The sequence below is a fragment of the Sarcophilus harrisii genome, chromosome 1 (assembly GCF_902635505.1).
Source record: "Sarcophilus harrisii chromosome 1, mSarHar1.11, whole genome shotgun sequence".
Taxonomy (NCBI): domain Eukaryota; kingdom Metazoa; phylum Chordata; class Mammalia; order Dasyuromorphia; family Dasyuridae; genus Sarcophilus; species Sarcophilus harrisii.
In genome coordinates, this window is record NC_045426.1 from 272735209 (window position 1) to 272807297 (window position 72089).

The 72089-nt window shown below is 36.7% G+C and overlaps 1 protein-coding gene across 1 annotated transcript; it reads left to right on the forward strand.

The window, feature by feature from the left end:
- The first annotated feature begins 8054 nt into the window (after positions 1 to 8054).
- GPR139 (G protein-coupled receptor 139) lies at positions 8055 to 60382 on the forward strand. The gene is made up of 2 exons (XM_031942569.1): positions 8055 to 8263; positions 59140 to 60382. Exons 1-2 carry the CDS (start codon positions 8143 to 8145, stop codon positions 60072 to 60074), a joined length of 1056 nt encoding a protein of 351 aa, XP_031798429.1. The 5' UTR covers positions 8055 to 8142; the 3' UTR covers positions 60075 to 60382.
- The last annotated feature ends 11707 nt before the right edge of the window (positions 60383 to 72089 follow it).

Here is a 72089-nt window from a genome sequence, read left to right on the forward strand (position 1 = left end):
GTCACTGATATTTATTGCATAAGGTTTGAGATAACCATACTTTAGGAAAATCTCCAGACTCCACCAGTCCTTTTTCTGGAAGATGGATTTCACAGGGAGAGAGACTTGAGGCAGGCAGACCCACCAGCAGATTATTGCAGTGATTAAGACATGAGATGATGAAGAGTTGCACCAGTGTCAGAGAAAGAAGGAGGAATGAATGTTCCAGGGATGTTATAAAAGGGAAATCCACAGGTCTCAGCAATAGCTTAGATAGAGAGGTGGGAAAGGAAGAAATGAGAGATAATGAGGAATACAGAATTATTTCTAGATTACAAGCTAGAAGGACTGGAAAATGGTAATGTCTTCTACAGCAATGAGAACAGTGGGAGAAAGAGAGAAAGGTTTAGGGAGAAAGTACACTTCCCTAATATTCCTCTCTGCTAGGTAGTCCATAGCTAGTCAATAATCACCAAACAGCTCTGGGGTTTTATGTTCCCTAGTTTTATTTTATCTTTTTTTAAATTTTAAATTTCACCTGATGGTCCATGCAAATAAGTGAGTTGGGGGAAATGAAAAAGAGTCCCTGGGGGACAAGTTCATTTTCTCCAGGTTATTCCACTATTTTACTGGCCTTTTTATAGAGAAACAATCCAATCAACACCTCATATCCTTTGCAGAGAACAAAAAAGCCTCCTTTAAATTTTATATCATTTACAACAAAATGATACAAATTTGAAAGGGGGCTCACCTTGCAAACGAAGTTTAAATGGGATGCATCTTTGATCTTTGCATCTCATTATTTCTGCTTCTTGCCAATGTCTGAAAGGGACAGTCTTTTATACACATATACACATACATAAAGTATACATGTATGCATACATATGTGCATATTTATGTGCATATATACACACATATGTGTTATGTGCCTATATAGTCTTTTTGTATTTTAACATGCCTACAAGGCAAATCAGGTAGTGCAGTAGATGGAGCACCTGTGTTCATTATTTCAAATCCAGTCTCAGACAGTTACTAGTTGTGTGATTTTGGGCAAATCACAACCCTGTTTGCCTCAGTTTACTCATCTGTGAAATGAACTGGAGAAGGAAATGACCAAACCATTCCAGTATCTTTGCCAAGAAAACCCCAAATAGGGTCATAGTCAGGCATAAGTGAATTGAATGAACAACAAAAAAATGTATATCTATGTATATATGTGTTTATATGTGTGTGCTGTGTATAAATACATTATAATATAGATTTTTCTCTATATATACATATATGCATGTGTGAATATATACACACATGTTTATATGTACATGTATAATTTGCTATAACACTATTGCTGATTCTCTAACTCATGCCCTGTGGCTCTGGAGACTGATAGAACTCATTACATCTCAATGACCCCAGATTCCCAACTAGACCATCTTCTAGTCCTAGTGCAGTAACTCTCTTCTGCCCCTACCCTACTTCTATATTCATAAAGCCTTTCCACCTCTTGGACTGAGAACAGAAATCAAATCAGTCTTTCAAATTGCTTCATTAAATATCGTATTGCTGAACTCAATATCCTAACAACCCTTCCCTGTCCTTCATTACCTCATTAGAATGTAAGCTCCTTAAGATCAGAGACTATACCTGTTAGGGTTTGTGTCCACAACACTTATTATTCCTAGCATAGAGTAAAGATTTAATGTGTTGTTTTTTCTGGGTTTTCCCCCCAAATCATTCTACCCACTACTGCGTTCCAGATTGTCTTTATCTTTCCACAAAGAATACTTTACTTATCGTATATCCTTATACTACATATGTGTGTGTTTATATCTGTATGTGTCTGTATGTGTATATATATGCATATATGTATGTATATATATATAAATATATGTGTGTATATATAAATATATATGTGTGTGTATATATATAAATATATGTGTGTGTATATAAATATATATGTATGTATATATAAATACATGTGTGTATATATAAATATATATGTATGTATATGTGTGTGTGTGTGTGTGTGTGTGTGTGTGTGTGTGTATGGATGCTTATTTCTTTTTTAGCCCCCTCCTAGTAACTTTTGGAAACTGGACTTTGAGATGGAAACCCCTTGTTCATCTGAGTGGACTAATTCTAACCCAGTACTTCAGTGCCATCCCCAGGAAGGCAACCTTCAAGCCCAGACACTCAGAATATTACAAGACTTGGACAACCAAGCCAGCTCATCTCTACCCCTAGGCCAAGCACAGACTAGGAGATTGTTGTTGTTTATACCCCTACACCCTTTGGTACACATTGTGCTTCCCTGCTAAATTTGCCTTATCTATGCATTGATGAGTCATGTTTTTCTGTGTGTTTCTATGTTTTATCCCTGCAGGGAGGATTCCAGTAAGTACCTTTGCTTTTACAGTCCTTACTACTACATTTTTCCCTTTTAGCCACATTTCAGTAACTTTTATAAAAAATTGAACTTTTTTGTCAGTTGAGCACAAAAGTCAAAAATATAAGAAAACCCAAAAGAGAGGCAGAATGTTCTCATGGGTGGCTGGCTGTGAACAATATCTTAAACCACCATCTCACATTCTGTTGTGTCACTATATTGTTCATTGCTCAGATACAATACACTCAGAATTGTACGGAACATGTGAGAGAAATGGGTCCTACTCCCCAGGTACTTAGATTGTAAGCAAAACTGACAAGAGATACCTAGCATTAGGATGGAAGCAAATAGAGCACAGAGCTTGGAGTCAGGAAGACTCATATTCCTGAATTCAAATCTCTTATTTAACACTGGAAAAGGACCTATGCCCTTAGTGAATGAATTCACTAAACTTAGTGAATTTAGTAAATTAATTTAGTGAATTCAGTTGGTGAATGAAAAATATTTAGGGAATTTAGTGTGTGTATGTTGTGTTTGTGTGAGTGTGTCAGCTCCATATTAACTAGGCTAACAAGGGGTAGGACAATCCATTAATGACCAACCTTCAGGTGAGATTTCCCCCCCTTTTCAGGAACCCACTCGTATGCTATAAAAGGTAGCCACAGAGAGATGCCAGGCTACCCTGGTCCTTGGAAAAGGTCTAACTACCTATGTAACCCCTAGAGGGAAAGATGGATCTGAAAGAGAGGAGTAGAATGAGAGAGGCAAAACAAGAACAAGAGAGAAAAGGGAAAGATCCCCAGCCTTGATGAGAGAATTTAAGAGGCAGTCATACTCAGTTTCATTCAGACCTGAACAGAGGTCTGCAGCTCATATCCCTTGGACAGCTCCAAAGGTTAAAAAAAAAAAAAAAAGATCATCACAGGGAATCCTGTACCTCCAAGAGCAACCTGGTCTTCCCTTGTCATGTGAGTCATGTGCATTGTGAAGGTCCAGAGGGAAATGGGATTATCCGAGCCAAAGGTAGGTTATTGATCTTTAGAAAGGAGGCAGGGAGAGTTTTTTTTACTGACAAAGAGCTCAAGCCTGTTCATTTTTTTTTCTTGAATTGAATAAAGTATATCTTATACCTAAAGTCATTATTAGCCTGAGTGCTTATACAACATCTTTGCTGGGAGAGATAATTCAGATTCTAACATTTCCAAGAAAAATTCTGTGTGTTGAGCAAAATTGCAAATGTGAACCCAATCTATTATTCCAGGGTTCAAGACCCAGTAGGCATAAGGGTTGTAGATGGGCTGCTCTACTACAAATTCAATTTCCAATTAGAATATAGTAGAAAATTTTGGTGTTTTATGCAAGTTCTCCATAGAACTAAACAAATTCTATTTCACCCATGCTTAAGCATTTTGATTTACACACACACACACATACATAAACACTAGCACATACTCATACACACAATCATTCAATTTCCTTAGGAGGAAGTACACATTCTCCTCTGTTCCCCTGGAACAATCTAGCTTTTACCCAATGAGCTCTGTAGTAAATTTTAATCTTTTCTATTTTTTCATTAAAAGAAACAGCAAGATGGCATGGTGGATAGAGAACTAGGTTCAAATACATCTCAGACTCTTGCTAACTATGTGATTCTTACCAAGTCATTTTACTTCTGTCTACCTCAGTTTCCTCTTCTGTAAAATATATATAGTAATAGCACTTACCTCCCAGGATTGTTGTGAGGATAAAATGAAGGCAAGTTATTGATCTCCAGAAGAACATTTCTCATTTAAAATTCATTTCTTTTAAAATGAGATAATATTTATAAAGTACTTTGCAAACCTTAAAGCAGTAAATAAATACTAGCTATTATCATTATTATAAGGAATGGGAAAACACAGAGTGAAACTACATCTCCAGAAAACTTTGTCTAATAGCCTGGTATCATGGAAACATAACTTGATTTTCTGTTTGATGAGTGTACCCTCTCCTCACCTGGCAGAATGATAATGGGGAGAAAACAATTTTCTGAGATAGATTTTCCCTGAAGCTCTGGATATCCCCGAGTATTGTTGTTCCCTCATTTCAACTATGTTCTTCACTTATGATCCCTATTTGAGATTTTCTTGGAAAAGATATCAAAGTGGTTTATCATTTTTTTTCCAACTCATTTTACAGATGAGGAAACTGAGGTAAACAGGGTTAAGTGACTTGCCCAGGATCACACAGCTAATAAGTTCTTGAAGACAGATTTTAAAATCAGGATAAGTCTTCTTGACTTCAGGATGGGCATCTAACCACTGTGTCACCTAGCTGCCCAACTCTGGGCACAATATGTATTAATCCAGTATTCTATGAATATACCTAAGAATCTTTTAGAAAATAGTTACTATAAACTACTCTAGGTTAGAGCTATAAAAATAGGCCAATAAATGTAATCCCCAAACCAGATATGCTGTTGTTTGAGGATACTGATAAAGCCATGGCTCTTTGTCCTATACTTTTCCTACTTAATCAAAACCAAACAGAAGCTTATGTAGGACAAAAAAAATTGGTAATTGCAGTGTCAGTTAAAAGCTAATGTGGAAAGTAAAGATTTTAACTATAATAAGCTTTAACTACAAAAGTTATTTAGGTAACCACAGTTATAGAAATGAGTTGTTGCTGCTGTTGTTGTTATCCCCATACAAATAAAAAATAAGTTCTGATAGCCTTCTTTTTAAGATGTGACATGCAAATTTGTTCATGACTCTACAGTCATAGCTGATGACTCTGGAAACAGAGGATGCAAGTTCAGAATCCACTAATTTCCAGTGTGACAGTGAGTTTATTTTTATCTCCTGGGACCTCAGTTTCCTCAGGCTTACCCTTTTAGCTCTACAATTATAAACTTATGATCCTGAGATCTTAAGGACCAGATACTCTTTGCTTTGAACTGTGATCCAGCTCCAAAGAGATATGACAATGATTGTGAAAGAATATGGAAAGAAAACTAAGATGATCATATCCCAGATACTTCCTGTAAGTTTTTCCTCCCATTAAGCTAATCATGCTCCTTGGACTCAATTTATCACTGTGTACAGTAAAGACAGAAGAGTCAGTCTTTGAAAAATTTGCTTAATGAGATAAAATCTATACTTCCTGGAGGTCTTTATTCCCATTCAGTGAACTATTCACCATAACACTGGGTACAGACAGGGAAGGAAAGCCAGAAACAAAAGATTGATGTTGAAATGCACTAGACTAGATGATTTTTTTTGTCTTTCCTACTATCTAATATGATGGGATTGTGTGATACCTGAAAGAGGGAGGGCTGAACAGGTACCAATGATGTACTTTATTTCATTAAACAAGTGTTCTCCCCCCCCCCCATCTAAATCTTACTGTAGACCAGTAAAATAGCTGAATTCTTTGCCACAGACTCTGTACCCACTACAGTCTTGGTGCAGCAGCAATCTCAGCAGGAACCATGAGCCTGAATAGAAAGATTTGCTCCAAAAGAGGATCAAATCCAAAGAAGACTAAGACACAGAAAAGGGATGGGAGCAATTAGAAAAGATTTTTTTTATTATAAAGTTTAAGAAGAAAAGATATTTAATAGTAAAAGTTTTGTAGATTGCTCAAAGCAATCACCATGAGGCAAATAGAAATTAAATCAATATTAAGGATGAAAAAACCAAGATCTGACAAAGGGAAACAATTTGCCCAAAATCATTCATTCAAGTCTCACTTGCAGAAGTAGGATTTATACTGGGGTTTTCCTAGTTCCTGGTACAGTTCTTTTTCTACTAAACTAGATTGCCTCCTTTTCCTGGAGGAATTATACAATTTCACTGAATCTATAACTCGCATTTAACTGGTAATTTATAATTTAAAAGAAACTTGCATGATCTCACTCAATTTTCACTAGAATCCTGTGAAATAGCATTATTATCCACATTTTGCAGATGAGCAAACTGATGCTCAGAAAGGAACTTTCCCAGTGTCTGACATATAGATAGCAAAAATTGGAGATGGGACTCAAATCCAGCTCTTCTGTTTCTAAATCTAATACTCTGTCTATATAACTCCAGGATATGTCACTTTCATCTTGGGATCTATTCATCTATTAATTGATTAATTTCATTATGCCTTCCTAAGTCTCTCACTACAGTGGGTTGTACCTCATCAAGGACAGTCCTCTCCAAGAGTACCCTCCATCCTGGACTGTCTCATAATCCACTGGGAAAAGTGTTGAAAAGGGGAGCTTACTCTGGTGCTAATCTAATAAATTTAGAATATTTTTAGGACCAGCCTTTCAGTTCATATGTTACTTTTCCAAAGGAGACTTTGAGAAAATCAGTGTATTTCCTAGAGCAGTGGCTCAAATTGTAAGACTTTAGGCAGTGAAACAAGCCAGGAGGAACAGGGAGAGGGAAGTCTGTGGGGTTTAACCCTGTCGATGGTCACCTGCTCCACTTACAAGTAGGGCCAACACTGAACCATTGCCCAAGCCCCTTTAAGCTTTCTCCTCTTGTGCTCTAGAGCTCAGAGATAGGGTTCTTTCCTGTACTTTCTGATGTACAGTAACAGAAGCAGTTCCAAGAAGATATTCTTATTTTCTCTCTCAGTCTCTCAGTGTCTCTCTCTGTCTCTGCCTTTGTCTCTGTCTTTCTCTGTCTCTCTTTCCCCCTTCCCTCTCCCCATCCCAGTTCAATGCTCCAAAAGCTTATGTTCCTTTCCCAAGGCAGGCAGACTCAGTGTCTCTGGTCAGTCCTATGGGGAAGGCTCCCGGAGGTGGATGTATAGAGGGGAATAACCAATAACTTGGCATTCATTATCTCCCAAGTCTCTTAGAGGATTTCCTATTAACCTTTCGGCCCCTTCCTGCTCCCCTACCAGTAGGCACGCCTCTGATATGGTTCTGTCCTTGCGAAGTGTGGATCAAAGCCTGAGGAAGTGGCAGCATCTCCTGGATAGATTTAGGCCTAGTTTGGATGGGGAAGAGGGGAAAGAATGGAGGGGGAGGAGATTAGCCAGTCTGGATATACAATGGACTGGGGAAAGAAGGGGGAAGAGGAAGGCAAATTGAGGACACGGGGTGTACAGCTCACACTGCCACCTGAGCCTATGCTGGAAATTACAGGTCATCTCCACATCAAGCCCCTCCTGGGGTGGGGGTGGGGAGGGGGAGCACCTTGTCCTTACACTAAGCCCTCCTTCTCCGTCGTGGCCCATCCCCCTCTTCCTTGTCAACTCCAGCCGGCTTGCTCTTTGAGTGAAATAGCTCCCCCATTCTTCTCAGGACGGGAAGGGGCTAGGAAGACACATTTTGGAATCTCTCCCTGGGCTTTAGGGACAAGAGAATCAAGTGCCTCCACCACCACCACTACCAGCTCCCAAAGCAGGAAATAGCCACGGAGAGGAGAGGGAATACTCAACCTTCTCCTTTACTGTGTCCCCCCAAGACCCCCGCAGCGATTCTGTGCCCCTGGGGACTACTTGGGGGGGTAGGATAGGAGCAGCAGGATAGACTGGGGACTCCAGAGCGCAGCAGGTGCTGGCGGGCGAGTGAGGGAGGCAGAGAGGGAGGGAAGGAGGGGGTGGGAAGGAGCGAGGAGTTGCTGGAGAGGGGCGGGGGTAGGGGGTAGAAGGAGGTCCTGCGGGGAAGGAGGCGCTGAAGAGCCACAGCAGCTGCCGCCGCCACCGCTGCACTGGCTGCTTGGAGGCTGGAAGCTGGAGCCCGGCTGGGAGGCGGCTAAGACGCGCTCCCCGGCGCCCGGGAGCCCTCCCCAGATCTCATGGAGCACACACACTTCCATCTCGCCAACAGCTCGCTCCTCTCGCACCACCGCTATGCCTGCGGCTTGGGTTTCGTGCCGGTTGTCTACTATAGCCTGCTGCTCTGCCTTGGCTTGCCAGGTAAGGGGCGTGTGCTTGTGTATATGTGTGTAAGATAGAAGATGAGAGGAGGTGGGGTGTAAGTCTGTATATCCGTCTGTCAGGGTGTCTGCGTGCCTGTGTTTGGCTCCCGGAGGGGACTGTCAAGGAAGATGGGAGAGGGCTGCAGGGCAAGTAACTGCGAGTCAAGGAGGCGGGTGAGGGGATAACCGAAGTCCCCACCCCCTCCCAGCCATCCTGAACTCTCACTACCAACACCCCCCTTCCCACCCAGCCCCGCTGACCCTACCAGAAAAGTTTATGCCCAAAGGGCAACGAAGGGACTTCCGTTGGGAAAGAAAGTTGATACCCGCTAAGCACCTGGGATGTGCCTGCAGCTGGAGCTCTGCTCGGCGCATAGTAGACAGCTGCTTTGGCAAAGGGCAAAGGAGAGATGCAAAGGTGTCCGACCCTCCTGTCCTCTGCCTCCTTCCAGTCTAGGTTGGGATAGTCAGTTTTCTGCGCCCCCTGGTTGGCCCCCCCAACCTCCCGAGAGGCTATCCTGACTTGACCCCAAGATCAAGTCCGAGATCAAGAAGGAGGCACTACTGGTTTTGCGCTCTGAGGAGAGAGAGAGCGAGAGAGCTAGGATGGAGAAGCGCGCTTTCTCTCTATCCGTCCCTTTGTAATCCAGAACCACTGTCCCCTGGGGAGTGGGGGGTCTAAAGAATAGCTGAGGAGGGGGCTGGGAGAGGGGGGGAGGGGATGGATCCCTGGGATCTGTGCCTTAGAAATGGTGATGAGAGCGCGCGCGCAAGCATACACACACACATACACACACACAGAGACCACAGACAGCCTCCCGGATGACAGTCTCCTTGAGCACCGTCCTTGCCCCTTAGCTTCGCTTTTCTTTCTAATCTCCTGTTCTAGGAGGCAACGCTGCACAGATAATTCTTTTGCCCCAAACCTTTTTATCTTCTAAAGTATAGCTAAGATTTGTACGGAATACCTGAAGGGATGAAAGGAATGTGGGGTTTCTTTCTTGTGTTTGGATCCGTTATGTGAGAATCCACTGCACTTTGGATACCTCCTTTGAGAGATTCCTCTCACGAACCTCCGCAGGAATTAGGGATTTCAGAATCTCCCCCCCCATCACCCCCTTCTTCACATACACATACACACTTTAGCCACAGATCAATCCTTTACAACCGTACTTGGAGAGAGAGAGAGAGAGAGAGAGAGAGAGAGAGAGAGACTGACTGCTGAACGGAGAGTATGTAAAGCTATGAAACCCAGCTACCTTGGATAGAATATAAACTCCTTGAGGATAGGAACAATTCTAGTTCGGACTTTGTATCCCCAACTCCTAACATAATATCTGGCACATAACAGATGCTTAATAAATGTTTATTGATTGTTAATTGATTGATTCTTGAGATTACTCTCCATTTAAACAGCACCCGGTTTCTCCATCAGTCATCACTGTTATTTGTTTGTTTTTGTCTAGTTTCCTTTTGTTCCACTAAAATGGGTAGCCATTTAAAAAAAATACTCATTTCTAAAGTTTTTCATTTTCTTGAATCTAAATGAAACCCCACACCATGGTTATTAAGAAATAATCACTCCTCCTGCCTTAGAAGAAAAAAAAAGGCAAATTATTGTCTGACCGGACACATAAGAACATATATTGAAATTATCACACTTGATCAGCAGACAAATATTTTTCTCCTGGGCTTCCCTTGTTCCTTCCTGGTGCATCTTTTGATAACTGAGTTCTCCAGCGGTAATAGATGCCAAAGGGAAAACAGAAAACTCTAATCTCCTGTTTCTTCACAAAGTATACATTGTCAGGACAGAGTAATAGTCTACTAACCTCAGGATTTTCTCCATCAGGATGGCAGGCTAGCCTCACTCACCTTTTGCCCCACCTTTCTCCTCTAGCTACATCATCTCTAGAGAATGAAGGGGCAGAATGTCATCCCAAGGTGATGGCGCCAAAATTGGGGACTAGGTGAAATAATGCTGGACAGCTCAGACCTTCAGAGTCTGAATCTATTGTCAATTAATGAAGCTACAAAAGCAAAAACTTGCTCAGACAGAAATAGGAGGTAAGGGGACCATGAAGTGAAAGCATTGCTCCCCCTCCAAACAGGAACCAGCCTAGTGCAGAGTGTGAAAGAAACCAAATAAAAGAATGAGTAAAAATGAGGCGTTTGGAAGAAAAGAAAAATTGGATATCTTCCCCTTCTCTTTTACATCTTATTTTGTAGAAAGTCATTGATATGTGGGGAGGGGAACTCTGAAAGTGTCTACTTCAGTCTGGCTATATAAAGCAAAGTGGAGGAAAGTAGATATAACCAGATAGAAAAGGGGGTGGGCAAAGGGAATGGGAAATGGGGATGGGGACAGGGCATGTGCAAATTTCATGGTCCAATGATTTTTGAAAATTGCTTGCAAGGCTGGTTCAAGGGTCATGTCTCCGTCTGAGTGAGAAAGTAGTTGTTTTTAGTTGAGTTTTTTTGTACTGGCTACAATTTTTAAGCTCACAATGGATACACAAGCAATATATATGGGCACTGGAGTTAACAGAAAAGGCAGGTGGTTATTAGAAGTGAGTGAGGGATCCAGCTCCACCCATCAGCCAGGGAAGCGCTTCTAGAGGCAGAGACAGAGAAAAAGTACTTAGCTCAGCATATTACTCGTATTACTGAGAGTTTCACAGTAATACCCTCCCTCCCCCCAATTAGAGAACTCTCATTATTCTGCAGCTGACAGGAACACACAGTTAAGCTGGGTGTGAAGTAACAGACCACAGGGTTTGATGATATTGTTGAAAACTGAGATTTTAATTGAATTACTGTTCCCAGCAGTGGGCTCACCCAAAGTGTTCCAAATTAGCACAGCACGGTGGGTAGGAAATGTTTATGGGAATTTGGAGTTGAATGTGGAGTGAGCATGAGCTATGCCACAGAGGAGGGTAAGCAGGATGGTAATTGGAAAAAGAGGGCAGTCCTCTCCCCAAACTGTCCAACATCCTAAAATAAGGCAGGAAGAGACTATGAAAGGCCATATAGTTGAAAAATATCTTGATATAATACATGGGATACTGGACTTGGAGTCAGAAAGACTAGTTGTGTGACCCTGAGCAACCCTGTGTTACATCTTCACTGTGCCTCAGTTTACACATGTGTAAAATGAAGAGGTTGGACTTAATGGCCTTTAAAATTTCCTTTGCCTAGAAAACTCCATGGACAATATTGTTCTCCATAGAGTCATTAACAATGGGACTCAACTGAATGACTCAGCAACAACAAAGATTCCCTAGGTTCTATGATACTAGCCATATATATGGTCATAAGATTTAGAGTTGGAAGAAACCTTAGAAGTCATCTAGTCTAGCTCCCATACTTTACACATAAAGCAACTGAGGCTCAGAGTGACTTATCGAAACTCATACAAATAGCAGATAGCAGAGTCAGGATATGAACAGTCTTTTCAACAATGACAAGTTGCCTCCAATGCCATAACCACCTTGCTAACAAGAAATCTTACAAACTAATCCCCTTTAGACTGACTTCATGGGAGACCATCTATCTACTCTGCCAACTGGTCCTCACTGGAATTCTACATCTATTTCTTCTCCTCTTCCCAACTTCTTTAGATAATTTTAAGTTGTCAATCTATACCAAATAGAAGGGAAGTCGTCATGAGTTGGCTACATAGATGAAGCCTGAAAAAGAAAGGAAAAAATGGATGAAAGGAAATGAAAAAAAGTACGTTAAATTAGAGAAAAGAAAAGGAAGACTCCTAATAAAAAAGGGACAGCAAGAAATTAGGCTGACATTAATTTTTTTATTTTAAATTCAATATTTATATTTAAATAAAATAAAATTTAAAATTTAAATAAATTAAACTCTCCATGAAGATAGACGCATCCATTTATTGTGTTTTATTAGTTGTTTTTACACAGATTGTAATTGTGAAACTCACAATGGGGTCACAATCAGTATTCATGGGCAATGGAGTTATTTAATAATAAAAGGGAGGGGCTGTTAGGAGATATTAGAAGATATTACCTTGTATGTTTAAAGACATATGTAAATTCTGGCCAGTAGAAACCAATTGAAAGGTTTTCAAGTATTGAGCTGGAGATGGGATATTTTTAGGATCAAAGGTTGAGAGCTCCGAGACACACCCCACTGATTTGTGACTTAGTGCCAAGGTCCCTAAGATAGTAATCATCCAAAGCTGGAGTTGAACCCAAATCTTCTGACATCAGAGCTAGCATTCTTTACATTGTACTATGAAGTTTGCAAAGTATTTTTTATATATTGGTTCACCCGTGCCTCAAAACAATCCTGGGAGGTAGGTATCTCTATTTTATAGGTAAGTCAACTAAAATAAAGAAGGAAGGAAGGAAGGAAGGAAGGAAGGAAGGAAGGAAGGAAGGAAGGAAGGAAGGAAGGAAGGAAGGAAGGAAGGAAGGAAGGAAGGAAGGAAAATGGAGAATGGAAGAAAGAAAGTAAATAAGGAAGATGGAGGAAAGGAGGGAAAGAAGAAAGGGAAGGCAGGAGGGAGGGAAGAAGGAAGGAAGATGGAGGGAAGGAAAGAAGGGAAGGGGGAGAAAGGAAGGTGGGAGAAGGAAAAAGGAAAAAGAGAGAGGAGGGAAGAAAGGAGGAAAGGAAGGAAGAGAAGGAGGAGGGAGGGAAAGAAGGAAGAGAAGAATAGAAGGAAGGAAACATTTATTAAATGCCTACTATGTTCCAAGCACTGTGCTAAGCAGTTTACAAATATTAACTTATTTGGTCTTTGCAAAGAAGTGGGAGGTGGGTGTCATTATTATCCCTACTTTACTTGAATCAGAAAGAGGTTAAATGATTTGCCCATGCTCAATACCATTAATAAGAGTTTGCAGCCAGATCTGAACTCAGTTTTTTCTGTCTTGAGGTCCAGCATGCTATCCACTAAAACATTAGCTGTCCCATGACCATAGAGCTTATAAATATCAGAGATTATACTTGATCTCAGGTCTTTCCGATTTCAAATCCAGAAAACCAGACACAATGTAGATGTCATCCAAAGGCTAGTCTAGTTACATTCAAAGAGACTCAACATAAGATTCTTTGGGTCAAATTAGCATTTGAAGCCCTTCCATTTACACAGTTGCTGAGGAGCTATGATATCACAGAACCCTGAACAGCTAAAGCACTTTACAAAAAATGCCCACTTTATCCTCTGACATTCTTTACTAAAACCAGATCCTTGTCTTGTTTATTTGGACACTTCATTGAACTGCATGCAACATCATATGCCAAAACCCTATATCCACTGTTTGCTGCTTCAACTTGTAAAGCTGTTTTTGGTCTCATATCACGCATAGATTTTGCTAATACAGAACCTCCCTCCAACAGGGTTTGCAACATACCTCCTTATAAAGCTGTCTTACAGGTGAGTTGTGTAGGAGACAGAACACTGGGCACCTGGTGCTAGTCATAGCCCTGTTGCCTATTATGTGAGTGAACTTGGCTAAATTACTTTAACCTCCCTGAGCACGGAAGTGTAAAATGAGAAAATCAGATTATAGAGTCAGCATAGCAAAGTAGAAAGAGGCTCTGGAGTCAAAGAATTTGGCCTTGGGTCCAAATCCCATCTGTGATACTTAGTACCTTTGTAAATCTGAGCAAATCACTTCCCTTTGCTCAGCCTCCATTTCCTCATTTTGAAGATGAGGTTGGACTAGACAGCTTCTGAAGTTTCCTTCTGCCTCCATAACTGTGATCCTATGATGATCTTTAGATTGTTTTCAGCATTGATATCTAATAATGCTATGCTTTGTTTAGATTGCCTTATATATCAAGCTGTTGCAAAGCCTATTCTAGCAAGATTCCATATATTAGGAAAATGGCACATGAGCTTACAGTTCTCCAACCTCAGGTAGTTGTATCTGGTTCAGCAAAACCTTTGGAAATACTCAAATGTTGTTTTACCTCAGATAAAGTTGCAAAATGCATCTGGAGATTAAAACTGGCAAATCTGATCTCTAAACTGACTAACTGAGGCCATTAGCAAAGAAAGAAAGGTAGCAGTTATTCTTCCACTTTTGGCATATTTCTTCCCATATTGCCTTGGAAATAGGGGAGCAGGGAGTTTAACATCAGCATTGCCAATTGTCCTATATCCCAAAATATAGATGATGTTGATACAGAAGACACCTCAGAAAATATCCCACAATACCAATAGGTTAAAAATGGGTGGTATATCCAAATGAAGAATTAGATTGAGCCAAGTTCATGAGGATGGGGGTGGGAAAATGAAAAAAAAAAAAAACCTAAAATATGTGTCTAAGAAAGAAATATAAATTATAGTTCTGATTCAGTAAACTGGAATATCCAGGAAACCTTGAATGCCATGAAATATTTTAGGGTAAGCTTTGATTGGACTATATCTCAGATATGAGTTTGCAAATTGTTTAAATTGGGGCACAACACTGGGGGGGGGCGGCAGAGGCAGGGAGGAGTCATTTTGCTTCTCAGTAAGATCATGAAATAATAGAACTGTAATGAATATTTTAGGTTACCTATTTCAATGCTTTCATTTTCCATAGAATGAAATGAGGGGGAAGTGATCTTCCCCCAATCATAGACATATCAGCAGCAAAACCATGACTAAAACCCAATTCCCATTCCTAATTTTACAGGTAAGATTTATATCTAGGATCCCAATATACGCCTATGATGTTCCTCCTTTTTCTCATCACTGTCACCATCTTGTTCCTCCAGAAGGCTTGTTCTACATTACAGAGTCTTAACCTTTGTTTGCATGTCTCATGGCCCCTTTGGCAGTCTGTAAAACCTACACATCCCCTTCTCAGAGTAATTGTTGCCTAAATAATTCAAGGAAATGCTAAATTTCAATTAGAAGCTACTGAAAACAATCTTTTCCTCATTCAAATCCTTTAACCTATTGGTATTGTGGGATATTTTCTGAGGTGTCTTCTGTATCAACATCATCTATATTTTGGGATATAGGACAATTGGCAATGCTGATGTTAAACTCCCTGCTCCCCTATTTCCAAGGCAATATGGGAAGAAATATGCCAAAAGTGGAAGAATAACAGCCCCCTTTAAAATGTCCATAGATTTATTGAGGTTCATTAGACCTCAGGCTAAAAAACTGTTATTCTATATTTTAGCAAGGATACTTCTTTGTGTCAATACAAAGAAATGTAGGAAGAGCTAGGAACCATACCTTTAAGTAGGCCAAGGTAGAGGTGGAATGGGGATTAAAGGTACTTGGTAGAATGTACTAAGTTTTTTAAGAGAAAATAATGGTGTATTTAGAATTGCCTATAAGTTTCACTTTTTTAGATAGTTTTTTCTATCAGGGATCCATCATGAACTTAGTGCTTTTAAAATCACAAAGCCATTGAATTTTACAACTGGAAGAAATAGTAATGTAGTCTGACACTCCCCATTTACATGTTTCAAACTAAGAACCTCAAAAACATAAAGTAACTTGCCTAAAATTATCCATCAAAGCCAGATATCCTGACTAAAATTTTTAAAAGGTGGAAGAAAGAATGAGTTATTAATAATATAGTTAATATTTATATAGTACTTTAATGTTTACAAGGTTACAAGATGTATGAATATGTTTGTATATATATTATATATTATATATTTATATATCTATAGATGATAGATATAAAATCTGATCCACAATAGCTTTTGGTAGTAGACACTATTATTATCCCCATTTTATATGAGGGAACTGAGGCAGATGGAGATTTAAGTGATTTTCCCAGGGTCACATAACTAATGTCTTAGGCAGGATCTTCCATTCTTCTCTAACCCCAAATCCAGCACTTTAACTTTTGTATCAACCAAATGCCATATTTGCCATAGTAATTTAGAGCTGAAGAGGACCTTTGTGTTATCTCCACCTCATTTTACAGATGATAATGGCAGAGTTAGGACTAGACATGAGATCTCTGACTCCCAGTCCAGTGCTTTCTCAACTGCAATACATTTTAATTTTAAGTTTTTTAATTACCTTGCTCTTACTCATTGGAGTCCTAATATGCTTGATATATTATAGGCCAGCAGAATGGGAGAAACATCTGCCTCTGACCTTTATGGACATAAACCAAATTAATCCCTAGTTTGGAGGGAGGAGACAGACTGAAGCTCTGAAGCACAAAAACCTAAATATGAGGGGTTAACTTTTCTTCTGGTTTGCCAAAGTGTTGTTTATTGGCAGGGTCAGGGGAATAACTTATTGCTAAATCCATTTCTTTTCATTCTAATCTAATGTGAAAGGCAAGTTATCAGTTAAATTGTTTTGAACAGAGGGAATCACACACATACATCACAGCACATCACAGCACAGGCTAGAGATGGCTAATGGCTAGATTCCAGTTGTTACCATGCACTCCTTTGCCTGATCAGCACAACTCTATGGAAAGAAATTCAAGAAATGTCACCTGCCCTAATAAAAAAGATGAATAGCATCCCTCGAAGGTGTTAAAATAGGGCAGTAGTTGGGAAAAAAAAAACAAATAAAAGGTATTGTGTGATACAGGGAATAGACTCTGGCACACAAATAAGGAAGAATTCAGTCCCTGATTTGCTTATTATAAAAAGGCATTGCTTATTAACTTAGTTGACCTTTATCATACCTGTGTACTTGGCAAGACACATCTGGAGGGAGGGGGAGGATGCTCCCATCCATCATTCTAATCTTCACTTCTTTAAACATATTTGTCAAGCAATGAGATTACTCTGATAAACATATCTAAGTGCATGTGTCCATAGCTGAGTGTTGACTGTTTCTAAATGGTCCATTGGAAAGGGAATGGACCTTTTCCAACAATGACACCATTGTTTTAAATCCCTCTCTGGGAATTACCTTCAGAACAAATCAACCAGTTACAAAAGTAAATGAGTCTATTTGTAATAAAGTCTAATTACTTTGGTCAAACTTGTTAAAGAGAGAGAGAGAGAGAGAGAGAGAGAGAGAGAGAGAGAGAGAGAGAGAGAGAGAGACCAAATCTGGCTTAACCATTTAAAATATTCATTACATTTGGCCCTCAATAAATTGAGATTGTTTCCCAAAGTCACCAACAGAGAATGAAGAATTTGTCATATCAAGGACATTTACAATTAGGTAACATATACAATCAAACACAATAATATATAGAAATATATAAAAAGTATTTTCAACATATGCAAAATATTGTTGCTATTAGTAATTATGACAATAAGTTTAAAAATATAATATGCCACAGAGTCTGAAGGAAATTTCCAACAAGAAACTCAGAACGTTTTGGGTGTAATGAAAATAGCATAGGAGACCTGCTTTCCAATTCTAGCTCTGGTACAAACTGACTACATGACCTTGGGTAAGTAATTTAAATAGCAAAAGTCTCAGTTTCTTTATTTGTTTAACAACAGGGTTTCTTAGATGTACTCTACAGTCTCCTTTAGCTCTAACAATTAAGAACTCTGCGTGTATTTTAAAAACTAGTAACAATTCCCATTTTAGAAATAGTCCCATTTTAGAAAAAAACAGTAACATTACTATATCACCAAACCTCATATATTATGCACAGAAGCATTCCCACCCACTTTTTTCCACAGCATTTCACCCCCTCCTCTTTCTCCCTCCCATCTTTGCCCTCCAGGCAAAAGGTTGGCAAAAGGAAATGAGAGAATCCAGGATGTCCTCCTACCAAGGACACCTTTTTGATGGGGAAGTTAGAAGGCAATATTTTAGGGGACATTAGGAGAAAGCCTGGGGCACAAAGAAAATTCTCATCCTGGTACTATCAGTGGATGGCTCCCGCTGATGACCGAGCTGTCATTTTTTTCAGTCTAGGCAACTGAAAGAGGGCTGAGCCTCCCTGCAATATCACTGCACAGTGAAGGAAGATGAGAAATGTCACCTTCATGGCCATTATTTGATAAATGAAAGGCATTTAGTCTGGTCAGCTTGAGTGAGAAAATGGGCCACAGCAACATTGCAATACCAGTGACCCTTGGCTGTCTATAAGGGAGATAGAAAATTATATCCTCATAGCTACAGAACAGAGAAATATAATTAGGAAAGAGACCTGGAGGAGAAACTTACTATCATATCAAGGGAGTCAAGGGTGCTATATTTCTTCATCAGAAATTTCCTTCCAACTCTAATATTTTATAGATCTATTCAGAACAGAGCCCAAGATTCTGCATAACTGTTGGCCAAGTGAGGAGGTTGCCAGCAGAGGGCTAAAGAAGAGAGAAATATGAGTAAAGTTTTTATCACAAGGGCATCATTTATGCTCTGAAAGCTTGATTCTCTCATAATTCAATAGATGGCAAGTTCTAAATACATAGTTGTGATTGTCTACAATATACATAGCTTGTTACTGCCTGAAGGCAGGAAGCTAGATTAGGTTCCTTCTGTCTGAATTCTTTGCTTAGTGAAAATTGGATGGAAATCTCCTTCAAAATATAGGAGAAACGCTTTCACGTTTCCCCAAACAAATTTAATCAGAATTTTTCAAAGACAGTACCATTCTTCACTTCCATCCTGAATAAATCAACCAGTTATAAAAAATAAAGGCATCTATTTGTAATTAAGTCTAATTACTTTGGTCAAACTTGCTTAAAAAATAGACCAGATCTGACTTAACCATTTAACTTACTCATTACATTTGGCCCTCAATAAATTTCTATTGTTTCCCAAAGTCACCAACAAAGAATGAGGAACTTGTCATGATCAAGGGCATTCACAATTAGATAACATATACAATCAAATGCAATAATATATAAAAAGTATTGATCAGCATTTTTCAATCCCATTCTTCACTCCTGTCCTAAAAAATGAACTTAAATCTTCAGAACTAATCAACCAGCCACAAAAGTAAATAAGTCTGTTTGTAATAAAGTTTAATTACTTTGGTCAAACATTAAAAAACACACACACACACACAAAACAGACAAGATCTGACTTAACCATCTAACTTTTTCTCTACATTTGACCTTCAATAATGTAGTGGACAGAGTACTGACTTCAGGATCAGTAAAATGTGGATTTAAATCCTATCCTTAATACAAACTGACTGTGTGACTGCACAAGTCATTTAACTTCTTAGTGACCCAGGCAACTTTTAAATTTAAACAGTTAATAGTTGCTAGAGGAAATTCTTCAATAAGAATTATCTATAATATATCAATAATATATAAGGTCCAGTCTTGAAAAACAGTCATGAAAACAGGGGGAAATGTATATAAAGAGTTTTGTAAAACTTGAATCAATATATATCAGTTATTATTTTGTGCACTGTTTAATTTTTGTCCCACCAACTTCCTTCCATCTGGCCAGTACCTTTTTTTCAGTTATAATAGTGTGATTTTAGGAGTTTGTTGCATAAAGCAAAAAAAAAAAAAATTACCTGCTCTATTATTGTAGGAAGCAAAAAGTAGGATTCTTACTCCCTCTCTTTTGACTTCCACCATTGATGAATAAGTGTTTTTGATCATCTTTAGGCATTCCCCTTTTCCTTTCATTGGATGTGTTCTATTCCCTAATTACTCCCATCCTGCCAGTGGTGGACAGGGTTGGGGAGGGGAAAGTCAGAGCTTAGCAAGAGGGAACAAAGGGGAAAAAGAGTACATGACCACAACACCCATTCTGCCCTCTCCCATCAGAGATAATTTTACTATTTTCAATTTTCATTTTGGCTTGAAAGGAAAAAAAAAGATTAGATGCCTGCTTGCTCTGCTTGGAAAATTATAAAATATGAAATCAGTTAGATTCACTCTCATGATCTCCAGGTCCCTCACTCACAATTACAACAGAAAGGAATCATGCTCTTTGTCCTTTTCTCTCTCACCAAATACCTTGCCTTGAACACATCTACTTGACTACTCACTACTCACAAATTATGAAACATGCAAACTAAGAGTTATGATCAGTCACTTTATCCAAACAAGCATCAGAACTAATTAAACAAATTTGTAAATAGATTTTAAAGGCTAGGAAAACTTTGGATTTAACATCTGCTCTGTCACGTGGGATGGAGGATATAGAGGAGACACAAAAACTTTGCTGTTACCATTCTTTCCAGAGGAAAGTCCCCTCAATTGATCTATACACTCCAGATACTTCCCACTTTGAAGTCAAGGCTATTGCAACCTCAGCTGAAGAAGTAAGTCATCTGGTGTACTGATCACCTCCCATTCTTCTCACATTTTGCTCACTTAAATCAGATTTTCCATTTAAATTCCTCAAATCGGCCTGAACTCCTTCAATTATCCCTGTGTCCCACTCTTCATCCAGTTTCTCCTAAAATTTCTTCTTCTGCTCAAGGGCAAAACAACAGTGTTTCTTTAAGCATGTACTTTCTCCAACATCCTCTATCCAGGTGCTGAAGACTTTTTTCTGACCACAGAAAATAAGTCTTCATTGCCATATGATACAAAAAAGGAAGAACATTTTCTGATGGCTGTTTTGCCTCATTTCTTTTCCAATTAAATTATTTTCCTTCCTCTGACTACCTTCTCAGAGTAGTATTGGGGAGGTTGAGGGGTAGGATTGAAGAAAAATCTTTATATCAAATATGAATATCCAAACAAAATAAATTCCTGCATTGGCCATGTTCCGCAAATGGGTGTCTTATTCTGCATCCTGAGTCCATCATTTCTCTGTGAGGGAGTAAGTAGTATGCTTCACAACTGATCCTTTTATTCTGCACCAGGCCACAGAGAATAGAAAAAAATGGAGGTTATAGAGAAGATTTGGGGGTCCGAAAGGCCATGTTCTTGAATAGCATCTGATTTTTTCAATTTCCAAGAGGACATATAGATATTGTCATTAAAAATCTGTGTCTTGTTCCTGGAAGCCTGCCCCATTTATTTGCTAATGTCTCTACTGATACAGGCAGTCAAGCAACAAGCATTTATTAGCAATTACTATATGCCAGGAACTATGCTAAGCCGTGGGAATATAAATAAAAACAAAAAGAATGACAGTTCCTGCCCTCAAGGATAAAATGGCACACATAAAAGGGAACTAAAAGGAGAAAAGGGAGATAGAGAGAATACACCCATGAGAGGGTTATAGAATTAAAACAAAGCTGAGGTGAAGAAATACTACTAGTGATCCCCCAAATGAAGACCTGAAAGAAAGTCACCAATAAGAGAAGGGGGAGCAGCATAGTGGAGACACTTTCCAGGTAAGATTTCAAAGGATGAAGTTCCAGAAGGAGAAGGCAGCTGAGTCATGTTATTAATATTCACAAAATCAGAAACCCAGTCAGGATGCTCCTGCACCATAGTCATTTAAGTTTTGATTGCCTGGCCATTCAATAAGACAATTTCCTTCACTTCTGTGTAGTTCATTAAGCAGAGGAAGGAAAGCCAACTATTTCTCAAAAATGTTGCAAGGCAGATTCCCACTTCAAATATGGATTGATTCAGATGATCTCTGGAGCCCTTTCCAACTTCCAATATTTTATGATTGGACCTTATTGGGCTACATTGGACCCTAAAATACATTGGAGAATACGTTTAAAATAAATGACAGAAATAGATCTCTATTTCAAAAGCTTTGGATTTTTCCTAACTGCACCACTAATTAGAAAGTCACTTTTCTCTAATCTTCAGTTTTCTTATCTATAAAATAAAGTGAAAGATTAGATTCAAAAATATCTAGGTTTTCTTCTAGCACCAACAATCTATGACTGAATGATTAACATCTAGGCCATTATTAAATACAGTAGAACTTAAAACACATAGATTATGGAAGGAAAGATAGACAGGGAGGAATGAAAATAATACTGTTCTTAAAAAGTCTATTTGCCTTGTCATGAAGGTCAATATGAATATATTGAGTTTCAGAATTGTAAAATGTCTGTATTGATGTATTTTTATATCACCATAGTTTTCAAGATCTTTCTCCTTCCCCTTCCCAGAGAGCCATCTCATACAACAAAAAAATATTTTAAAGAAAAAAAAAAGATGAAGAAGAAATAAGCATAATTAAAGAAGTCTGAAAATAGGTGCGATGTCCAACAATTGTGGACCATGTCTGCAAAGGGATGAGGTGGGAGTGCTTTCTCATATTTCTTCTTTCAAGCCATGTTTGTTCATTATAATTTTGCAACATTCACTTTTGATTTTGTTTGGGTGGTTATTATTTCTGTTTACATTGCTCTAGTCATTGTGTATATGATTTTCTTGGCTCTGTTTACTTCACAGTTTCAGAATAAGCCTTCATCCCACAACCTTAAATCTCTCTAGATGAAGTAATCCTATATCAGGTTTCCTGCTCTATGAGTTAGAGTTTCAGATTAATATTCTGTAAGGGGACAGGAGATATTCAGATTCTAAGTGATTCATTAATGAAATAGAAGCTTTGGAAAGTCTGATCACTTCAAAGATGTGGGAGCACATTGTATTTTATATTATTGGGAGATACATTTGTATCATAGTAAATTCTATTATAAGAAACCATTCTCCATACATTGTTAGATACAATTAGAGTTTATCCCCAAAGAACTATATCGGTCTTACTCTTTGGTTAACTTCTCCAAGAACAATCCAATAATGGTACTAGAGTTTAAGATGGGATAATCTCAGCAGGACTTTTAAAATTTTTTCCACTCATGATTTTTTGCCTGAAAAATTATTACATGACCCTAAATATATAGGTATATAAAATAGGTATACACATCAAATATTTACTGATAATAAATCTTAATTTGAGATTCAATTACAAGATTCCATTAAGAGCAACAACCCACATTTTAAGAAGCTGGGGAGTAGAGTGAGGTGAAGGACCAGGGCTATTCTAAGAAGTGAAGACTTAAATTTCATTGCACCTCTTCAAAACAGGTGACAAACAGTCTCCATCAACAATCAAGTTTTCCAGGTTGATCCAATCAATCAACACTTATAAAGCACTTACTCTGTATTCAAGGCACTGTGCTAAGCAACTCCAGGGAGCTATAAAGTATTTAAGTGAACACTCTCAGGACCGGTCTGTGATTGTAGATGGAGAAAAAAACAAATACTATTTTCAGTCCTTTTATCACTATCCCAAGTTATGGATTGTAAGCTATCTCTTTTTCTGCCAGGGCTGACAAAGGAGGCATGTCTTGCTAAGTGCCTAAAATGTGACTCTTCCCCACATCTGTTCTCCTGAATAACATAAATTTCCTAGAAAGACAAGACTTCTTCTTGTCTTGGGTCCCCATTGCTTTGCCAGCAATGACTGAAACTAATAGTTTCAAAATAACAGCAGCAATTGGGGACCCCAAAAGGATGCAATTGGAATTGTAGATTTCCCATATCTGATTTAGACCTTTGGCTTTGCCCTCTAAAGGAAATGGAGAGAAGTAGACAGTGAAATGTAGATTCAAAGACAAATATACAGAACTCAGAGGATCAAATATAGAGACACAAAGACACCTGTCTATCACCTTAAAGAGAGGCTTGAGTAAATTTATACAGCCTTGCCAGGAAATGCCAGGGACTTATAAGGGCCAATGTGGGAAGAGAGTGGGGCCTGAGTGAGAGAAAAAGGTAAATGGGAATCAATCAGTAAACAAACATTTATTAAGTATTTATTAAGTATCAGACACAGTGTTAAGAGCTGGAGATACAAAGAAAAGTCAAATAAAGTCCCTGTCCTCAAGGAGCTTACAATCTAAAGGAATACAAAAGGAAGCTGGAAAATGGGAAGGAGAAGAAGACCACCCATGGAGGAATGAGGATGATGACCTTAAGTGTGAAATTGGAGAGAAAATAAAGGGCTGACGTGGATATCCTGCTTAAATAGAAATTCAAAGAGTAACTCTCCGTTCTCTAATTTGAGGGAAAAGGTGAAAAAGGAGGCAAGGAACCTCCAATTGACTCATCTAGACCTAAAGAGGAAGCCCACAGACTATATATACATAATATATGTAATTATATATATATATATATATATATATATATATATATACACACACACACATATGTGTGTATATATGTATATACATGCATACTATACAAACACACACACACACACATACATATACAATTTTTATGGTGCCAAAAGGAAAGAAGAATCAGCATAGCAGGGAATCACATGCATTGAAAAGCAACACATGCCCTTTACAGGTAATATGTCTTGTGACTGGTAAAAGTACTGAGGACCCATGGTACCCACCAGATGGAGGATCACTTGATGTCCTCAAGAAGAGAGAGTTGTCTTGATTATTGAGGGTTTTATGCATAAATCCTTCTGTGCTTTCTATTAGAGTAAATAAAACCTCTCCCATACGTAATACCCTGTTAGCCTGAGTTGTTGCAAGGAAACTGAGGATTTATTTCCAGAGAGATAAAAATCACATTCTGTTGGTCCCAAAAGAAACCCTGAATGGTACAGAAGCTAAACAGATTTTATGAAAGACCCCTGGTGTCAGGGGGTTGTACTTCAATTCACACATGGATTGCACTGTGCTTACTAAAAAAATCGTTTCTCTCTGAAAAAAAAAAATAGGGTTAATTAAATTGCTTTGCCCTTATCTGTTATAGAGATGCTTAAGAGGAGAATAATAAAGTCCCAAGCATGTCTTACTAGATAGGTCCCTGTATTTGTAGTCTAAAGGTTCCAATCTCAACTCAGAAATATTCTAGTTGTGTGACCCTGAACAAGTCCCTTATTCTTTACTTGCCAAATGAGGTTATTTCTTTTTCTAAAACTTCATGCTGCCTCTTCTGAGTGTTTAGTCAATTAAATTTATTCCTTCAGCCAGGTGTCTTATGAATGCTGATAAATAACATTTTCCTCCCATGAATGCAGGGAGCCCAAGTTGGTTTCTGTGGCAGCAGTAGGGCAGACTAACCAAATTAGGGTCATAATCAGAAATCACTGACCAGCAGTCACTGAGGACTTCTTGTTGCTGTTTCCATTTGCAACAAGGCTTAAGTTTGCTGCTGGAGAGGGAGTTGCCATAGCAAGAAATCTTGTCCCATGCTCAGGTTCTTGATCTGGGTGATTGAAATTTCTATGCCAAATATTAAGGTTAAATAAAGGGAAAGCTCAGTGCCACCTCTGAATCAAGCCAGTTTGTTTATTTTTGTGGATGTCTGTGTTTGTGTCTCACAATCCTGCAGAAGTCAGTGCTAAATGCACGTCATTCCTTCTGTGCACGTACAGACTCAGAACACTCTCTCTGTCCTTGTAAATTTTGTTTTCCTTTAGTCTCAACAATCTCTGCCTTTATGGGTACTTTGATTGGCTATCTTGTCTCCTTTGATTGATGGCTCTCTTGTCCCCATTTCCCTCTCCTGAAGTACATTATTTGATTATTTAAAATTATTTTTATGTAAGACCAGGTAAACAAATTTCCTCTTCTCTTCCTCCTTAACCTATAGAAGAGAAAGTGAAATTGAGTTCACTTGTTTTTAAGGTTCTAGGCCTGTGGTAACCTAGCATTTCCAAAGAAAGTTGAAGGGGAGGAGGAGGTCTTCCTAAAGCAAGCCTAAAATACCTATTTGCATCCATAGGTGACCTACCTGAAGTCAAATGGTCGAAGAGTTTCACTATGCACAGCAGCTTTCTAAAAAGCTTGCCTGGTTCAGAATCAGGACAATTCTGGGTTCAAGTCCTTCTTGCGACTCTTAATAACAGAGTATTAAATGACAAGTCATTTAACTTTTTAAAATACATTTAGCAATACTGTCTAAACTCCTGCTTCTTCCTTCCTTCCTTCCTTCCTTCCTTTCTCCTTTCATCCCTTCCTCCCTTTTTTCTTTCCTTCCTTCCTTCTTTCTTTCCTTCCTCCTTCCCTTTCTCTCTTCTTCCCTCCCTCCTTCCTTCCTTCCTTGTTTTCTTCCTTCCCTTGCTTTCCTCCTTCCATTCCCCTCTTTCTCCTTTCCTCCCTTTCTCATTCCCCCTTCTTCCCTTCCTTTCTCTGTACCCTTCTCTGCCTTCCCTCCCTCTGTCCACATAGGACATCATATCCTTACCTCCAAATGCTCTTAAAAGCTTTCTTTTTTCTTTTGGATCTCTTAACCCTCACAAGATATCTTGGAATTTACTGACTAAATTTCTTTCTTAAGGACCATGCCATAAATCAAAACCACTCTAGTTCTCATCGATTGTCCACCAATAGATCCCAGGCCAAGACCCATTTGGTCATTTTTGGGTCCTGGTGGACTCAGATTGAATGTAAATAGCAATCATTCCTTCTCTGGCCAGAAACCGCAAGGGTCTTTTGCTCCCAGATTTATTTATTTTGATTTTTTTTTAGTAGGTGAAAGAAGAGATTCTTTGCTTGAATTGCTACCTAGCATTAATAATTGAATGGGTAAAGCCTCAGTCAAGCTGACTCTTGTTGAAAACCCTATTAGTTTAGAAAGGCCAAGATCTCCCATTGCATCCAGGGTCATCTCTTGATCTGTCTCTGGCCACTGGACCCAAGTGTCTGGAGAGGGGAGGGAGGGCGGAGAGAATGAGGCAGGTGACCTTGCACAGCCCTCCCTCACTTAAATCCAGTTAATATGGCATCACCTCCCTGATGTCATGATGCTCTTTGACAATGAAAAACAAACAACATAAGTTGCTGCACGCATGTCAATCTATATTAGTAGAGGGAAACTCAGCAAATCAAAGTTCTGTCCTTCCCCCTTCCATTCAAAACTACAAAGCAGATCTGAGAGGGTGGGAAGATCAGGGAGAGAAGACTAATATAAGAATTTACATCAGAGTTTCTCCAAATGACAAGTTCCCCAAATTTACTGAAATCTTCATAAATAGTTCATTAACTATTTATTTTAACCTTAGGCAAGCCACATCTCAGCCTCAGTTTCTCCATTTATTAAAAAAAGGGAGAATAACAAGACCTACCTCCCAAGGCTTTTGTAAGGCTCACATGAGATAATCAATGTAAAATCCTTTGCAAATTTTAAATTGTTATGTAAATGTTTCCTATTATTACTTGATTGTGAAGCTAAGGATTAGAGATGTATAAAATGTTGGTTGATTGTCATCCTTCGTACTTGGAGGACCAAAATGACATCACTGTGTTAGAGTCAAGTTACAATGTGTCCCACTGTGGCTGATCAGACTAATATGAGCTCAGACTGCTCTGCTACAGGTCAGACACAAATAGTCCCTATGAACATTTGGTGTGGACTCTCTAACTTTATTCATCTTGAGTTTCTTCTGAACTAATTCAATTCTGCTTTGCTCATAACATCTTTCTGATGAGGGCATGCCATGCTGGGTGGTAAAGGTTAGAGATGGTTAAAATGTTAGAAAGACATAAAAGATATATTCCCAAATGAAAACAGAGCATCTTTAAAATTACAGTAAAAGTCAATGGTCACGGACACACCTTCAACAGGCAAAGGTTCTGCCCCCAGACTTGCAACTTTGATTTATGTGTCTTCTTTGAACACTATAAGCCTCATGGGTAGGATCTGCCTCCTTTTCCCAATGACAGTGATACATGAAGTTAAAGGGAAAATGTATTCTCTAACAGCTCTAAAAAATGAACACAACTCAAAATTTAGAGCTAATGTTGTTAGAAGCTGCTCTGCTCCTCCCCTTCCTCATGATGCTTGCAGACTTTAGGGTTGTTATTGCTTTTTTTAATGCTAATAAACCATTTCCATAATAATTATGCCTTCTTGACCTGAATGTCATTCTGTTGTCTGCATTCACTGTATGAACAAAAACAATTTCTCCTACTGAAGAAAATTGCACATTGCTGTCTCTGAATAACAGGGCTTGACTACTCTCTTCTTGGTATGCAAGTTGTGTGGAGGTGACATTGTCTGACCACTGATGTTGCAGTCATTTGACCCAAGTGGCTTTTCAGTTCTGTATATTCTACAAGAACTCAAGTTATACTATTGGAGAGAAATAAAAGATCTCTTGGCAGTCACCTTTGGAGACTTTGGGTGTTTATGTGATAAGAAATTTTTTGACAACATTTAACAGCTTCTTGGGGATTCTTTCCTCATCAATAAAAGGAGAATGATAAGGTACAGTGTGAAAGATGGTTCTCACTAATTCTTCTTATAACTATAGCCTCTGTGTTATGAGAGTAGGATGGAGAGAAGGCATTTTGTCATGGCAGTTAGAAATATACCACAAAGGAAGGAAGAAGGAAGGAAACAAACATTTCTGAAGCACTTAACTATGTTCCAGGCACTGTATAAAGCACTTTACAAATACTTTCTCACTTGATCTTCACAAAAACCCTAGACGGTAGATACTATTATTTTATACTTGAAGACAGAATTGCCCAGCTTCACATAGCTAGAAAATGACTTAAGACTGAATTTGAACTCACATTTTCCTGACTCCTTGCTGTCTAGCAGAAAGGACACAAGAGAAGGGAAGGTTAAACAAAATGAAGATCATTGCACTTCTCTGACCATTATCAGAAGAACTCAGGATTCAAATCTTCCCTCTGACACTTACTAATTGTATGTTCTTAGCAAGACATACTGGCCTCAATTTCCTTCTCAGGAAAATAAAGGGGAAGGGAAAATTAAACAAGATGAGGTCCAATTTTTGAAGGCATAACAATTTATCAGAATAATAGTATTATTAGTAAATATTAGTTTGTTTAGTATAATGAAAAGTGACCTAGACTTGGAGTTACAAGATCGTAAGTCAAATTTTGATTTTGCAACTTAATGTGTGATTTGGAGCATGTGATTTCATCTCTCCAAATCTTATCTTACCTGTGAAATAGGAAAGTGCTTACTTGTACCACCTGACTCAGGATAATTGTGGGAAAAGCTTTTTATAAACTGGAAGGTATTATGGAAACCTGAGTTAGTATTGAGTAAATTACCACCAGCAGGTTTTCTATTTTCATTGAGAGCACAGCAGGAAATAGGTTTAAACCACAGCAGGAGAGATTTAAGTTTGACATAAAGAAGAGTTTCCCAATTCTATACAATGAGAGACACCAGAATATTTCCCAGGGATAGTGGGGAGAATGTTTCTCTGGAGATTTTTAAAACTTTTTTTCCTTCCAATTAAACAGCATTTATTTCATCTCCCTCCTACCACCTCTCCCTCCATTGAAAAAAGAAGAAAAACAAAACTGTTGTGACAAATATACATAGTCCAGAAAAATAAATTTTCTCATTGACCACATCCAAGAGTATTTGTTTCATTTTGCACCCTAAATCCATCATCTCTGACAGGAAGAGAAGATCATGCTTCATCATCACTCCTCTGGAAGCATAGAAAGTCAGATATCTCAGATTTTTCAAAGCACTTTTTCTTTACAATTTGTTATTTGAAAAAAATGGATATCCATGTTTCCTGCCCTGTCAATTAGTGAGTGTTCTCAAAAACCCCATAGAACCCAGCAGAGTTGGGGATTAAAACGGAATGAGCTACCACTGCCCACTGCTTCCTTCAGTTGCAGGAACAGAGTACAACCAACACCTTTTTAGAGAGAAGAATCCTTTATTCAGTGATTCTCCTGAGAAGTGGGTATGCTTCCAATGGGGCACAATGAATACAGAAATTAGAGCAAGTTTTATATTGTTAGTTCAATTTTTTATCCCTCCCTTCAAGGTTTGGATTGGTCTAAATTACAATCTAAATTATAATTGGTCAGATTTACAATCTGATTTATGATTGGTTGGATTTATAATCTTCCTTATCTGTCCATTCCATATATCAGAAAATGGCAGTTGCCTCCTTCCCAGGAATGTATCAATTAATATATATGGGGTTCATTAAGCATGAATACTTGCATAAAGCTTGTGTCCTGTCATTGACTCTAGTCAGTTTGAGCTGGTTTAGGCCTGGGTCCCCTTTATCAGAAATCTTGTGATTTAGCCAGTTTCTTGGCTCACATGGTGATTGATTGGAGATATCTTAACAATATACTTCACCCTCCCCCCACATCTAGTTTTGCAATGTTTGTGGAAACCTAATTGTCAGCATTCCGTACAGTGGGGAAGAAGGAAAGGAAGAGAATTTTGAAATGAAAATAAAAAGAAACAAAATGGATAGATGAAAATGGATAGATGAATGGATGGGTGGATAATAGAACAATAAATGAATGGATAAATAAATGAAATGAATGAATACATTGATAAATGGGTAGATGAATAGATAAGTTGATAAATAAGTGAATAAATGGGTAGGTGAACAAATGGATAGATGAGTGAATAAACAAATAGATTAATGAATGGCTAAACAGATAAATCCATGTAGAAATTGATAGATCAATAGGTAGATAGAAAGATAAATGAATGAATATGAAGTTTTTTTCTTATCATTTAAACCAGTCTTACTTGCAGGCAGGTAAGTAAATAACAACATTTTCCTAACCTACAATCCTCACTCTTGGTTTTCTTCCTATTTTTCCAATCTCTCTTTAGTCTTCTTTGCTGGATCTTCATCCATGTCCTCCCCCAAAATATGGGTATTCCCCAGGGCTTTGTTCTGGCCCTGTTTCTCATTCCTCATTCTCTTTCAATGTTATTAGTTTCCATGGGTTCAATTATTATCTCTATACAATTTTCATATCTACATAGCTGAATTTTATATCCACATCAGTAGCTATCTATTAGATGTTTCCCCCTAGATGTCCCATGGGTATCTCAAATTCATCACATTCAAAACATTATCATCTTTCCCAAAAAAACTATTTTTATTCCCAGTTTTCTTGTTTCTGTTGAAGGCACTATACACCTGTACCATCATTCTATCATCACCCAGATTCATAGCCTCTGAATTATTTTTACTTCTTATAATGTCCCCTTCCTACCAGGGTCCACAAGTTTACCACTTTTTAATCAACCCTGTCTTTATCACACATTTCATTTATGTTTTGCAATAGACTCCTATTGGTCTCTTCTCTCCCCATTATGTCCCAGCCTCATATCAGGCATCTAGGGGGCACAGTACAGACTGTGTTAGAGTTGGAATCAGGAAGACTTGAATTCAAAACCTGTCTCAGATACTACCTTTGTAATTCTGGGCAAGTAATCTGGATATAATCTCTCTCATCTTTGAAATGATGCAAATATTAACATCTACTTTATAGGACTCTTGTGAAGACCAAATGAGAAAACACCAGTAAAGTGCTTTGCAAACCTTAAAATGTTATATAATTGCTAGCCATTACTCCAGTGCCAAAGTGATTTTTTCCTAAAGCATAGTTCTGACCAGGTTAACTTCCCTTCTTAAGACCCTCCAGGTATGTTTCAATCTGGGAACCTTTAAGGCTTATTACATATCACTCCCCTTAATGGTTTAGCCAAACTGGTCTTCTTGGTCTTCCTTAGCCCTGTTTTTATGCCTTTGCTGTACCCGATAAATGGAATGCATTCGCTTAACATCTATGGCTCTCTTCCTTAAAATTCCAACTCAACAGTCTCCTCCAATAAAAGGCTTTTTTTATCCTATCCTAACTACTAGTGCCTCCTTAAAATTAATTTTGCATTTACTTATATTTAAACATATTGTTCTCCCCATAGAATGTCATAAGACCTATGATCTACTCCTAAAAGGGAGCTCGGAAGCCATCTAGTCCAAGTTATTCATTCAAGATGAGGTAACTAAAACCAAGAGAAGCTAAAGAATTTGCCTAAGGTCCCACAGATAGTAAGTATCAGGGGCAAAATTTGAATCTGTCTTTATAGAAAGTGTTCTTTCCACTATACCATGCTGCATTCCCCAGTATATTGTTGGCAGAAAATCTTTCCTTTTTGTCTTAGTCTCTCTGGCAGGTACCACAGTGCTTGGCACAGAGTAGGTGCTTAATTGTGCTTGTTGACTGGTTCATTGCTAAGAACATACATTTATCCTTACACAATTTTTTTTTAAACTGGTCACCCAAATATCTTGGAGTTAGATGGACCCCAAACTACTCTTTTAGAGAAGAGAGAAGTTAGACGCATAAAGAATGAGTAATTTGTCCAAGATCACAAATACTAAATGGCCTGCCAGTATTCAAATCTAAGTCATCTAATTTCTCCAATGTTTCTTCCATAATCCAGAACATTCAATTATCAAAATGCCTTATTGAATTTGATATACTACCAATCTGTAACATCTCCACACAAATACACAAACATGCCAAGAATCATCACCAAAGCAAAGTAGGTGAAGCTGTTCTTTCCTTCTGGAATATTTCCTACAACAAAGCTGCATTTTATTTTTATCACTTCTATTCCTGTTCAAAGATGCCTTTGGTATCTACTTTATCTTCATTTCTTATTTTGATATTTTGAGAGATTTAAAATGATAAGATCTGGCTTCAAATCCTAGCTTTGCTACTTGTGCCTACTTGACCTTAATCATGTAATCTCTCCAAGGCCCAGAGAGACAAACAAGAGATCACAAATCTATAAGATCATAGAATCACAGATTTAAATCTAGACAATATATTAGCCCAATCCTTCATTTTACATTTTGTGATCTCTCTCTATCTGTCTCTCTGTCTCTGTCTCTCTCTTGCTCTGTCTCTTTCTCTCTGTCTCTATATCTTTCTCTGTCTCTCTGTGTCTGTGTCTCTGTCTGTGTCTATGTATCTCTATCTGTACCTCTGTCTCTGTCTCTGTGTTTCTGTCTCTCTATCTCTCTCTTCCCTTCTCTGTGTGTCTCTCTGTCTTTGTGTCTCTGTGTGTCTCTCAGTCTGTTTTTGCCTCTCTCTATCTCTGTCTCTCTGTCTCTGTATCTCTCTCTCTCTCTCTCTCTCTCTCTCTGACAGAGGGGTTTTGCTCCTTCAATATAGACCCCACCTCTTGATTCTTCATCCTTTGCTAATTTTGTCAGTGTCTTTCCCTATAACCACCATAAAAACCTACCCAACATGCTAGAAACCTTCTTCTGGATCTCTTAATTATTCAGGGTTACTAATGTAGTATCTACTCAGTCAGTCTAGCTTTGGTTCCTATTCTATTGATTGGTCAGTAAATCAATAAGCATTTAGTAAGCACCTACCATGTGCCCACATTATGCTGTGTGCTTGAAGGAAGGAAACATTTATTTAATTCCTGGTGTATACCAAATACTGTGCTAAACATTTTAGAAATATTATCTCATTTGATTCTCATAAGTATGTTAAAAGGTAGGTGAAATTATTGTAACACTCATCTTATAATTGAGGAAACTGAGGAAGATAGAGACTGTGACTTGCCCAAGGTCACACAGCTAGTAAGCCTTTGTAGACCAGATTCATCTTCCTGACAGGTAATTAATTATCAGTTACCAGGGATATAGATAAAAAATATACAAAAATACCTCCTCATAGGGAGCTTAAATTCTATCAGAAAAGAAAACATGCAGGTATATAAATATGTGAAAAATCAAAATAAGGTAGACAGAATATTGTTAGGGAGAGAGAGTACTAACAACTGGATGATGAGGAAAGATTTCATATAGAAGGTGATGTTTTAGTAGTGACTCAAAAAAAAGTAAGATGTTTTGTGTAGTGAAGCTTGGAGGCCATGCATTCCCAAGCTTTGGGGATGACCAGTGCAAAAACATGGAGATCCAATGCTATGTGTAAGAAACAAAAGAAAGATCACTCGTGGCTCTCTTCTACAATGAGATGATTCAAAGTAGTCCCCATTGTTCAGTGATGAAGAGAGTCATCTACACCCAGAGAAAGGACTGTGGCTACTGAGTGTAGAACACAACATAGCATTCTCACTCTTTCTGTTATTGTATGCTTGCATTTTGTTTTCTTTCCCAGTTTTTTTTTTCCTTCTTGATCCGATTTTTCTTATACAGCAAAATAACTGTATAAATATGTATACATATATTGAATTTAACATACATTTTATTGGACTATCTGCCATCTGGGGAGGGGGTGAGGGAAAGGAAGGGAAAAATTGGTACAGAAGGTTTTGCAAGGGTCAATATTAAAAAATTGCCCACACATATTTTTGTACATAAAAAGCTTTAATTTAAAAAAAAATGAAAGGTCACTTTAGCTGGATCAAAACATCCAAGAAGAAAAATAAAACATAGTAAAACTCCAGAAATAGTTTCAGTTTAAATTATAGAGGGCTTTAAAAGCCTAACAGAAGAGTTTATAGTAGAGGCCATAAGGAACCACTGGAGTAAGAGTGTTATTGAGTTATTGAATGTTATTGAGTAAAAGAATGATGTAGTCACATTTGCATTTAAAGAAGATAATTTTGGGAGCTGTACTGGGAATGGATTGTAATTGATATAGACTTAAAACATGGAGACCAATTAGGAGGTCATTGTAATAATTTAAGAAAAAGGCAATATGTGCCTAAATTAGGATGATGGTTATATAAATGGAGAGAAGATACATGGGAGAAATGTGACATAATGCAAGAAGCCATTACATAAAAATTAAAGATTAGAAGAGGAAGATTGAGGGGTCAATATGCTTGAGAAGAGAGAGATGGGATCAAGTGTACATGTAGAGGGATTAGCTTTGATAAGAAGGGCCACTTCATTATAGTGAACAGAAGGAAAGACAAGAGCATGGGTAATGATGTTTAGAGGTTAAGAGGGAGCTCAAGGCAAATGGCCTTAATCTTTATAGTAAAGTTAAGAGGTGAAGTCCTCACTTGAGAGAGTTTAGGGAGAGGAAAGTATAGAAGATTTGAGTTAAGAAAATTCTGGAATAGCCCCTATAAAGAGTGAGAGAGTCTCAAGAAAGAACAAAAAGATTGACTCACTTCAAAAAATTCATTTAAATATTTATTTCAATCAACAAAAATCTATTTTCTATTTTCTATTTTTCTAAGAAAAAAAATTTCTTCTTATTTTCTTCTTATTTTCTTATTTTCTTCTTATTTTCTAAATTATTTTCTAATTTTTCTAAATTATTTTCTATTTCAATTATTTTCTATTTTCTGTATAATATATACAGTATTATATATATTTATATTTAATATATACTTGTAAATGTATAATATATAATATATTATGTTATATTATATATATATATTAATCGAGAACTGAACTATTTCTTCCATTCCATCTCTAAAATATGAATAAATCACCTCATTTTCCAGCTATGCTAGAGATTAGAGAACTTACTAACACCTTGAATGTTACATTCAAGTTATTACAAACTGTTTGGTTCATCATCAACTTACATTCATAGCTCTGTGTTTCCATTTTCCTCTCTCTGAATACTCCCAGACAACCAGAAATTAGTCATATGGTCTCAAGTTATATTAGTGAAAAAGACAATTTACTTAACATATAATATGAAATATGAAATAAGTAACATGGAATACAATAGAGGCAAATATTTCTCACCACTCAGATCCCTAAGTACAATCTCTCCACACCATGTTTCCTAGAGAGGGGGTGGTACTGTAACTATAAATCCACATGATCACTCTTCCCTGAACCATTTCTTGATTGAGCTTTTCAAGCAAGGGGGACATTAAAAAATGCAATGAATTGTCCATTGAATGAATGCTAAAGTCTTAATGCCTAGGAATCCATTTTCTCCTGTCACCAGATAGGGAAGTTCCAGGATCCTGCATATAAACTGGGGGATTTGAAGGAGGAGCCCCCCAAAGTAAAAAAAAAGGACCATGATCCAAACATCTAAATTGGCACAAAAAGAAAGATCTAGAAGTTTGAAAGTCAAGCACATTTGAATTTAACATTGACCCTGAATAGGAAATACCCCTGTGAATAGCAAAGAGTAAGACATGGTCTAGACCAATTATTTGCTGCTTCATCTATTTTTTTCCCTCTCTTCTGAATCTTCCCACTTCTTTTCTCCTGTGAGACAAAGTCTAGTCTCTCACTTCAAATATTCCAATCCAGCTTGGGTTTGTGCTGGGGTAACATCATCACTTGCTGCTCTTCACATACATTTGCAGGAAATGATGTACCCCCCAAGAAATATGTCAGCCCCTTATACTGATTTAATTTGGTTTGCCTTTTAGTTGCTTTTAAGTTGGATGGATCGAAGAGGATGCCCTAGGGAAACACAACTGGGAGAAAGTTTGATATAAAAATCAGTGGCTTGTTCTTGAACTCCAAATCCCTCCTAAGCAGATTCTACCTAAAGGAAAGCAAAAATGTTCCTTGAAGGTAGTCTCTATGAAGGAAATAACTTCAATACTAGGAGGTCACTTGGTGTCACTCTTAAAACAATCACAAAACTGAAACCCCATTTGTTCTTGAGGAAGAAAGACATGATTGAAATTCAGTGTTATATTGGATATATTTTATCTGCAAAACTGTTAAACTATTTGCCCTGCAGCTAAAAATACCTGCCTTTGGCACCCACTGTTGAAGAGACAGATGGAAGAGTACTTAGTGGAAGATATTTAATCAACTAGCTAATACCAGATAGAAGCTGCAATTAGCCTCTGACATCTACCCTGAACTCCAGATGAAGAGCATCTGATGCTTTTGGCTTTCTATTGGTCACCAACTACCCAGTCACCACCACCTAGGGTCCAAGAAAACGGAAGAACAAATGAACCTCTTCTCCCCCAAGGCAGTTGCCAGATGGTGTGTTTGACAATAAGTAGAATTGGCAAAGCTTTTGCATATGGAAAGAAAGAAACAGAAGTGCTTTGAATTAAAGTTACATGTAAGAAGAAGTCTTCAATAGTGATGGCCACTAGACATTGGAACTAGTAGTAAAAGGAGACCTCAATTTATTTTCTGGGATTGAAAAGTGAATTCCCAAGAAGAAGCTGGGTTTTTTCTCCTCTTTGCTTATTTTGTTGTTTATTTTATTGGTGAGTAAGATTCAGATGATATATCCTATGGACAAGATGGAGAGATATGGGCTTGATTCTAGTACGCAGTTGGATAGAAGCAAAAACTGTCTGAATTAATGGAGTAAAAAAGTAGTCATTAATGGTTTGTTGTTAACATGGAAAAAGGTCTTGAGCCTTATGCTGTTCAACAATTTCGTAAATTATTTCAATGGCATCATAAGAGGTGTAGAATTCAAAGGACCTCAAACTACGGCCTACTGGCCAGATGCAGCAGCTGAGGATGGTTATCCCCCTCACTTAGGGCTATGAAGTTTCTTTATTTAAAGGCCCACAAAACAAAGGTTTTGTTTTTACTATAGTCTGGCCCTCCAACAGTCTGAGGGACAATGTTCTAACTGGTTCCATATTTAAAAAGTTTGAGGACCCCTGGTATAGATGATAAATTTACAAAAGGCATGAAGCTGGGAAGAAGTTAACACAGTGGAAAAAACAGTAAAGATCAAATAAGATTTTAACAGATGAAAATTATGAACCAAATCCAACAAATAAAAATATGAAAGAAAAAAAATACTTACCCATGAATTCTAAAAAGCAGCATACAAATTATAGGATGAAGTGGCAGGAGGAAGAATAGTTAAGACAATACCTTTCTCTATACAAGATCTAGGGGTTGAGATAAAAGGTTACTTTAATATAGTCAGTTAATCTTTGTTTGCCTCAGTTTCCTCAACTGCAAAACGAAAATAATAATTATATCTACTTTCCATGGTTATTGTGAAAATTAAACAAGATAATATTTGTAAATGTCACTGCATACATATTAACTATTATTATTGTTGTTGTTATTGTTATTATTATGTTAGTCAATTATTATTATTATTCCCCAAAACTGTTGCCTATCCTAATCTGAATTAAAAGACATAGTAGCTAGAACAAGGGAAGTGACCATTCTATTCTGCCTTGTCAGACCATAGTCCAAAATATCATGTATATCTCTGGAAGCCACTTTTTAGACAGCAATAACCTGAATTGTGTCCATTACAAGGATGCTGAGAGGCCTACAGAAAATAAACCATAAAAGGAACAGTTGAAAAAAGTAGGGATGCTTTGCCAAGGAAACAAGAGAATTGTCTTCATTCAAGTTTTTTAATGCAATCATGACAGAGGGTATAATCTTTTTCTGCTTGGCCTCTGAGGACAAAACTAAAAGCAATAAGTAGAAGTTACAGAGAGATAATATCAAGAAAAACTTCTTTGCAATGAGAACTAAGCAAAAATGGCTCTCTCTCAATGGCATGTTATCTCTAGTACTGGAGGTCCTCAAGAAAAGTCTGGATGACCAGTTGTTAGGGATATTGTGGAAGAGATTCCTGCTTAGGAATAGACAGAACAAGATGGTCTCTGAAATCCTTTCCAATTTTCTGGTGAGATTTTGTGAAACTTTTGTGTGATTCTAGTAAAGGTCATCCTGACCTTCCCCTTTTTGTTCACTTACCTATTTTTTTATCTGTCCAAATGACCTTTAGTTAATGTTCACATAGAGGGAAGAACAATAAGCATTTGTGAATTGTGTTTTTATTTATATTACTATTCCCAAGGCTAATTATTTAAGCAAGGACTCCTGCCTTGCTCAAAGCCATTAAAATGTGAAAGGCTCCCATGTGTGAAATTCTAACAAATTTGTGATATCCAAGCACATTCTTATTTACTAAGGATCATAATTAAGAAAGAAGGCCTAAGTAAAGAAAAATCATTCTCTTACCTAGAAATTTTAATAGAAACACATTATATAAATTTGAGAATTCTGATGTCCTAAGTGAGGAAATAATTTCAGAGGTAATACAGATAATCTGACCCCAGAATATCAAGTCTAACTCCCTGAGAGTTATGAGAGAAAATATATGTTCCTTAAATGAAGGAAAAGAATTCATATTATTTTAAATTAATCTTATTTTTAAAATCACCTTTTGAAATAAATATCTGGCTTATTGTAATGCTATATTCCTCTTGTCCTTGCTTCTGAGGATCATTTGATTTCAGAAATTCTGAGCCAATTGGGCTGCTTAAGTGAGGGTGAATTGGGCCAGATTGTACCATGAGTGGTTTCTGTTCTTCCAGCCTAGGTGAGATACGAAAAGAAGGAAGGAAGGAAGGAAAGAAGGAAGGAAGGAAGGAAGGAAGGAAGGAAGGAAGGAAGGAAGGAAGGAAGGAAGGAAGGAAGGAAGGAAAAGAGGGAGGGAGGGAGGGGAAGGAAGGAAAGAAGGAAGGAGGGAGGGCAACAGGGAGAAAAGGAGAGAGGGAGGCAGGGAAGGAGGGAAGAAGTAAGGGAGGAAAGAAAGGAAGGGAAGGAACCAGGAAAGAAAGGAGGGAGAAGGAAAGGAGGGAGGAAGGAAGAGAGGAAAGGACAGAGGAAAAAGCAGGGAGGGAAGGAAGGAAAAATGAAGAGATGAAGTAAGCATCTAACCTCAAAGAAGCAAAAATTAAAGCTTGTATATATATGAGTTTGTGGTTTTTCACCAATGTTCAGTTTCTTCTAAAGTCCATATTCCTTGACCCTAGGCCACAATAGTTTTAGATAACCAGCAAGTATGACTCCTTTCCTGTCATATCCTCAAAGGCAGGAGGACTGGGTTCAAGTTCTACTTCTACCACTTACTGGCGATGTGACCCCTGATAAATAATAAGTCTCCCAATGCTCCAGGCAAGCTTTTAAAGTTATAAGTTGCAGATAAAATGCCAATCCAAAGACAGAATTTCCTCACCTTAGAGTTCCCTATACCAATTAAATCTCAGATCTGGTCCTTATCCCTATAATATGCAAGTTCCTTGTGCTTTTAAAATTATATTGCTTGAGTTATAATATAAACTCCAGAGAAAGTGGCTTGGAGAGCACATTTTTCTTCTTGATCACTTTGTATAAGTTCAGAGCAATTAATTCTTGATGATGATGATGATGATGATGATGATGATGATGATGACAACGATGACATGGGTCCTCTGATCAGTCCTATTAGTACTTTCATTGCCTGGACCTAGTAGTTGCTGTGGTTACTGAAAGGCCTGAGCCACCAAGGAAGCTGCCAGCTGGCAGCCAGCAGATCTGATGTCACTACAGAGAGGTCAACTGATTGGCTTGGCTGGCTCCAACACTGAAGGGCTAGTGCTGACTGACTTTTCTCAAAAAGCTGAGTCAGACTTCCACTGGCTGTTGGCCACTTTGGTTACAATTCTTTGGCAAGGGGAAAGCTTTTGGGGTCTCAGTAAGTGCCTGCCAGGCCCAGATGTCAGCAAATGTTCAGCTCTAGGGAGAAAGGGAGGAAAGGACTAAAAATGAACTAGTCATGGACCAAATGGAATTAATGGAACCCTATAAAATATAAATAAAGAAGAGAAAGACATAGACAGTGCTCACTATATGATGCTAGGGAGTTGCATTCATCTAAGGGCATAGGAATAAAAGAAAAGCAAGGAAAACTAAAGGAAAGGTCAACTTCAGGAGCCATGATAGATGCTCTGAGTGTAAATAGTAATGGATTTAGATTCATGAAACAATAAGGAATACAGTGAGTGGAAGGACTGCTGGATTTGAATTCCAACTCTGATATTTGCTTCCTGACTTAGGGCAGTTAATCCCTGGGATTTAGCTGTTTCTTCTTTAAAACAAGAGGTTAATCTTAGTAAGGGGTTTTTAACCTTCTTTGTGTCATGGACCCCCCTTGGTAATCTGGGTAAAACTAGGGATTCCTTCTCAAGGTAATATGTACAAAATAAAATACATAGGATTACAATGGAAGCCCATTATGTTGAAATACAGTTAGTCAATGAGTTAACAAACATTTATTAAATGCTTATTAAGTGCTAAGCCTGGAACCAATCAATCACAAAGGTAGAGTTTATTTCCTGTGTGAGAAGGTCAGGAGTAGAAGGAACTTTGAGGAGGGAAAGAATGCTGGGGGATGACAAAAAAAGTCAGGAGTAGAAACTTTAATGAAATATTAAAATTTTCAAAACATTTTTTAAACAGACTTCAGGTTAAGAACCCTCGGGATCATTTCCAGCTCTAAATCTATGGCCTTATCCTATGCTCCAAAGGGTGATTTTTAAAAATATCCTTCAAGACTTATATAGTACACCACAACAGCCTTATCTCCATTACACAAAGAACAATAGAAATGTATTAAGCTCCAGCTGGAGGAATTTAGGTTCACTGGAAGGAAGAGCTTGCTGGCAGTGATGCATGATTGGCACCTGAGTAGGAGGTAGCAGGAAGTTGGGTCATCTTCCTTCTTAGAGGTGCTCATCCACCTGGTTAAGCCCAGAGGCCAAGGATGGACTAAATTCAAAATAATTCATCATATATTTATTATACTCATTGTGGGGAAAAGTATTATTGATTGGAGTAAGTATTGAACTTGGAGTCAAAGGACTGCATTCAGTTTGCTCGACTTGACCACAGCTATATAAACAGTAAGTATTAAGAGTCAGGACTTGAACACAATTCTTCTAGCTCTAAATCCTACAACCCCAGGATTTATCGCCTTCAAGTCCCAGTTAGGCTTCTTACAGTGTCACCTGGGACAAATCCATTCTTTGCCTCTCCAAGACTTAGTTTCCTCATCTAATTTGCAAGAAATTATTCCCAAAGTCCCTTCCAGTTCTAACATTTTGTGATTCTGCTAGGTGCTAGGAAAAATACAAAAAAGGATGGAATTGTCCTTAGTTCTATTCCACAACCCACACAGCTAGAGTCCTGATCCTGGAGTTTAGAAGACCTGAATTCAAATTCAGCCTCAGACATTTATTATCTGTGTGATCTTGGGCAAGTCAATTAACCTGTCTGCTACTGTTTCCCCAAATGTAAAATGATACACATAATAGTACCTACCACCTGAGGTGGTTGTGAGGATCAGATGAGATAAGCGTGAAGTACTTAGCACAGTATCTGGTACACCATAGGCCATTTCACCTACAAAGTTCTCTTGCAGTTTCAGGACCATATATGTATTGGGTGGCTGTATCCCAAGATTCTAGTCTCTACCTTTAATTCTCTATGGAGTCCTTGGAAGCATGTAGCCTAAATAATCCATCAAAATGAGGCAATCTTAAAAGAAGCTACAACAGTGAAAAGCCCCTGTCCTGGGACTTGGAGATGCAAGAAACTGGGAAGCACACAACCATATGGCAGCAGCTGATGTCGAAAGCAGGTGGTCAGATAGCTGCATTTGGTGAATGAACACTTCCCATCCTTTTTTCTCACAACCTGTATGGTGAGTGCTACTTCCTATAGCACAGGTAGAGTGCTCCACCAAAGGTCCTTAATAAAGGGCTTCAGGTTTCCATCCCTGATCCAGATGAGGGGCACGAGGTGATCTCTTATGCCAGAGCTCATCAGCCCTTACTTTTTTCCTCCCCATTTCCACTGCAGCAGATGGATTTGGGAAGCACACAGTGAAAGAAAACTGTTAGTCATCACACATGATATGTAAAGGTTTTTTAGTTTAAAGTTTGTACTTATCTTTTCATAAATTATCTCATTTATCTTTATAATAGTCAGAGCTTTATAAATGTTAAGCATGATTATTCCTATTTTGTAGCCCAAAATATTTAAATAACTGAATCGTTCTGCTAAAAAGTGTCTAAGGCAATATTTTAACCCAGGTCTTCCAAACTCCTGGCCAGCATGCTATTCCTTATATCCACTATAATAGCATGCTGGCACTTTCAACCCTTTGGTCCATTTCTATGATTATATAAATACTGCCCCAAAAATGTGGATTCAGGAGAACACATTGTGAAATACTCAGTGAGACCAGCCATGAATTATAAAAAGATGGCACTTTCTATGCAGCTATCTGGCAAGAATTATGGCATCACTCTAACTAGGAGTAAATCCTTGTAAGATGCAGGGCTTGTGTGATGAAATCTGACACTGCCCATGACAAGGTTGAGAGCTGCTCTTCCAGTCCAGATCACTAAAGAGTGGGGATAATTAATACTGATTGCTCTTTCTAGGAGGTCAGCAATGAAGGTATGGAGAAACAAAGGGTGGTGATAGCTTGAAAGGGTAGAATTGAGGAAATGGTTTTTAGTAAAAGGGAGACTTGAATATGATTTTAGTAAGAGGGAAAGAAAGTCCAATATATAGGAAAGGGTTAAAGACTAGGGAAAATAATAGATAGAAAAATGTCTCAGAAAAAATAGGAGAGGGTGGAGTCAAAGACACTAGGGAAGGGCATGGAGGAGAACCACCTCATCTTTGGAAACTAGTGGGAAGGAAGTAAAAGTAGATGAGGACATAGAATAAGGATTCTTACCTGGTTTTTTTGTGTCATGGATCCCTTTTGCAACCTGATGAAACCTAAGGACCTATTTCTAGGTCCATTTTAATGAATACAAAAGAAATAAGGATATTGAAATATAGGTATCAAAATTTTTTTAAAAGTTCATAAACCCTAGATTAAGAACTCTTGACACAGAAGGCTTTCAAAGAGTGGAAAGAGATAAAATAAGCCCTGAATCTCAGTACAATAGTCATTGGCTGAAAGAAATGAATTAGAAGCTTAAGAAAGGTGGAAAAGATTGACAGTTACTATAGAGAATATGAAAAGAAGTTTATAAGAAGGAATAAAATGATTGCATGCAGTGGTGAGGGCCTAGTCAAAATCAGCTAATATGAGTTTTTAGTGGAAGTTTTATTTAAATTTAATGCATTCCTCTAGCAAACTCTCACTTAGGGGTAGAAAAAGGGAAGATATATAATAGTTGTAACCCAAGCTAAGAATGAGGGGGAAAAAAACAAGGAATTTGAGAATAGATTAGAAGTTTACTGTTGAAATGACTTGAAGAGTCAAGAAATGATAAGAAGCAAAGCCAGACAGAATAAGGCTGATGGATTGAGAGAAGGGAACAGGATTAAGAACCAATAATTTAGCACTTTATTGGAGATATTAAGAGTCTGAGATTTGAAGATGAAACAGATTTAGATTGTTGACTGGCTAAGGTGGGATGGAGATGGAGGTAATGGAAATGAAGAAGTGCGATTTCCCCAAAAAAATTCTCTTTCTAGCCAGAGAATATTTGAATCCTAAAACAAAAACGGTCAGCTTCTTTTTAAAATCTTATTTTAAATTATTTTCACTGATTTACAACATATTCTTTCCCAAATGTATTAATCCCAATTCTTTTACTCGTCAAGCCTTCTCTTGCAATAACAACAACAAAAAAGAAGAAGAATGAAAAAGAAAAAAGTAGTTCTGCAAAATCAACTGATGGTGACAAAGTCTGGGAGTGTATTCAATAATCCACATCCATAGCTCCCCGACCTTTGCAAAGAGAAGAGGAGTGTAATTCTCAAGTATTTTAGCTAAATTTGATCATTAAAATTATACAACATTCTATTTGATTTTGTTGTTCTTTTCACTGACAATGTTGTAGTCAAAACATATATAGTTTTCCTTGTACTTCACCTTATATCAGTTATCTTAGTATGATTCTCTAAATTCTTCATAGTTCTTATTTCTTAGTTTGAAGTGATATAGAATGCATTTTTGAAGGCTATGTAATTGAGCACTTGGTCTCTAAGATAGGACTCATATGGTTGATTTTTTATTGTACTTAAGAAACCTCCAAGGCTTGGAATAGAATAGTTTTCTGTTTCCTTTCATTTGTTTTCTTCCAACAGCCACTGTGATTATCAGAGAGTATGTTTCTATTTGCAATCTAAATGTTTCTTATCATAATTTAGCCCATTTCCTCCCTTATTATTGTTCAGTTGTATCTGCCCCTTAGTGACCCCATTTGGGGTATTCTTGGCACAGATAATGGAATGATTTGCTGTTTTCATTTCCAGCAAATTAATTTTGTCAGATCAAAGGTTAAGTGACATGCCCAGGTATCTAGGAAGTATCTGAGGCTTGATTTGAATTCAGGTCTTCCTAACTATTCACTGAGCCACTAACTGCTCTTCTGCCAGGTATTGTGCAAAGCACTACAGAAGAAAAAGGTAACAAGTATTTATATAGCTCCTAATATGTACCAATCATTGTTGCCAAGTACTTTTTTCCCTGAGCAACTGGGGTTAAGTGACTTGCCCAGCATCACACAGGGAGGGAGTATTTATTGTCTTAGGTCACATTTGAACTCAGATTCTCCTGACTTCAGGGCTGGTGCTCTATCCACTGTGCCACCTAGCTACCCCCAAGTATTTTTACAAATACTTCATTTGATCCTCGCAACAACCCTTTGAGATAGGTGCTACTATTATCCCTATTTTACAGTTTAGGAAACTGAGGCAAATAGTGATTAGGTGACTTGCCAAAGCTTATAAGTATATAAGTCTAGATTAATGTTAGCTAGTATTATCATTAGTAAACCTAGGTGGCACAGTGAATAAAATGACATATCTGGAGTTCAAATGTGGCCGTAGACATTTACTAGTTATGTGGCTTTGGTGTAGTCATTTAACCCTATTTGCCTGAATTTCATTCTAGAAAAGAAAAAAATGGTAAATCACCACAGTACCTTTACCAAAAAAAATCCACAATACATTTTAGAAAAAACAAAAAACAAACCCCAAATGGGATCACAAAGTGTCAGATTGAAAACAACTGAAGAGCAACAAGAAAGTATTATTATCATCTTATTTGATTGCTTGAACAATTCAACCTACCTACTCATTATATGAATACAGACACAAGCACAAATACATTTATAACCAATATCTACAGCCTTTTCCTTACAAAGGAAAAAATGCTAGTGTGGAAAACGAAGCTGATATGGCATTTTGGAAGTTTAAAGTTTTAACAAATGTCATGGAAAATATGACTCCACTCTTTTTTTGAAAAGACTCATGCACACACATTATTTCTATCTTCTTCAGATTTTCTCTTCATACAATCCCTAGGCATTTTCTAACTATTCTTTATTTGCTTTAGGGCAAGGAGGTGGTAGGAAAGGGAAAACATCTGTACAAAGGAAATGAAATGTTCAATATTTAAAGAGTTCACTTCACAAGAGAGGCAATTATTACAAACTTAGGGAAATGTCAAATATAAATACCTAGCAATTTAGTTTGTCAGTAGAATGGGGGTGCATTGCTAGAGCAATTAATTAAAATAGGTTAGAATATTTTTTTAAAAAGGTTTTGATATATAGAAATTTCAGCTCAACACACCAAAACAAGTCTGGCTGTGGCTCAACAGAAACTGGTGGTGGTAGCAAAAAATGTATTCCCCTTAATTTACTTTGCTTTGAGGAACCTATGAGATTTCATTCATATTTTCTTATTCATCTTTGGTACCTTCCTCAGAGGTAGGTGGAGAAGACAGAATTTGGTTAACAAATTATAAATGTTCCTTAGGATGCTTTATAAACCTTAAAATGGCAGCTAGGTGGTGCAGTACCATGAAGACCTGAGTTCAAATGTGAACACAGACACTAGCTATGTGATCCTAAGCAAGTCACTTAACACTTTTTGCCTCAGTTTCTTCACCTATACAATGAGCTGGAAACCAGTGTCTGTGCCAAAAAAAAACCCAAATGGGTCACAAAGGTTAGACATGACTAAGACAACTCAACAACAATAGCAAATCTTAAAGGATGATATTTCTATGTCATATAAATGCTGCTATTGTTGCAATCTCCATTCTAATAAAAGTGGCCCATTCGATTTTTCCTATACATGTCACTCCATCTCCCAGTACAAGGAGTATATTATATTTGAAATATTCTCCCTCCTCACCTCTGCAATTAAGAAAATTCAAGAAGCTAAAGCATCCATCTAAGTTATCAAAGGAAGTTAAGGGCAGTTTGGGGAATATTAGCTAGTTTGTTTTCCATTTAATGGTTGTATTTCATCCTATGACATAAACTTTATATAAGCTATCTAAAATGCAGAATGTAATATGCTTTGGATAAAAACTGTGCTTGGCAATAACAAACGGAAGTGAGACCTCCTTCCTTTTTTTGAAAGGTGAGAGACTCTGGGTATGCAATGTCATATATATATATATATATATATATATATATATATACATATATATATATATATATATTCTCAGACGTACTCACTATCAGTCACTGTTTAACTGTTTTTGTTTTGTCCCAAAGTAGAGGGCCATTGGGTATGTGTGTGGGATGAGGTAAGGAGGGAAGGGAATATCTTAAAATATAATAATAGTAGTAATAATAAAATTGGCATTTATATAGCACTTTAAGATTTATGAAGTATAACTATTTCTCATCATATTTCTCTGATCATAATATGGTATCATGTAATAATAAAAGCTATTACTAAACCTTTTTTCAATGAAAGAAAATAAATGATGGTGGAAGGGAGCAGAAATATCAAACTTAGTTTAATTGACAAGGCATTCCAATCCTACTTTTGGGAAGGGAACAGTTCCTATGTATGTAATATTTATCTGACCCCACTTAGAGTATTACATTCAGTTCTAGGAACCATGGTTTAAGAAAGACATTGATAAGGTAGAGAGTGCCCAAGAGAGAGCAACCAAAATGATGAAAGGTCTATGCCATATGAAGACTGGTTAAAGAAATTGGGAATGTTTAACCTAAAGTCAAGAAGACTTGGAGGTCTGGTATTAGCTATCTTCCAGTATTTGAAAGGCTATAATGAGGAGAAGGAACTAGGTATTCCATTTGCCCATAGAGGGCAGAATCTGGAACAATAGATGGAAGTTGAAAAGAAGCAAATTTTGGCTCATGTCAGGAGAATCTTTCCTATTAATTAGAGCTATCCAGAAGTAGAATGGCCTACCTAGAGATGTAGTAGTTTCTCCCTCTTTAGAGTCTTCAACCAGAAGCTCTCATCCAGTTTCCTTTCATATATAAATTGGATATGGCCACTGAACTCCCTTCTGACTCAAATTTTAGGATTAAGTGACTAACATCCATGTTATAGACTGAATGGGAAATTTTATTTCAACATCATAATTTGATTGGTAGTATAACCAACCTGTGTAATAAAAGGTTAAGTTATTGTGGGCACTGATTGGCTAACCCAGTAGATTCCTTCATCTGCTCAGATAGAGGCTAGATCTCATGTCCTTAGGCAGCTATCAAAGCAACATGTACAACTCACAGTATGTTGCTAATGTTGAAATAACATAACTCCTAACAAGATACATACTGTCTGCTCACGCCAGGACATCCTGAAACTCTGGTTCCAAGAAGCTAAGTAGTCAGATTCTGGACCAGTTAGCCCTTTTTCAGATACCCCTTATGGCTTTGCCAAATATGATGCCCAACGATGTATAACTGCAGGGCCTTCATCTCAAACCAATAGCCCATGTGATTGCTGGTGGAGGTCACCCTTTGAGGTATACAATGTATCTCATTTCCCAAAGCCAATCAAACTCTTTAATTAAAGATTTCTGGTGATTTGGGAAGACAAGGGAAAGCCCTTGTAATTCTCTGTCTTCCTTTCTTTTGAACACACATGTGTGCCTGTAGGTAGTCACACACCTGCACATACCTGCACAATCCTAACTAAATCACTGCTCAGTGTTCTGTATCTGCCTCCTCTCCCCCCAGCCTTTCCTTAGTTCCTCCCTTATACTATTTCTTATCTCTACCATTAGTGTCGAATTGTTCAGTCTTCAGTACAAAGCCTGGAGCCTCTGAAGGAGAAACACGATTAATCTTGAATATAAATAATAAACCTCATTACCAGGTTGGCCACTGGGTAATGAAAATTTTCAGGTTGAGCAACTCTTAGAAACCATCTATTTAGTCGTGGAAGAGTTGCAATCTGTGCCGGTGGAGGGAGCATTAACCCCAATGAAATTAGCATCTTTGAAGTATAAATAATAAAGGATAGCTCATGAAAAATTCTAAGAGATTCCTTATGCTGTCCAGTCCCTAGAATTCAGACACAGACAGAAGAAGGGAAGCTTATCCTCAGGGAAAGTATAGAATTAAGATTATAGGATCAAAGACCCAATGTGACGAGGAATGAATAGGTTATCTAGCATAATCTCTCCATGTGTAGATAATTTAATAAATTCTTTGTTCATTCAGGATGTGAGGTATTACAGTTTATACAGTTTATCCAGCTTCTACAAAGATGGTATCCTCCGGTCTTGTAACTCCAATCTCTCTACTTTTTCCACAGGCACCATGCTGCCTCCATCACAGGTCTGCATGTGGATCTTGGGCATTTATCTAGTTAGCTTCCTTCCAAAATAGCACTTTTCAGCTTCAAGGATACAAATGAACTGTTTCCTAACATCTTTGTTAATGATTTAGAGCAGGGATTCTAACATAGAGATCACAGACTTCCAAAGGGATACATTTCAAGGAGCCTGTGAATTTGTATGGAGAAAAAATTACTTGTTTCCATTCATTTGGAAGTGAAAATTAACATTTTCTTCAATTATGAATTTTTTAAAAGCTGTCATCTGAGAGGAATAGATTTTATCAGGCTATTAAAAAGGCTCCCAAATCCACAAAAGGTTAAAGATCCCTAATTTAGAGCAATATGCTTTACCCCATTTTATGGGGTTTGGGGAAATTTCTTGCAAATTTAAATTTATAATACAGGATAATTTAGACAGGATTGGTCAAACCAATTATACTAAAACCACCTCAATGGCAAGGGTATAACTGAGGGTTGTTAGGATCCAGGTCTCTTACCTCTTTGATATAGTGGAGGGGTGTCCTGGCCTGTCACACAGGAAACTAGGGTTATTCCTCAATGAGAAGGTCTTTTATCCTCATTTTGAAGCTATTAAGTGATGTAGTAGATAGTTAGAATGTTGTACTTGGAATCAAGAAGATGTGAGTTTGAATTCTGCCTCAGACACTAGATGTGTGAATCTGTGGCAAAGTAATTTAACTTACTTCAGACTCAATTTCCTTATCTGTGAAATGCAGATAATAATAGTATCTACCTTACAGAATTGTTGTGGGAATCAAATATGTGAACATATATATAACATACTTTGCAAAACTTAAAACACTGTATGAAGACTGGCTATTATTAGTTATTGTTATTATAGCCAGCATATTTATAGCATATAAATGCTATGTAGACAAAGATTTAAATGTACTTTGTAAACTTTAAAGTGCTACATAAATTCTGGCTTCTATTATGCACTATATAAATGCTGCTTTTATTAATCATTAATATCTATCAATATTAATAATTAATATATGTTTCTATTAATAATTAATAATAGCAGCATTTATATAGTACATAATAGTAGATAACATTTATATTATGTTTTAAGGTTTACAAAATACTTGATAAAAAAAGCTTATTGACTAAAATAAATGATTTTCCCACTTCAGGATGATCCCTTTAGTCCAAAGAATGCTGTTCTAAGGATGTGTCAACCAAAGACTACAAAGAATCTTTTTTTATTTTTCTTTATATCCTCAGAACATAGCATAATTCCTGGCACATAGAAGGTGCTTAATAAATGATGCTGACTCATTAAGGATCATGGAATGGCAAATTCAGAACTGGAGGGGAAAGGGACCTTTGACATCATCAACTCAACACCCTCAACTAACCAATGAAATAACTGAAGCCATAAATATTAAACAACAGATAGCAAGTAGCAGAGCCAAGACCTGAATCAGTCCTCTAATCTGTAGTTTTCTTTCCACTACACCATTTGCTTGCTCAATAAAAGGTCACATGAAGTCTGAGAGATTTGTGGCAGCAATAAATCAATCAACACTAGTCTTAATTCCACAATAGTCTATTTGGATTTCCTTTGGTATTTTTATCACATTGACCTTAGAATGCCTGGTTCTGTATTGTCTCTAGTCCTTTGCAGCTTTTTGAACCCTTGAGGCTTCAAACTTGAGTTTGGTCTTCTCCATTCCTTGTCACTACTATTATTATGATGATTTTGTCACAGCATTTGTGGCTAGTCGTTTCTATTATTCCATTTAACAGCAGAAGAGAGAGGGTAGAAAAGGAAAGGAAACTGATTGAGTATTAGAGGTCCACTGCATGATACAAAAAGGAGCAAGACGACTCTAAATGCCAAATATCATCACTTCCTATTTCTGAGTCAACAAGGAAAGATGGTTTCTTTGAACTTCAAAAATTCAAGAATTTTGATTTATAACTTTCAGAGATGAAAAGACTCTTGCAAATCATTTCCAAAAGTTCTTTAGCTGAAAATTCATGGACTTGTTTAAAAAAATATTTTGATAATTATATTTCAGAATAATTGGTTATCTTTGTAATCATATATTTTATACATTGAAAAACATTCTTCTGAGCAGGTTATATCTATCTGCCCATGGGATTTATGATATAAAAAAGTTTAAGAATCCATGATCTTAAAGGCCTCACTTTTAAAATATATAGAGAATTGACTCGAATTTATAAGAATTCAAGCCATTCCCCAATTGATAAATGTTCAAAGGATATAAACAGACAATTTTCAGATGAAGAAATTGAAACTATTTGTAGCCACATGAAAAGGTACCCCAAATCACTATTGATCAGAGAAAAGCAAATTAAGACAACTCTGAGACACACACCTCTCAGACTGGCTAAAATGACAGGAAAAGATAATGATGGATATTAGAGGGGATGTGGGAAAACTGGGACACTGATATATTGTTGGTGGAACTGTGAAGGGATCCAGCCATTCTGGAGAGCAATTTAGAACTATGCTCACAAAGTTATCAAACTGTGCATACCCTTTGATCCAGCAATATTACTACTGGACTTAAATCTCTTTGGGATCTCCCAAACAGGTCTTAAAGAAGTGAAAGGGACCCACATGTGCAAAAATGTTTGTGGCAGCCTTTTTTGTAGTGACTAGAAACTGGAAACTGAGTAAATGTTCATCAGTTGGGGAATGGCTGAATGAATTATGGTATATGAACATTATGGAATATTATTGTTCTGTAAGAAATGACAAGATGATTTCAGAGAGACCTGGAGAGGCTTACACGAACTAATGCTAAGTGAAATGAGCAGAACTAGGAGATCATTATACATGGTAACAACAAGACTATATGATGATGGAATTCTGATGGACATGGCTCTCTTCAATACTGAAATGATTCGAACCAGTTTCACTTGTGCAGTGATGAAAAGAGCCATCTACACCCAGAGAGAGAACCATGAGAACAGAGTGTGGAACACAACATAGCATTCTCACTCTCTCTGTTGTTTTTTGCTTGCATTTTGTTTTCTTTCTCAGTTTTTCTTTTTCTTCCTTCTTGATTCAATTTTTCCTGTGCAGCAAGATAACTTTATAAATATGCATACATATATTGGATTTAACATATATTTTAACATATTTAACATGTATTTAATTACCTGACATCTAGGGGAGGGAGTGGGAAGAAAGAGGGGGATAATTTGGAACAGAAAGCTTTGCAAGGGTCAATGTTGAAAAATTACTCATGTATATGTTTTGTAATTAAAAGATTTCATAAAAATAAAAATAAAATTTAAAAATCCATGATCTAGTCCAACTACAAATAGTATATAAGTCCTCAATCAATCAATATTTATTAAGTGCTTACTATATTCTAGGACCTGTGTTAAGTGCAGATATTTTGTTGTTGTTAATCACTACTACATGCCCAGAATCTAATGCCAGGAATCGAGTAGGTATATAACAAATATTTATTGAATTGAATTAAATTTGTAGGTAAAGAAAAAAAGTTCAGAGATATAAAGTGACTTGCTAACATGCATATAACTTGTCCAAGATCATACATCACCAAACTGTATTTCTCCAATCATAACTTCAAAGGTAAAATTTATTCAAGGCCCAAAAATTGTACAGCAAGCCCTCTTCACTATGTCACGCTATTGCGCTATCTTTTTCCAAAAGCTGAGTCAGCATAACCTGCCTCCAACATTTTTTATCATACTAGGAAGTCTAGAACCAAGGAAACTTTGGGGAAGATGGAGGGAAGAGTAATGGAAGGGGCAGGGGAAAATAGTTCCATGGGGCAACTCCAAGAGAAAGGAAAAAAGGTTTTGTTTCTTCTAGTTATGACACAATATTTTTTCATAGTTGGAGAAGAGACTGAGAACATCTGTTGTGTGAAAATGTTGCTGTTCTTAGTCCTTGCCAAATTCAAAATATGGATCCTGGGTGCTAGATCAACTTGGCAAAAGAAAAGAGATTCCTCAGATACTCCCTGGGGACTGCACTCTGCATAATGATGAATTGCACTGAGGGTCAACATCAGTTAATAAGCATTTATTAAGTACTTCCTCTGAGCCAGGAATTGTACCTCAAGTACTAAGCACTTGAGATACAGATAAAAGCAAAATGGTCACTGTAAGAAAATGACATTCTAAATGAGGAGACAACATGCAGCTTACCAAGTACATACAAAGTATGTTCAGAGTAGATGAAAGACAATATCACAGAGGAAGACATTAGCTTCCAGAAGAGAAGGGGGAATGGAAAAAGCCACCTGGAAAAGGTAAGTCTTAAGTTAGATCTTGAAGGAAGCCAGAAAAGTCAAACCTTGTAAATGAGGGAATGGATCATTCCAGACATGAGAGAGAGCCAGGACAAGGGAAATTATCTTATTGAAATAGGTCCTCTTGTAATCACTGATTTTTTTAAAGACATCTGCAACTATCCATGAACTAGAACTATTCAATGCACGGACAATGTATTTTATTTCTTTTTGAATCTTTACCATTCCAGTCCCCAAATACCCCATCTACAATGGCCAGTACGGAGATATGAATGCAGTTGTTATTTAATAAATGTTTTTGGTAAGTGAAATATATTTATTATTTGGCATCAGAAAACAAGTTCAAGTTCCAGCTTTGTCACTTTAATCCTGGGTATGATGCTTAACTTCTCTATGATGCTGTTTCTAACCTACATTCCTAAACCACCCACTTACATTGCCCTAAAATCCACCATCGTAAGTACCCCCATTTACACACAATTAATATTGTTTCATATCCTTAGTTTGGTACTCCTTTTCTCATCATCTACCCAGTCAAGCAAACCCTGTGCCAACTCTCCAACCTCAGCTCAAACCCCTCATTCCATGAACTCTTTCCAAACACAAGGACCTAGTTTCCTAATACACCAATTCTAGTGATGAGCACGTGCCCTTTTATCATTTGGGAGATAATTCACGACTATCAATTGATGTTGTGACCTTAGAGACACATACTCATATGCACATGTATATTCATGATATTTCTTTAGTCTATCAGTCAGATTTTTTTAATCTATCACTTAGTCATCTTGCATTGTTGCCTACCTCCCATGTTCTCCATCTTTATACATGTCTTGTCACTCCCCCTAGATTGGAAATTGCTGGTTGGCTGTGTCTATTTTAAAAGCTTAAAAGCAATGTCTTTGCTCCTAAGATTATAGATTGAGAACCAGAAGGGGAAGTTAACAAGTCCAACACTTTCCTTCTACAAATGAGGAAACTAAAGCCTAAATACATTGAATAATTTGTCCAGAGTTACACAGTTAAGAAAGGGGGACTTAAATATCAGCCTTTCTGACTCCAAGTTGAACATCCTATACAATCTGGCTCACAGTATGAAATCCTAAACTTTCCTATAAAACCAAACATATATGCATGTGGAAAATATAGTGTTTTTTAATCCTTTTGTACTTTTAGCAAGTACAACTCAGTATAGATATACCTTATTTTAAGCATATTTCAGTTTAGGAAAATTGAAATTTGAGAAAAGAGCAAGTAAAAAGGTATTGTTATTTTATATGCAAAATCAGTCTTTACAATAGATAATTGGTCAACTGTTGTACAATAAGAAAAGAAACAGTGATTACATTGGTATAGGTAACTTCCAGGTGAGAAAAGCCCATCTAACCAATACAGATTGGCATCTTTGATGCAACTTAAAAGTCTTAGGGAAATGCCAGAGCATTGAGAGATTAAATGAAATTTCCCTGGGTTACACAACTAGAATGTAGAGAAATAGAATTTGAACCTAGGTCTTTTTGACTTAAGAGATCAGCTTTCTAAGTACCAGCCCCTTATTGTCTCTCATTATAAAATGTTTGCCTAAAACACGATTTTCTTTAATTTCCCCAAAATCAATTTACATACATTTTTAGAGATAGTCTCTATTGCATAAAGTATAGGGCCTTTAGAATTAAAAGATAGTCCTTGAACATCCCTATTGTGGTGGCAAGCTATCCAATAGTAATAATAGCTATTAAAGTTTGTAAAGTGCTTTACAAATATAATAGTAATAATAGTCAATGTTTATATAGGACCTACCATGTGCCAGTTATTGTACTAAGTGCTTCATTTGATTTGATCCTTACAACAATCCTACAAGGTAAGTGCAATTATTATCCCTGTTTCACAAATGAGGAAAAAGAGGTTAAATGATTTGCCCAGGCTCACACGGTTATTAAGAATCCAAGACTAGATATGAATTCTTGTCTTCTTGTCTCCAGGCTTAGTTCTCTGAATGCTCTACCAACCAGCTGCAAGCATTGGGGAAGATTTGACTCAAGAGGTGGATGTGCCCCCACTCAAACTTTAGGATTTCAACTGATTTAAAATAACCTCAAATCTCAGACCCTAAAAGATTTAGCAGTCTAATGAAGGAATGCTGTTTTTATTTAAATGCTGGACAAATGCCAGATGAGCATTAATTTTACTCAATTTATTGTCACGGTCTTAAAGGCAGCAAGTTTTTGCAGCAGCACTGTTCCCACGCATACTGTGAACTCAAACCCCTGAATTATCCCTAATCATGTGGGTAAACTTCTATCAGCTCTGATGAAAGCTGTTGGTAATTTGATTGCCATCCTATTCTGCATGCAAGTAGTATACAAAGCTTTTAGTGTAATGATCAAGGCGAATCAGAAAGGGACCGAAGTAAGAGCCCAGAGCCAGTCAACCTGTAATGTGATTTGGGCACTTAACTCTCCACCACTTCAAAACAATTTTCCATAGCATTTTGAGATAGGGAGGAAGAGAAAGAATAGACCTCTCAAAACCAATTGTGAAACAGCCCTTTAGCATGAGCCAGAACTAGTGTGGTTACATTGTGGAGACACACTGGCTAAATATCTTCTCACTTTGTGCTAAGAAGACTGTTCTATATGGAGATTTCACTAAGTGGCCCCCTGGGTCTTCAAAAGGCAAATTTATCCTTACCAAAATCAAAAGAGCTTGTCTTACATATCCAAAGCTTTAAGGTTTGCAAAACACTTTACAAATATTTTCTCCTTTTGACCTTAAAAAAAAACCGCATTTTACAGATAAGGAAACCGAGGGAACTTTTTAGCCATGGAAAATCAATACTGTTACAGGAATCCAAAGCTTGAGATTGTTTATACAACTCTATACTATATGAGTTAAAGGAGTATTTTTAATCTAAGTAATCTAAATGTATTTATCATTTTGCCCTGAGTTACTAATTCTTTGCACCCATCCACTTCATCTTTTTGGACTTGTAACATGAGCTCCAAGTCACACATTGTACAACTTAAAAGTATTGCCTTTTGGCTAACTCGTGGGAAGGTCACATTATAAGTATGAAATCTGTAGCAGGAAGACCAGAATCCAAATGTGGCCTCAGACCCTTAGTTGTATGACCCTGGATTACAGTGATAGAACCTCTACCAGACTCATTTTCCTCCTCTGTAAAATAGAGATCTTGGAAAGATAAAAGGAGAAAATATTTGTAAAATGCTTTACCAACCTTAAAGCCCATATAAATGCTGACTACTAGTAGTAGTAGTAATGACAGGTAACCATTTTATAACACTTGAGAAAGGAGGATAAAAGGAACACACCAATATAGCAAGAAGAAAAAAGTGAGTAGAATTTGATGTTTCTTATCACTGAAAAAATACAAACATTGAGAAAGGAGTAAGGGAAAATGAATATCACTCTTATTGGAAAAAGACAAAGGAAAGTTGAACAAAAAAATAGTTTAGTGTAAAAATGCATCATATTCAATAAGGAAACATGTCAAAATGGAAGACAGGCTAAAAGGAAGGATAATACTGGGGAGAAAATAGTCAACAAACAAAATAAACTCCATGATACTGAAAGGGATTTGCAATTTTAAAAAGCATGAAGGACTAGAATCTGTTAGAAATACACTCCTGACACTGAAAATCAGATATTGAGGAAAATTTATTAAAGAAGAATCTTAAGGAATCATCTTAACCTTTCTAACCCCATTTCTCTTCAGTAAAAGGGAATGCTGAATACAGAAGTGGGAGAAGCTTTATACTTGTTAGTTTGGCTCAGTCCCTGTCTTCAGAGAATGGATTGGTCTGTTCCCTTTCAGGTTACAATCTTTCTGGTACAGCCCATTATTATGTTTTTCCTTAAGTATGTATAAATATGTCCCTTTTCCTTCATCATTCATTCCCTGTTCAAAAATGACGAAAAACTCTTGCTATGGGGTGTGTTGTTTAATATTCAATTAGCCTATTAAACAGGTGCAATAGTGGTTTGGTCAAGTCAGGTCACTGACCCCAACTACTTTGGACTGGATCAGCTATTATCTCAAGTTTATGGTTTTCTCAAAACCACAGGATTTTCTGATTGGCTGAGTTCACCTGTGCCTTCCTAGCCCCCTAATTCTTTGCACAAGGCTTCTATTGATGACTTAATTGTTCTGAGAATCTTAACTTTTCTTAATTTCTCACATTCTGAAAACTTCTTGGTCAGTAGTACCTGCTATCCCACATTACTTCAAAGTGTGCAACACTCTGTGGAAACCCAACTTTTTAGCATTTCTCACAAATCTAAGGAACTGCTCTTTATATAGATTGGTTGGAAAAATTTTGATATATGAATACAATTAGATAATACTGAACCATAAGAAATGGCAATAATGACAGTTGTAAAACATTTTATGTGGTATGACCTGATGCAGGGAGAAATGAGCAAAACCAGAACAATTTAAACAAGGACAATAATATTATAAAAATAAATAACTTTGAAAGATATTAGAACTTCCTTCAATGTAATAACCAACTATGTCTCCAGAAGAACTACAATGAAGCATGTTATCCATCTGCAGAGAGAATTGATGAGTTTAAGAGTCAAAAAGTAACATACATTTTTGGATATGGCCACCATGTGTATTCTCTTTTGTTTAACTAGACTTACTCATTCCAAAGATTTGTTGTTTTTACATCCTTAAAGGAGAGGAGGATGTGTGGCAATGGTAATGCCCAAAAAGTGGGCCACTGAAACATTTTTGAATATACAGGAAAGAAGGAAATATGACAATCAGAAAAAAATTGAAAGTAAAATGAAATTATTGTAGTTTTTTTAAATAGCCAGACAAAATGGAGATGCATGCTTTAATATGCAATCCTTGGTATTATGCTAGATATATGGAAGTGTACTTTTTTGGTGTGTATGTTCAAAATTCTAAAAAAAAAAATAAAAACTTAATTATAATTACCAAGCTTGGTACCAGAAAAAATATGAAAAAGCATTTCTCTTTTTTATTGGTAATAAGGTAAGGGATAAAGAAAAAAGAGACTATGAGTGATAGACTCTACATATAAAATCAAAATTGTTTGGTATCTTGGTTAATTTTGTAGAATTATTAGTTCCCTACTCTCTTTTTTTTCTTTATTATAAAAGGTAGCTTCCTGGAAGGGGGGGAGAAAAGTGAAATATGTTGGCAAATGTAGGAGATATAAAAATAAAGTGGATCAATAAAAATCTCCAAAAGAAGATATCATTTATCCAATTTTCTAATTTCAGAGAAGAGAAAAATACATTTACCCACACTTATTCAGAAAGCTATTGACTAAAGAAACAGATACAAAAGGATGAAGTAGAATTTGAAAACAAACCTGAAAATCATGTTTCTTAGAATCCTAAGTCTAGAATCTCCAATCAGGAATCAATCAAAAAATCAATAAACATTTATTATGTATTGTATATTCTTCTAAGTGATAGGAATATAAAAAGAGACAAAAGATTTTCCTGTCCTCAAGAGGCTTGCAGTCTAATGGGGGAAGGAAATCTCAAGGGTTCATTCAGTCAATCTCCATGTCACCTACCAGGACCAATTTAAATTATTGTTGTCTATAAAGCAGTAAAATGTATACTACTGTTTAAAAAGAATTTGAGCTTTTGTCTCTACTTTGCTGTGGTTGCCACTGCATAAACCCATGAGATGTGGGCTTGGGGATTGATGTTAACCAAAAAGTCATGTGTGCTTCTTAACAAAATTAATTTCTCTTTTCTCTGCAGCCAACATCCTAACTGTGATTATCCTGTCCCAGCTAGTGGCGCGGAGACAGAAGTCATCCTACAACTATCTCTTAGCCCTTGCTGCTGCTGACATCATGGTCCTCTTCTTCATTGTGTTTGTAGATTTTTTGCTGGAAGATTTTATCTTAAACAAACAGATGCCTCATGTCCCAGACAAAATCATAGAAGTTCTGGAATTTTCTTCCATCCACACTTCCATTTGGATTACTGTCCCATTAACTATTGACAGGTATATTGCAGTCTGCCATCCACTCAAATACCACACTGTCTCCTATCCAGCTCGCACTCGAAAAGTCATCGTAAGTGTTTACATTACCTGCTTTCTGACGAGCATCCCATATTACTGGTGGCCCAATATATGGATTGAAGACTATATCAGTACTTCTATGCACCATGTCCTCATCTGGGTTCACTGCTTCACCGTGTACCTGGTGCCCTGCTCCATTTTTTTCATCTTGAATTCTATCATTGTATACAAACTTAGGCGAAAAAGTAATTTCAGACTCCGTGGCTACTCCACAGGAAAAACCACAGCTATCCTGTTCACCATCACCTCCATTTTTGCCACACTTTGGGCTCCCAGAATCATAATGATCCTCTATCACCTTTATGTGTCACCTATCCACAATAGCTGGTTGGTTCATATTATATCAGACATTGCCAACATGCTGGCCCTGTTGAACACTGCAATCAACTTCTTCCTCTATTGTTTTATCAGCAAGCGATTCCGTACCATGGCAGCTGGAACACTCAAAGCTTTCTTTAAGTGTCAAAAGCAGCCTGTCCAGTTCTATACCAATCATAACTTCTCAATAACCAGTAGTCCCTGGATTTCACCAGCCAATTCCCACTGTATCAAAATGCTGGTTTATCAATATGATAAAAATGGGAAGCCTATAAAAGTATCCCCATGATCAGGGAGCTATTTCCACTTCTGCTCCATTTAGTGGAGCTCTAAGATCTTTACATTATACTTGCTGAAACTTCTCTTCTCAAGAGTAGCAATCAGATTCCATGTCTCCATAGCCTGAAAGACTATCAAACTGTAGGAATGAATGCATATTAGGCTGGTAGAAAAGGAAGAGAAGCATGATTATTTTTGGCGAGTCATGTTAAGAGCAAAAGTCCCTGCCAATTTGATACCTCTAGGGAGGGCAGGAGTACTCTGCTCTTGGGTTGGTATGGACCAATGGCATAATAAAATTGTACATGGTCATGTTTCAGCACTCTATGTGGTCACTGGGAATAATTCATTTTTTAACACACCCAAGACCCAGTAGTGCTTAATTGATACTACATTCTTTATTCAAAGAGCTTAGGTAATCTCTTCATCATGCTATTCCTAGCTCCTAAGATCGAATGTTCCTGCATTTTGTAAGATGTCGTTTGCATTTTGCGCACTTACTAAAAAAGAGGTTTTTTGACTTAACATATCCCCACTCATCAGTCGCTGGTGCTAAAGATGACACTTTGGGAAACAGAAGCATCTTTACCTGTTCTTCCCACTCCTGATAGGCTCTGTTGGAAAATGCTCTGGAATGAAATACTTTCTGTTTATATATCCTGGGCAACCAAGAAGCATCCTACAAACTAACTTTATGTATCGGTGTTTTTCTTTAATATTATCCAAGACAAAGGATCTTCTAGAAAGTAAAAGAAAAAGGAAGTTTTTTTGAGCCTAAAATAACAGCAGCAGCAGCAGCAGCAGCAGCAGCAGCAAATTATTGCAATTAGTTTTCACTAGATTTTCCAGAGGCCCATGAGTTTGGGGAATTATACATAGACACATTACTCTAATGGGTTTTTTCATCTAAAAGACTTGTCATGTTTTTTTATCTTCAAAAATCCTAAATAAACCTTTTAAGTAGAGAATTCCAAGCTTGATCTTTATGGAAGCCATGTAGCAATGAAAATGAGGTCCATAGTTCTTCTTGTACAGATATTCTCTGATTTGTTTTTGTTTTTGTTTTGTTTTTGAAGTGAGATAAAAAAATGGGCCAAACATTTTTGGTTCAGTTGTGAGAGTACTCCAAGTTTTAGACAAGGACAAAATCAATCCTCCCTGATAATTCATATGTACACTCAGCTTTCCTAAATAGTAAACAGAAGTGAACACAACAGGGAAGCACACTTACATTACTATATTGGACTCCCATCATCTAGTAGGCTTAGTCCTGGTTTAATGCTGAACTGTTAAAATGATGATAATCTATTTCCTTCCATATTCCCAATAAGCACAAATACTTGTGTGCCCATGAATCAAGTTTTTCATGTGATATCCTATAAACATACATATACACATTCATATAAACATATATATCTAGTTGATTTGAGTTCCTCCATTTCAAGGAAGGAAATCCATTCAAGAAATCTCTTTTTAAATAGCTCACCACACTCTGACTAAAGTTATAGGACTGAAAGTCATCCTGTTTTAGGAGGACTTCAAGTGGATACTTCCAAAATGACTCTGAAAATTCAAAATGGGATGCTTTTATAATAACTCTTGTTTCCTTGAGAATCTAGTAAGGCTCTCATTAGAACAAATTATCTTAATGATCTGTTTTAACTCAATTTAGATCCCAAAGTAGAGCATATTGTGTATTCATTTGAACAGGATTTGCAATAAATGAATGGGAAAATATCACTCCATTGCAGTTAGTCACGACTCCCCTATGCTGCCCAAATTCCAGGGAGTGGCTTTCTTTTACTGTTTCAGTCTTGGTGATTCTACCTGTTCCCTATTAACCCCTTAAATGAGTGCTTTCTTGTGGATTATATTTACCAAAGTGTATCAACACATAAGTCTATTTATTTTTTAAATGTTTAGTGACAAGGAATGCTAGTTTTATGTGAATGAGTTCAAGTGCAATATCTATAAAGATTAAGTGATTCATTTTTGTGAATGTATTTCTCATGGAAGATAATATTTATATGAATCTCATTGTTCTATATTAATCAAATATAAACTTGAATGTTAGGTTTGGATTCTTTTTAAAGACTGAGCATAAAGAATGTTATCCACGTGCTCCAATTTGTTATATTTTAATAGAGATTCTACTGACTAGTAGTGTCACTGATTTTCCTTTAGATTAGGTTTTATATTTCTATAAATAATATTTAAAAGAGATATGATTTTTTGAAATCATTCCATTGAGTTCTTCTGGTTAGAATTCACATGAATGTCTTTATGTGTCTCTTGAACAATTTTGTTCTGTGTCTCTTATGTGTATCTCTTGAACAATTTTGCTTCAGAGAAATTGAGGGCTTTAACTTATTATTAATAATGATAAAAACAAACAAATAAGGATAATAAACACTTTGAAGACTTTTATTTCAGGCCAGTTTGGGAACAAAGCCTTGACTCAAGAAACCTGCCATGTAGGAGCCTCTGTCCATGGTATTAAAGCTGTGGTTTAACTTTTAATCTTTGAGGCTCCTTGGAAAGACTGCTAATGAGCCAAACTCTTGCTATATGATTTGGACTTCCTGTTGGAAATACAATGAAGTTAAGTGAGCACATACTGTATTTTCACTGAACCACTTGAGAACCAGATTGTCTTAGAAGGGCAAGGAATGGAAAAGCAAGGAGGAAAGAGAAGATAATAAAGAAAAATCAATTTACAGAAGGACTGAATGCCTATGTCAATAAAATGTGTTTGGAAAAAAGTGACTGTATACTTAGTGTTGAAGGTACAGTTGGGAATGTCTGAAGTGATAAAGTAAGTTAAATTGAATTTTGAGTATTACAGATCTAAGAATGAGAAGTTTATTTAAATTGTAAATGTTCATATTTTCTTAAGTAGATACTATATTGTGTTTGGCAAATTGTTTGTATGAATAATAAATTCGGATCTGGTGCAAACTTTGTTTTTCATGTTTATGGCTATTGAGGGTATTTATGTAAGCCAATGAAAAACTAAATGATAAACCTGACTTGTACATTTTACCTATTCAAGGCAACAGACATCCATTATTTACTACATCCAAGGTACTATACAAGGTGCACTTAGCACAATGCCTGACAAATAATAGTGCTTAATAAATACTTACTAACTAACTGGAAATACAAAGACAAAACTGAGAAATCATGGAGAAGGTCTTATATAGTGATAAGAGAACTGAATTCAAATTTGGAGGACCTAGGATCAAATCCCAGCTCTACCATTTGTTATGTGTATGACGTTGGAAAAGTATTTTACCTTCAGTTTTCCTTTCTATGAAAGAAGGAGTTTGATTATAGACTTCCATAATCCCTTCCATCTCCAGGTTTATGATCTATGATAATTTCCTGCCTTCTACTGGAGGAATGCAAAATATTTTAGCAATAAAAAGAAATTAAAAGAGGAAGACAACCTTGTCTCATTTTATACATTTCACTATTTGTAGGAAGGAAGCATGAGTTTCATCTACTCTGTGACCAAAAGATATAGATATAGATATAGATATTTCCCCTTCAGATAGATTTGAAGGAAAGGGTACCAATCTACTTTCAAGCATAGAAAATAAAATACATAGAAAATAAAACCAGGCAACTCAATTACTGAAAAGTCCATTATTTATCAACAATCTCTCCTCTACATGTAAAGTTATATATTAATATAACCATTATGATACAATAATACATACTAATCAGAATGATGAAAGACAGAAAGATATAGTGGAAATAGCTTTGCACTTCAAATCCTCATCCTGCTACTTATTTCCTGTGTGACTTTGGGCAACTTTCCTTCTCTGTAGCCTTGATTTTTTGTTTATAAAATAACAGAGTTTGTATTAGGTAGTCTTATCCTTATAGTTTTAAGTCACATAATAATCCTGAAGCTTTGCAAAAAATCTTCATCAAAAAAGATAGAATTATGGTCATTGTAATAATAGTCTTAGTGTTTAATGTATTTTGTGAACTTTAAATCCTTCAATTATAGTTGATACATATATGATGCATAAGATCACTTTGTATTAACCACAATACTGGATGAACTAAGAGACCCCATTACCTAACTTGCTAAAGAATAGAATATTGATTATTTTCAGAAATTCTGGCTGCTTATCCTCCAGACTCCATGTTACTTCACTCAAATGGCCACTCATACTGACAATTACACACCTAGTCTCAATCTATTTCTATATCAACTCTTGAGAAATAAAAATTACAATACAAACATGTTGAAGAAAATTACTGAAAGGCTATATTATAACTTCAAAGTAATGCTTATGGGTTTGGATTTATCCTTCTAATTTTCCTACCAACCCAGGGAGGCAGAATAAAAAGCAGTTTATGGAAGCCAAACTGTTAAATAATAATCCTTTTATTAGTGCATTCAGCTAAATGTGATGGTTCAGCCATTATGGCAATATGCAATTAATCCCTTGTATTTGCCAGACACAACAAGGTGGTTAAGAGGCTTGTGTCTATTGGGATAAATAGACATTGTGACTTTCCTGGGGTTATTGGGAGAATGTGTCATTGTCATGCCAGGAAAGAGAGATGAAAGAAATTCTATGATTAAAAGGAGGAGAATAAAGCTACAGGGGAAACAAACTCATCATCAACATTCTACAATTAAAGTCACCATGTCAATAGAATATTGTTATCTTCTAAGTGGTTATTGAATATTCTCCATTACCACTGAATATAAGAGATGAGAAAATAGGCTTAACTTATAACATCTAGGGATCAAAGTTAGATATATTTTATACTTTGAAAGAGTCATGATTTCAGAAGTATAGATATTCTCTTCATTTGTAAAGATCCTATTTTGGAAGATAGACAACTCTTTTATCAGCAGAGCCAGAATTGGCAATTCTGGTACCTATGACAAGCGCTATAAGAAGTACCTGGCATGAGCAAGATAAATGGCATTATTCTGTGAATGCTTTAAGTCAAAATTTGAAGAAGAAAAGACACCTTGAATATGTTGGGATTTGAGATTACAGTATATCCCATAGGTGAGGCAATTCAAGATCCATGTTGGGTACTTTTGATCATCAGGTCAGTATTTAGGATGTATCAATAATGTTTGATATTTAGAATATCCAAATCCTCTAAATGGTAGATCACAGGTTTTATTCTCATATGCCATGATCCTATACTATCAAACGACTTAACATATCAGCCATAAATCAACAAGAGCAGACAGAAGTTTAAGTGATTGTAGCTAAAATGATACAAATCTAACTTTCAGGGCAATGATACCTAAAGAGTCCTTACAGTATTCCCCCTCTGCCTTTCAGTGTTGCTTTCTAGCAGTTGTCCAACTAAAACCTTAAAATAGGTTTGATTTAATCCACTTTTTTTTCAGTTCTCCAGTGAACAGATTTCTGTCCATGGTCCTGAATCATTTTAAATGTTTCAGTTTCATTGCTTTCATAATTGTGACACGCATTTCAGGTAAAATCTGATATTTGAAAATACATGTACACATAAATGAATTATGGAGCATTATTTGTTTTTACAAAATGATTACTGATTTTATACCTTTTTATAGGGAGATTCATTTTTAAAAAGTAAGCACTGCCAATGTACTTAAAATATCCAGCAAATTTAACCAAACCTTTATTGAATTGAATTTATAGAATATTGATTTAATTTATTAAAATTTTGTTTTGTAAAAAGAGGATTGGACTAAGAGTCAGGAGATCTTGGCTTCTGTCCTAGCTTTACTATTAAATAGTTGTCCAGCCTTCAGGATATCACATCACAATCCATGCAATGGGGGATTTGGAGTCAGAGTATATAGAAAGCCTGGTTTGCCTTCAAATGCCATTAAAAGCTTTAAAATACAATAAAGAGTCCTAGCATGACAGCTGAGAAATGCTGTTCTGAACTATAAGATTCATGGTTATATGACCTGAGGTAGGATGTTAGCCATCTTCAGTTGCTATTAAGCAGTGAGAGTATATATATCAGGAAACAGAATGAATTTAAAAGTGCATCAATTACTGCATCTTCTAGAAAAATTAACCAGCTATAAATTGGGAAGAAGAAAAACAATGAATAGGAAACTTGGACCAATAAAGTTTAGTATAAAGAGAAGGAGATGAAAACTGTTTTTGTTGGGATTTTGTTTTTACAATCTGGAGAATCATATGACAGTTTCTATTAAGATCATTAACAAAAAGCAATACAGTATATATGGAAATTGATGGTACAGTGGTAAAAGTCCTGGAACTTGAGTAGAGGACCTGTATTTACAACCTAGCTCTGTGAACCTTGAATATTTAGTCTCTGAATCTCAGTCTCACCATGTGTACAATGAAGCTATTGGACAAGATGGACTCTAAAGTCCTTGTTGGCTCTAAAACTTCTCTGGTTCTATCTCTTCATCTGCAAGGTGAGAAGTTTGGACTAGATGATTTTTTACATACCTGCCAACTCTAAAATTCTATCAATCTAAATACAACTTATTTGTTGTGGAAAATGTCTACACCATTAAAATAGCTTGATTTTAACCTAGATTTTTCTAGTTCCTGGGGCAGTGTTTATCAATAACTTGAACACCTTTAGTAACATTTACTTTTCTAAGTTATCAAGTAAAATTCATACAAAATACTCATCTAATTTGGAATGTACCATTTCAAGGGCTGAGCTCAAACTTATTTTTGAAAAAAGAACTTGCTAAGGAAGTTATATAAATAAGAATGCAGAAGGAATTAATTATATGTGAATAAACTTTTGAATTATTTTTGAAGGATTAATCTAAATACAATGAGTATTTTAGTCTATTTTTTAGATCAGGGATTTGTAGAGCCCTTTTGAGGCAACATTTTCTTGGACTTCTTAAAATACACTAAATTTATTTTTCCAGTATTTTGTAATTTAGATGTTTTAATAATTCAGGATGACCTTCCCACAATGAATCCAAATTTGTGACATTCTATTGTATATTTCTGATTCTGTCTTACTCCTATCTTTTCAATAATTAGTAATTCTACAAATATAGTTATTGAATCTCACAAACCACCAAAAGACATTTATATGGAATGTATTGTTACCATAGCTACAGCAATGAAAGGTCCTTTCTAGATGTATCATGAAGATTATTGTCTTCAAGCAAAGTCTATTTGAAATCCCTCAGTCACATAGAGTTCTAGTGAGTATTTCCCAAACTATTATTAATAAGGACATAGCTACTTTTTAGGACAGTGATTCCCAAGTCTGGCTTGGTAATAACCCCAGGTTGTTTTTGATTATTTTAAGGAGTGTCATACAACTCTCAAAAATTTTAAAACCATTTTAATTGACTTTAATTAAATATACATGTGTGCCATATAACACTTATTATATTAAAAATAAAATAATTTTAAAGTGGCACAGGTCCCAAAAAGTTGGGATTTCTGAGATTCTGAGAACATTCAATCCAATTATTAACAAAAGCTCCCCAAAGAAATTATATGTCATATATACAATTAAGATTTATCTAAAGCATGACAAATACAGAATCCAAAACCATTTTGTGAATACAAAATCATTTTGTGCAGTGTCTTGGAATAGGGTCCAGAAGTGCCTACTGTGTTCCAGGTACTGTGCTAAATACTGAGAATAAAAATAAAGGCAAAACCAGTTTCTGTCCCATAGGAATTCACATTCTAATTAGCTAGGAAAGATCCTATATTATACATAAATAAGTATATGCAAAATTCTTCCAGAATAAATAGAAAGTAACCTTAAAGGGGAAGGCTCTAAGAGCTCAAGGGACTGGGAAATACTACTGACAAAGCAGAAGGTGTTGATATGATAAGTCTTGAAAAGCTGAAGCCCCTTCTAAGGATATGAAAGTCACTGTTGGAAGGAAGTGACTTGGCCATGAAATGTTTCAGCTGTTTCCACCTCCTAGACAGCATAAATACTGAAATAGGCAAGAGAGAAGAGAGCATTATATGTCATTTATTCCCTGTACCTAGCAGCCTCACTGGAGTGCAGCCAAACATTAAGGATTAAGAGTAAAGGAGAAAAACTATAAATCTTCCTGCTGTCCATTCTCTATATCTAATATCATGAGATATGTCATGCCATATTATATTATTCTTTTCTACCAAACAGTTTTCCTCTAATACCTCAACACTGAAAACCACTTCAGCAGTCAGTGTGTAGAGATAGGAAGCTATATCAAATCAATTACTAATCCCATTAGGACAGTGATCACTTATTTAAGTGGTGATGAGAAAACGGAATCAATTTTAATGGTGTGTGAGAGAACTAGCCCTCATCATGTCAAGTGTGACTCCAGGATTTTTAGAAAAAAACAAAGAGAAATATGTTCCTTGGTAAGAAAGAAGGGCTTATTCCTATTATTGTGAATTGATCTCATAAAAAAAACCTGTTGAAATATCTGGCTTCTAAGAGACAATGATTAAAATCAACACAAATGAGTCAACACTGACAAGTCAATTCGTCTCTCTTAGGTATGAGATCTTATGGTTGTCCAACTATATACCCAGTTTCTTCCAAAGTCACATTATCTCTGGTCCTAGTTTACATTGACCATAAAGTAAAATTCCCTTTCTGCTACCTTCCTGACTAAATCAAATTTGAAATGATAGTTCTGGAACCATGTCTTACTTTTCTCAATGACCCAATATGCAGGATCCTGCTTCCAATATCCAAAGAAAACTCAAATCACTCACCTTTTTATACTTCAGCAACATAACATGTAATCTAATCCTGACAGTCCATTTCTTTCTCTTATTTTAAAGATCTTTAGAAAAGATGATTCCACAATCAGCTGTCTAACCTTCTTCACTCTCAAGAAATTCTTTCTTACATCTAATCTAAAATTCCCTGCACAAAATATAGAACTATTTGTTTTTATTCTTTCCTTTGAGTTAAAAAGCCCCTGGTTAACATCTTCTATTTCAAAGTCATTTATCAGAAATGTTATCATTATCAGAATCTTGAGAAGTAGGAAATAGGGCACACAGAGTTAGAACCTTGGATTTTTATTTTATGGATTGGCACTAGTGGGAAAATAGAATATGGACCCATGAATTATCCTATTACGAGTGGCTTGCAATTTTCCTATTTAATCTGGCAAAGAAAATAAAGGAAAAGAGTTGTAAATGAGAGCCTGTGAGATGAAGAAGTGTAATGTATAGGAAAGAAGAATGGGATAAAAAGAACATTAGATCTGGAGTGAAGAGATCAGGAGACCAAGGTTTGAAGCCCAGTTTTTCTTACTTCTTGAGGCATTAAATCTTTCTGACCCCCATTTGCTGATGTAAAAAGTGAGACTGTTGAACAAAAGTCCACTGTAGCTCTAAATTCTACAAATGAGGCATTCATAGGAACAGCTTGTCAATGAGGATCATTGGATCTTGGAAAAAATATTTAATAAAGAATATAGAGACCTTTGGCAATAGAATCAATAACAGCTAACTATCTTGACCTGAGATTGTTTAGTTATGCTCAGAGGCAAAGAGGGAGACTTGATTGTCCTTGGAGGTCTCCTGATGTATGATCCTATAAAAATGTCCAGTGGAGAGAGGAGGAAGGATTAAGTACTCAAGAGACTTAGGGACTGACACTTGCCCATGACTGAACTGATGATGATTCAAGTTGAAATTGAGAAATCACGTGAGAACTTCAGTGAAGCAGTCTGTGTTAACAGAGACCAAATTGCTTAACTTAAGCCAGTGCTGTCATTATTCCTTCACTTTCATCAGCCTTAAGCTTATTCACAAGAGGACTGCTCAATGAACTAAATGCCTACTGTCATTGATTTTTGCCTGTTGATTTGAGGTGTAAAGAAAACTCACTCAAAGGGTCAGAGACCTTTCCCCTGTGTAGCATTATTGGATCCCAAAGATGTATTTTTCTTCCTGGAGTATGGAGATATATTTAAAAAAATAACTAAATTCTGTGGCCTTGAAATCCCTTGGCAGACATTTAAGTTAAGGCCATATTCACTTCAGAAGAGGTTATTAGGAGTCTATGACATCTTTCCAGATTCCAAAGAATCTTAGCTCCTTTCTTTGCTTCCCTACCCCCTAACATGATTCTGTTTCTTTCTTCTAAGTGATCAATGTACCATGAGTTAACAACTAATTCTACAAACCTGTCTTAATTCATAAACTTATCATGAACTCAAGAAGATCCAAAAAATCTGACCCAAGTTAAGAGAAGATGGTGCACCAGCCCTGGAGTCAGGAGGACCCGAGTTCAAATTTGACCTCAGACACTTAACACTCACTGGCTGTGTGTTCTTGGGCAAGTCATTTAACTCTAAATTGCCTCTCAAAAAAATTAAAAGAAAAGCCACCAGTTTTAATAGATTTAGTACCGTTACAGGAAACAATCCAATATCTTTGGACAAATTCCAAGGGAAATTAGTTTCATAAGGCTATAATAAATATAACAATAAATAAAGAACAGATTTTCACACTTTCACTTAGCTCAGTGAAAATCAGAGGCCTGAAAGCTAAATGGACTAGAGAACTGTCATCTGGAAAACTTCCTAGTTCTCATTGGTTTGGAGAAGTTTCCAGGGAAAAAAATAAAGATAGTGAAAGTGGTGCTAGACCAGGGCAGTGCCCTGTTCAAGGTTTTTATGTTGCTCTCTTCCAGCCTGGGTAGAGCCCAGGGTTCAGAGACCACCACTATTCTAATCAGGACAATAGACATTCTTAACACAGGGAATACTGCTATTCCAGAAAAGGAATGGTCCAAAGACTGCTACCTCCTAGAAAACTTAAAGCAGCAAGTATCTTTTGGTGAAACCAGCTTGGATTATTCCTGGTACTCTCCTAGGAGTGAAGAACTGCTTCACACTTCTCTGCCATTATCTGCTTTCTGCCTTTATTCATCCCGACAGTTAGGCAGAAAAGGTAAAAGTCACTAGTTTTCTCATTCCCTTCAGATCTAGACAAAGTGGCTAGTATTTTTTAAATGGTTTCTTTTGATGTAGTTTTTTGGATTTCTTATATATTTGAAACATTAAAAACATATAGCTATCAAAGCTTTGTTGATGTTCAGTTGTTTCAGTCATGTCCAACCCTATTTGGGGTTTTCTTGGCAAAAATACTAGAGTGGTTTGCCATTCCCTTGTCCAGCTCATTTTACAGATGAGAAAATTGAGGCAAACAGACTAAGTGACTTACAAAGGATCTCACAGTTAATGCATGTTTAAAGCCAAAACTGAGTCAGGAAGATAAACCTTCCTGACTTCAGGCCCAGCACTCCATCAACTGCAGTAGCTAATTCTATTTTCCTGAATTCACATATGGAGATTGGAAAAGCAGGGGGAGAAAATCCAAAAGGGGGGAAATATAAAGTATTACATGTTTGTAAACACGATTTGGATTTTGACATTTACAAACTGTCTAGAGTTTCAGAGCCATACGTTTGCTAGATATGAGTTTATTAATTTGTTGTATTAACTGTACAGAAAAAGAGAGATCTGTAGATCTATCCCCAGGAAGATACCTCTAATAAACTTGATCTGGCACAGTATGAATACAGAACACAGGTAAAAAATGATACCTGCTGAGGTTCACTCATGCAGGTATCATTTTTTCCCTTTCCTTTGGAAGGCAATACATATACATGCAAAGCTGGAAAGGGAAGCCACACTTGAGGGAGATGATCTTTTGTTTAACCTGAAGATCCTTTAGATTTCTAGGAAGATAGATGACCTCTAGGCATTTACCGCCAACATTACCATTTTTGTAACTCTGTTTGGTAAATCAAAAACCATAAGGTTTGATATCCTGCTTTATCTTGCTGAATGAATTTTGTCTTTTATTTCTCAAACACTATATATTTAAGAAGACATGGCTTGTGGCAGTTAGATGTATAATGGATAGAGCACCGGCCTTGAAGTCAGGAGAATCTGAATTCAAATGTGATCTCAGACACATAATATTTCCTAGCTGAGTGACCCTAGTCAAATCACTTAATCTTAATTGCTTCACACACACAAAAAGACATGGCTTGT

Excerpts from the sequence above, each read along its gene's own strand:
- GPR139 (XM_031942569.1), top strand. The coding sequence starts at position 8,143 with ATGGAGCACACACACTTCCATCTCGCCAACAGCTCGCTCCTCTCGCAC. Across the intron at positions 8,264-59,139 it reads GCTCTGCCTTGGCTTGCCAG|CCAACATCCTAACTGTGATT; the intron begins GTAAGGGGCGTG and ends TTTTCTCTGCAG.